Source organism: Panicum virgatum, chromosome 8K (genome assembly GCF_016808335.1).
Source record: "Panicum virgatum strain AP13 chromosome 8K, P.virgatum_v5, whole genome shotgun sequence".
Taxonomy (NCBI): Eukaryota; Viridiplantae; Streptophyta; class Magnoliopsida; order Poales; family Poaceae; genus Panicum; species Panicum virgatum.
This window is the reverse complement of record NC_053143.1, coordinates 9,192,643-9,264,585: the sequence shown is the minus strand read 5'-3', so window position 1 is coordinate 9,264,585 and position 71,943 is coordinate 9,192,643. Positions and strand designations below refer to the sequence as shown.

Below are 71,943 nucleotides of genomic sequence, written 5' to 3'. Positions count from 1 at the left end.
GAAAAACTTTTTCTTAGAGTAAAGTCTCAACACACATCCTATACGCGACTAGGCAGTCAAGGTTGCAGGATCGCCAGACTTAATTAAGGCATGTTTGATCGCCAGACTTAGTTAAGGACCTATTTGGTTAGTGTTCTAGGAATTCTAGAACACACTTTGAACAAAGTCAATTCACAAAACTAACTTCAGAGCTTCTGTGCTGGGAACCCTGAAGAATCTGATGAGCCTTTTGACCGCGTGATTAGAGGATAGTTACTGTAGCATCACTATAGTTAATCATCAATTAATTATCATCATTAGATTCGTCACGAAAAGTTACATCCATTTCTGAAAAAGTTTTGCAAATAGACTTCATTTAGTCCTTCATAAATGTGAAATTCTTTTTTTTTTTAAAAACATACGTTCTAGTTCCTAGCATGATCAAACAAGGTCATGATCATTTGCCACATAATTTTATCAACCTCTGCCTAAGGTCGGTTTTGGGGTGCAGAAGTAGGCTTGGCAATGGAAAAGGGTCACATCTTAAAGAAAGTGAAGGGTGCAGCCACTGGCGGACCCAGAGGGCGGCCAAGGTATGCCGTGGCATACCCTAAGCCAGCACTGTCTATTCTAATGACTTCTTTGACTCGGATTGATAAAATTTGAATTACAACTTGACAATCATATTGATGACACTAGACGTGAGGACATCTTCAAGGTCTTACCAATTTTGTTGACCTCTCAGTTCTAGTTCAAACTGCATAAGATTTATGATATTACAATCTTTTAACATTGGTCTTGCTTTTGTCAGTGGTAACATTTTTTTTCCAAAGCCAGCTTTTCACTAGTACAGATCCAAAAGCATCTTCCCCTATTTTTATTGGCTTTGAGGCATAAAAATTACCCACCTGCCATTGATTATGTAGATACCGGTTTGTGTTTTTTTTATGTCGCTCTCTCCTCCCTCTCACGACCGCTTCCTCGCCGGCGCCCCACTCCTCCCGCCAGCGTGCCACGAGCCTTGTCCGGCAGTTGCGCGGCCCTGCTCTAGTGAGTGCACGTCACTGCCCTCGTCGTCGTTGAGGCTCCGCGCCCTCCCCACGCCACTCCCCTCCCTCGAGAGGGCCGCGTCGGGATGGTTGTGGATGATATGTGGGTTCCCTTAATTGTTTTCTCAAAAATTACAGCTGCCCAATCAAATGACTTTCTACTTTTCTCACAGCTATTTTTCCACAGCTTACAATAGCTTTTCTAGAAGCCACAACTCAACCAAACACATCTTTAATTTGCTTGTACTATTTATATTATAATCTATGTAAATATTGAACCTAATTACTTGTATACCGAATTTCTCGTGGAATTTTTTATTGTGCACCGAATTTTTTTAGATCGTACCGAATATCAAATTGTATGTTGAAATTTTGACATGGCATACTCTAAATTCCAATCCTACATCCGCCACTGGGTGCAGCCGTAGTCTTTTCAGCTATATTTCATCGGATTCTATGTTCTTTTTTTATGCTTCCGATTCTATGTTCTAGTAAATGGCAAATTTAGTAAAGTGAATTGCCTCCCTAATTTGTGATTTATCAAATCTCGAGGCTCTAGACGTGATCCTTTGCCGTGCTGGGTTGGGAAAAAAAATACCTCCGGTCTCGTTCGCTGAGAGCACCTCCGGCAAAGCAACAAGGTCCAGGGCCTCTACTCCGGCCCAAAATGGATGGGCATCCAAATCCCGAAAATCCTATATATTTTTTTTTAAAAAAATTTCTCCACCTTCCAGTATTTGAGATTCGTGCAAATCATCTCATCTGATTTTTTTAACTATATCTTTTTCCTCCTCCTGCCCCTTTTCTCACCATGTGCCGCCGCCCTCTGAGCTCGCTGCGCCGCCGCCTCATCGCGAGCGCTGCGCCAGCTCGCAGGCCGCGCTCCGCCGCCGCTGAGCGTTGCTGCTGCTGCTCTGCCATGCTGCTGCTGCCGTGCATTTTGTGTATATAGAACTGGCCTGGTAGTACTGTCACTAGACGTAGAAACAAGTCACAGATTGGATCTATGGCGCAAAGGAGGGATGGCGAGGGGAAGAAGACGACGCGACAAAAAAAAAGTCACGGGGGAGGGGCGATGGGGAGTGACGGAGGCATGCGTATTTTTACGCACAAGGAAACCCAATTTGTCAATTGTTAGGAGATGGAAAATTAGGATGGAAAACTATTGGGAAATGGTTTTTTGACCTTTTTTCTCTCCAAAAAACAAGGATGGAGAAGAGAAATAGGGTACTCTTGGAGATGCTCTAAGTCAATATACTATATTCTGGATGTATAAATTCTACGATATTAGCAGTCTAATATTTTACTATATCTTTTCTGTACTATATGATTCCCTTGCAAGAATAATTTGTTCATCATTGGATGCCTTTGTTTCCATGCAAAACTATTATGCTCATTTCTATAAACTAATTTGTTTGAGTTTTAAAATTATTTATTTGCTTAGCAGACCGTTTGTATGTACAATTATTTTATCATGAACTAAGTGCAGCTTAGCTAACAAGATTCCTTATGGTGGAACCTGCTCATCTAGGTTCGAGCCCTAAACTCAACGCAAGTTCTCTTATTTTTTTGGATTATTCCAAAATTTAATCAGTGCTATTTTTTTAGTAGCTAGGTGACATCTATGCATGGTGACTTTGTCAATCTTAATGATCTGCAAGATCAATCCTTCCTCAATTTTTTTTATCTCTTGTCCTTTCGTCACTTTCCAATTTTCTAACTATCCTCTCTTTATAGCTTTTGTTGTCAATTTTATTTAATCCTATGTAAATGTTCCCAGCCAGGAATCGGCCGGCCGGATCACCACGAGTTCCACGCGCGCCCGACAGCCCCTGCAGCATGCACACTCTTCCTGCGCATTTGGTGTGCTCCTCTCATCAACCTGTCATGTTCCTACTGTTAGCTGATTTTATCCACTAACCGGTTCTGAAAATCGATCGGTTATGTGTGCAACCAACTCTAACTCGGAATCCGGATTCGTTCTTGGATCACCGCCGCCGTCTCCGACCCAGACACTGAACCTTTCTCGGGATCGGATTCCGGCCGGCATGCAGCTCGGACTTCTAATTTGCCGCGGCTTTACAAATATGTATGTGCACAGCTGAATCGAACGGCACGGCAGAAACAAATTATAGCCCCATATCGCACAAGTCACAGATCGTTTACTCGCAAGGACAGGATCGCCATGGGGTTTTTGTATGCCATCATCCTCCATGACATTCTCAAGCCGCCCGCCCGGGCCCGGGCCGCTCCTACGCCACCGCCACCGCCACCGTCGTCCGCGCCGCCGCTGCCGCCGGAACTAGCCGAGGATGCCGACGAGCTCGTGGACGTCGAGCTAGGGGAGCAGCAGCAGCGTCGTCGTCGTCCCCCCGCCGCGGTCCAGCAACAACAGCCGCCGCCGCCGCCAGGATTGGCCGAGCAGGATGGCGAGTTCGTGGACGTCGAGCTGGGAGACGACCAGCAGCGGCGGCGCCCGGCGTCCACCGTGACGCCGCGGCCGGAAACCCGACCCGCCAGCGGCCAACAACGCGGAAGCCGCGATGGAGACTGCTGCTGCCATGTGCTGCTTTTCATGCTGGTGCTCCTTGGCGCCGCGGTCGTAGTGGGATTCTATGTTTTGGCTATAATTGGACTCGGCTCTTTGCTAGGAAATTAGTGTTGCTAGATACTCCTTCCGCGTCTTAAAAGGTTGTGAGGAGTGTTTCTTGTTTTAAATTTGTTTTGAATCAAACTGTTTAGAATTTATAAACAAAAATATTAGAATTTATAACACAAGGATGGGACTAAAGATGGACATTTAGTCTAAAGGTCCCTTCCGGCTCTAGCAGTTGGATCCCGGACTAATACCTTCATCAGTCCCGGGTCCAACGGTAGCCGGGATCAAAGATCATTTCTGTAGTAGTGGGAAAAACAAAAAGATGTATTATTAGAGAACTGCTGCTGGAGCATATCTTTTTCCAATATTGACAGTTTATAGGGAAAAAGGAGATTGCTGAAGATGCTCTCCCTAACTTCTCTCAATCCTAGCTATTCGATGTAATCTGCTCAACTTGAAATTGATTTAATTTTCTCTGATTTTTGTTTGCCAAAATTTGATTTGATGATGTGTCATCTAAGTGGATCTTTGGTCCACGAGGTAAAATGAAAGTCATTTTAACCTTTCCATCCATGCTACATGGAAAGGCTTGGAGCACACGCCCGGGCAAATGTTTCTTTTCCGCTAATAAAGTGTACTTCGTCTCTCCAAAAAGAATAGAATACTTGGTGCATATATTTTTCAAAAGAAAAGAATCCGTCAATACTAAAAAAAATACGGGCATTTATTTGGAATCATGGAGCCCTCCAAGATGCCTCTATATATACAATACAACACGACGCGCATACGAAATGGCACACGCCTAAACCAAAACCATCCCGATCGATTACGTGCTAGCGAAGCGGCGGCATCGGTCACCGTTCACTGACCGTCGTCGTCAGGCGCGCGCGATGTCGAGGCGGCTCGTCGCGACGCCGCCGGCTGCCTCCGCCGGGGCCCTAGGTCCTGCTGCGTCGTCGCCGCCACCATCGGCGCCGGCACTGCCGCCAGGGCTCGAGGACGAGCTCGCCGCCGACATCGAGCTAGGGCACCAGCAGCGCCGTCCTCCTTCCGCCGCGCCGCCGCCGCCCCTTCCGAACCCCCCGCCGCCGCTGGCACGAGTGCGCGTTGAGGCCGAGTTCCTGGACGCCGAGACGGGACAGCAGCAGCGCCGCGCCTTCGCCGTGGTGGTGATGCCGCAGCCGCCGGAGCAGCCGCCGCCGCAGCCGCGGCCACCGTCGTCCTCGGCGTGGCGCCGAGCCGGCCTTGCTGCGCGGCGCGTCTGCGGAGTCGTTGCACGGGCGGTGCTCGCCATGTTCTTTGTTGCCTTCCTCTTGCTAATGCTTTACATTTTCTTTTACTTAGTTGTTGCGATTCTGAAGGAGCTTGGAACCCGCCGACCGGGTCCATCGGGACAGGAGTCAAGAAGTTAATTATACTATTTATTACCAAAAGATAAAAGAATAATTAACTGAAAATACGAGCACTCGTGTCGAGGCAAAGTTTCCAACCAGATTGACAGGGTTTGTAAGAAATCAACTGACCCTCTCAATATTCAAGAGGAAGCAGATACATGAGTTGTGATCTCTCTTGAATGTGTACACCCTCTCAATATTTGTCTACGCTTTTCCATCATATTTTCACTCGCCTTTTTATTTGTTTTGTGGAATGGAATGTTCGTTTCATTAAATATTCTTGCTCGTAAGTCATTAAATTCTTTTTCTGCCCAACATTATTAGAGGGCTGGGAATGCACATACAAGCCATCAAATTTTTTTTTTTGAACTTAGTGGCAGGAGCTCTGCCTTTCAGTTAAGAGAGTAAGACAAGAGGTTTAAAAAGTACAACAGCACGGTTTTGCTAGCCGCGAAATGGAAAAGAAGAATAGCGCTAAAGAGCGCAAAAGCACGGGGGCAAAAACATGTGCCCCTTTCCCCCAAACTAAGAACGTTAGCCTGCTACGCTTCTAAACGCTGTTCTGTAAAGCACAAGATCCTCTTTTGTTGTATTTGCCACTTGCTGTGCCAATTGGAGCTTGTTTTCAAAAATGTGTCGATTCCACTCTTTCCATAAATTTCACATGATGTATATCACCAAGCCGTTGAAATCGCGGTGTTGATTCTTGTGTACCATCTTTGCCGTTGTCTCCCACCAATCGCTTGTGCAAGCGTAAATTTGTTGACGGCTTTAACTCCTTGCTGTAAGGTGACTCATATTTGCTTTTTTTTGCGGGAATATTTGCTATTTTTCTTACCATGCATTAAAGTCATTTTATGGGCCACTTACATGGAACGATCAAAATCAACTTACATTATATTTTCATCCAACCTGGAACATTTTTCAAATGAAATTAGAACCTTTCTTTGACGAAAAGATTTTTTTTCGTCAGCAACCAAGAGACCGGGGCGCGTGGTGAACGAGAACAAATCGATCCGACTGTGTGTCCAAACCGACTAGGAAGAGGCGACAGCTAATTCGTTTCACGCTACAACCCTATTCTGGCAGCTCGTCGGAGTCGGAATCGGTGGCCAGCCTGGCCCCCCTCCGACGACGGCTTTATACGTATGCTCACCTCAATTACTCAGCAAACCGGCAGGTAGGTTACACAGCTGAAGCCATATCAACCAACTCCCGAACTCGCGCGACGATATTGCAGTGCTCTTCTTCGTCCTCGACGAGATCGGTGGACGATGATGCCACAGCCGGCAGCCACCGCCGCCGCCAGGGCCGCGGCGCCACCGCTGCTGCCGGGGTTGTAGGAGGAGGGCGAGTTCGTGGACGTCGATCTGGGAGGAGGAGGACAGCAGCAGCACCAGCCAGCGGCGCCCGTCCGGCGCGACGCGGCGCAGCAGCAGCCGCCGGCGGCGAGCGCCTGCCCTGCACGGAGCTTCTGCGTGGCGGCCGCGGACGCGCTGCTCGGGTGCTTGCTCTCGTGCTGCTTGGACCCTCCGGGCGACAGGAAAGGGGTTAAGAATCAGTAATCTTGTTTCGAAAAAGAATCAGTGATCTTGATGGAGAGGAGAGCACCAATCTTAACTGTTGTAGGTGCTCTAAACATATTGAACGATGTGATTTTGCTCCAATGCTGCGTTTATATATTAGGATTTGTGTAGTGTATATAAACGCAAAACATATATAGATCGAGTTGTAAACTTGTAATAGAGAATACAATAGCCGCTAATAAAGCGGAATGTCGTCGACTGCATTGTCTCCCCTATTCTACTTTTACATAGTACTCCCTCTGTTCTAAATTATAATTCACTTGATTTTTTTATCTTAAGTTTGACTGCTCATTTTATTCAAAAAATTTATACAAACATAATCATCAAATTTAAATTATTAATAAAGAACCTTTATTAATAAAGTAAGTAATAATAAAAGAAGTGATATTTTGTATAAATTTTTAGATAATACGAGTGGTCAAATGAATTATAATTTGAAAATGAGGGAGTAGTACTTTGTTCTTGCGATTAGTTATTTCCAACTTTTTTCGGGTGTTTAGTTGGACATCACTCCCGCAGAAATTCTTATTTTCAAACGAATTTGCTGTGGATCTGTGAAGTTGTTCTTCCAATGCTGGCCCATGAGTGATAACTATCTGCTAGCCCATGAGAGGTCCAAAGCAGCAACTAAACAGGCCTGGGTCTAGCCCATTTCCTCGCAGGACCAGTTCACCAACCCAATGAGTTCCATGTTTTCCTTGTTAATAATGTCGCATTCAAAATCAGAAGATGCTTCCTCCGTCTTAAATATAATTTATTTTGACTTTTCTAATATATAGTTTTTACTATAGATCGAGTTGTAAACTTGTAATAGAAAATACAATAGCTGCTAATAAAGCAGAATATCCTCGACTGCATTGTTTCCCTATTCTACTTTTACACAGTACTCCCTCCGTTCTAAATTATAATTCACTTGATTTTTTTATCTCAATTTGATCGCTCATTTTATTCAAAAAATTTATACAAACATAGTCAAATTTAAATCATTAATGAAGAATCTTTATTAATAAAGCAAGTCACAGTAAAAAAAGTAATATTTTGCATAAATTTTTGAATAAGACGAGTGGTCAAACGAATTATAATTTAGAAATGAGGGAGTAGTACTTTGTTCCTGCGATTAGTTATTTTCAACCTTTTCCGGGTGTTTAGTTGGACTCCATCCCCGCAGAAACTCTTATTTTGAGACGAATTTGCTTTTGATCCGTGAAGTTGTTCTTCCAATGCAGGCCCATGAGTGATAACTTTATGCTAGCCCATGAGAGGTCCAAAGCAGCAACTAAACAGGCCTGGCCCAGCCCATTTCCTCCAAGGACCACTTCGATCACCAACCCAACGAGGAGTTCCATATTTTCCTTGTTAATAATGTCGCATTCAAAATCAGAAGATACTCCCTCCGTCTTAAATATAATTTATTTTGACTTTTTAATATATAGTTTTTGCTATATATTTAGCTGCATAGCAAAATATATATAGCTACAAAAGTCAAATTAAATTATAATTTGAGACCGAAGTGGTATTTTACAGAACATATATCAAATCAAAATCAATATCCTCCTGATGGATATAAGCCATGTTGGGAGAACACATTCCTCCCAAAATTCATGTCCTAACTGTGCTAAATATAATAAAAACATATGTGTGGTTTTGGACAAAGGTAACACCTACATACATGCTAAATATACCTTGAGTCTATAAATGTTTTCGCATCAATTCGGATAACTATTTTTTGAGAGGACCGTCAATCCAATTTAATATATTGTTTGAGGGAATTTGAATTAATCTATAGGCCAATAAAACTGCAGCAAGGCAAAAGGCGTGAAATACAACAACAATAAGACTTTGCTAGTGGGAAACACGTAGTTTGCTTTTCTTTTTTTTTTCCTTTTATTTAAAAAATAAGTATGAAAATTAGCGAAACCCGCAAATGCAGCTTGAATACGCACACTTCCACGCTGCTGATTTTACGCAATCCGTCACAGCGGTGGCGTATTCTTCGTCCCTGGCCCTCATCCTGTACGAAACCCTAGCTACATCCCTATATAAGAGATGTTATTGCCTCCTTTTCTTGCAACCTTCTCCACCGTACATGTATCGCGGCATTTCACTGGAAACGAAACAGTAACCTAGAGAGCTTATTCTGGCCGACTTGATGGTGTCCTCCTGATCACCGGCCAGGCTTTGTTCTATGGAATAAGCCGTGACTGCTAGAACCTTCTTCTTCATGTCGACCTCGACCATCCATATTTTCCAACCGTGGTCAAAAGGGTGGCCGATGTGGTTCAATGTGAAGCAGATGGCGTCCGGATTCTACATATTGACAACAGGGAACACCGGCAGGACATCTGGTAAACGGTTCTCGGGATCGAGAGCCCGTAATTCCTCAGCGTCCAATGTGGCTTCCTCTCTCCATGTGTAATCGGCGTCGCACAATGACCAGGTGGTGATGCTGAAATCATCAGTGCTCCATCGCTTGACACTGACGAACCTGATGCCGGAACGGGTAGCACACATGTTGTTGTAAGCTTCAGGGCATCTTCTTGTACCATACTTCCTGCAGTCATCATGGACGATCCTTTCAGCAGCACCCATCGGTAGCGGGACGTACCGGAGATCCGGCTTCCTCCATGGACGCACCATGTCCATGAAAATCATCCCTCTGTAGTAACTTACCCAGCCCAAGAAGCGGCGGCGGAAAGCCAGCACCCTATCAGTCGACCACCGCCGGTACCGGGACAATTCGAGGAAGTCGCCATTGCCGCAGCGAACAGGGAGGCGCTTGAGGACCTTCCACTGGTCAGACCCTGAAACGAACAGGTAGATGTCGACCGCTGACGCCGGCGATTCTTCCCTGTACGTTGTGTCGAGCTCAGCCACAACGAACGACCCGTTGCCCAAGGACAGGATGCCTGTGGATTGCATACAGAAGATGTGCTGCATCGGGCGGCCTTCACGCGAGTCTCTCTTGGAGAAGAAGACGGGTAGCAGAGACAAGGAGGATCGCTGGGAGGGGTCGCCGCCGTCGCCGTCGCCGTCGCCGTCGCCGTCGCCGTCGCCGCCTGCCTCGTAGACGAAGTAGTCGATGAGATCAGCCCCGGGCACCAGTTGAACCTGAACAGCACGAGGTTTGAAAGTAATCGGGTGCTCTAGTCTAAGAGGGGGAGGGGTGAATTAGGCACAATTAAAATCTTAACTTATGGCTCCAACTAGTTTGCACAAACTTTAAACTAAAACAAGCTATCTAGATGTGCAACTACGATTCACCTTAGTGTGTAACCCTTATCCCAAAAGAGTTTTGCAACTTATAGCCAATCCTAGAAGATACTACACTAAGAAGATAAAGGCACACAAGTTGCAATATGAAATGCCGAAGCTTAAAGAGAGGGATGAGAGGAAGCGAACTCTCGACACGAGGATTTATCCCGTGGTTCGGATTGCCACCAAGGCGCCCCTACGTCCACGTTGTTGAAGCACTCACGAAAAGTATCACTTCCCGACAATCAAGTCTCTTCCGTGAACACAGTCACGGTCACCTTGATCCCGATCTTCACTAAGGGAGATTGCCCACGAAGGAGGGGTCTCCGTCCACCGCACAATGTCGTCGATGCCGCTCCACACCAAACCGGAGGGTCGTAGACTTGCCGGCTAGCCACCAAAGCTCCAAGGAGGCTAGCGCACCGAGATACACTTTTAGTTCACTCTAGAACCAGCCACAAGGATCTAAATCTTGCTCATACACTCACTCAAGAGCTAATCTAGCACTAACACTCACAAAGCTTGTGCTAAGGACTAAGAATTTGATCTTTATGCTCTTGGATGGCTTGGAGGTGTTCTTGGATGTGTATGAGATGTCTTGGGACTCCAGCGAACATCAAATGGCCGGGGAGCACATATATATATGCCTCCAAGTCGAACTAGCCGTTTGTAGCCGTTAGCAGCTTTCTGGGTAGGCATCGGAACATCAGGTGCATAGTACATCGGTTCTTCCGGTCACTCTGCGCTCTGAAATAGCCGTTGGCTTCTCTGACACGGCCGCAGCATCTTCAGGGACCATCGGTTGAACCGATGCTTAATCGTCGGTTCATCCGGTGACACTTGATCCGAAGATAGCCGTTGCTCCTTGCTGACGTCATTACACCGACGCTTGCTCCGATGGGGCCTCGGTTCATCCGGTGCTGAAGGCGTGGCTCTTGTGCGCTTGACATCGTCTCTGGAACATAGTACATTGAATGCACCGATGCCTCTCTTGACACCGTCGGTTCATCCGGTTCTTCACTTCTTTCTTCACTTGATCTCCAGAGGCGCACAAACTTGTGCCAAAGCCAGGGCGTCGGATCTTCCGACAACCATCGGATGCACCAATGTTATAGGCATCGGTTCTTCCGGTGCTACTGATTTCAGTAGAACTCGTCCAATTCAATGTTTCTTTGAGTTCTTTCTTTGTGTTTTGTTTTTCATGGCCTTTTTACTTCATCCCTGGGATCTAGAAATATTCACTTAACAAAATCATTAGTCACATTGATTGCGTGGTCATACGATCACCAAAATCACTCGAAATGACATAAATGGTTCCATGTTCGTTACAATCTCCCCATTTTTGGTGATTGATGACGACACAATCAAAGCAAGCATAAAATTTGGAAGAATTGACAAATTAAACCACTTACACTTGCTTGGATGCTTACTATCATCCAATGACGATTTGGCCTCCCCTAAAACCATGATCCCCCTTTGTTCCTCCCCTATTTGCTACTCTTCTCTCATATGTTGACTTGATCCAATCGGTATTTTGCCCCTTTGGAATATACTTTTCCTTCTTGAGAACATCTCTCCCCCTTTGTTGGAAACATGCCTTGATTTGATGCACATTTCTCCCCCTTTGGAATCAAATCACCTAAAAGGTCTTGCAAAAACAATATAGGTCAAGAGAAGATTAGTAGCCTAGGAGTTAGTTTCATGACTTATGATCCAATTGTATGACATCAATGAAGATATCAATTGAAAATTTACTATGGTGGATCACCAAAATCACGAAACTAGCATGACATGAGCTAAGCTTTCCATAAGTGTGTACACAACATGATAATGTGAAAATTAAGTGTACAACTAAAAGATTCAATAAGAAAGCTTAGATCATATCATGCACGGAGGTAGCTTTAAAATAATAAGGAATGACAAAGATACCAAATGAATGAATTTAGAACCTTGCATACCTCCGGGGGTTACTTTGTTTACCTTGTATGTACCAATTGAAAGTGACTTGCAACCAATTGAAAGTCTTTAAACAAAGAGCACTTGGTCCACAAGGTTAAGAAAATGTATGAGCACATAGTCTGTGAACTTAAATATGAGCACTTAAGTTCAATAAAGCATGACTCAATATGAATGAAAGCAAAATTTATCTAATCACTCTTATAGAGTTGTTGTGTTCGCATTAATCGTGAATAACATTCTCTTAGAGTGTTAACTTCATCGTGAGACTACAAAAGATAAACTTGCAAACCTGTTAGTCTCAAAATCACAAGCCATAGGATGAACTCGCCCTAAATATGTGCATTTAGTGTTTGAATCACCAAACAAATGTATGCACATAGATTTTGACACAATTGGGAAGTTTACCTTATAGCTTGTGTTCATAATACACATCTGAAATACATACCTCATGAGATTCATGTACCATGAAGGATAACCTTGTGTAGCTTTCTACACACTTATCAAACCATGTAGGTTGCTCATGGATTAGAATCACGACACAAGCAACCCACCATATATCACACTAGGAGATGCAAGACATGCAAATATCCTAACAATAGCAATGGAGCTACATGATGCTTGAATTGAAATCTAGCTACCATTACCTTAATATGGGAGACTTGGGCAACAAATGTCCAAGTTGTGATCTTAACTTCTTTGGCTTGAACCTTCACTTCAACTTGTAAGCTAAGCCCCGAAGTCGTCCTTGGGTTTAAGTCTTCTTTGGAACCCACACCATTTGAGACCCTTTCATATTGGTGATGATGTCCTTGGGCAACCAAATAGAGTGGTTCCAACTCCTTTCCTTCTTCCCAACCTTGTGAGCAACCACCTTGCCATTGGTCTTTTTTTTATCACATAGGAGGTGCTATTTCTCATTGCATTTCTCATTGCAAGGGTTTGAGTAAGATTCATCAATTAAGTCAATGAAAGAATTTTAACCATCTACCCTAGAGATTGAAATTGCATAAGGGATAGTTTGCTTCATTTCCAAAGAGTCATTAGCATCATTAATGCTCTCAAATTTTAATTTGAGCTCTTCATACTCCTTGCTAAGCAATTTAAATTTGCACATCAAATCTTCAATATTTATAGCAAGAGAAGCATTTAGATCATTGAGAGCATTAAGATTTTTAATTTCTTTTGATTGCTTCTTAATGACTTTTTGGTGCTCATGAACAAGATTAAGAAGTTCATCAATTGAAGGAGAGTCGGAGTCATCATCACTTACATCACTATCCATACCTTTGGCCATAAAGCAAGTGTTGGATGATGATCCCGTGCGGGTGGCGAATTTCTTGTTTGATTCATCACTTGAATTTGCACTTGATTCTTCACCACCGCTAACCCATTCACCAAATATGGCAAATGATTCATACTTGGGCTTTTTCTCCTTCTTTTGCTTGTTCTTCTTGAACTTCTTCTCAACCTTCATAAGTTGATGGTGAGGCCCATCTTTGAGGAGGACCATATACCCCATTGAGTTGATTTTCTTTAAGCATTTGTTCATTTTCTTTACTTGCTTGTAGAGGTTGGGTGCATTGGCTCTTTATCATCACTTGAAGAGCTTCTTGCATCCTCTTCTTTCTCATCTCTTGAGCTACCTTTGATGGCCATCTTCTTCAACTTCTTGAGTTGCCTGCATGCAAGTGCACAATGTGTTTGTGAAGAAGATGACACTTTTGTCTTGTGTAAGGAACATGACACCATTTATGCCATTTCAAGTGATTTTGGTTATCGAATGACAACACAACACTTGGACTAATATGAATGTTAAGATGATCATTCTCAGGCTTTTTAGGTTCAAGTGATGACAAAGAGAAAGAAAAGACAGGCGTAGTACATTGAATGCACCGATGTCTCTCTTGACACCGTCGGTTCATCCGGTGCTTCACTTTTTTCTTCACTTGATCTTCAGAGGTACACAAACTTGTGCCAAAGCCAAGGCGTCGGATCTTCCGACAACCATCGAATGCACCGATGTTATAGGCATCGGTTCTTCCGGTGCTACTGATTTCAGTAGAACTCGTCTAATTCAGCGTTTCTTAGAGTTCTTTCTTCGCGTTTTTCTTTGCATGGCCTTTTTACTTCATTCATGGGATCTAGAAATATTTACTTAACAAAACCATTATTTCCATTAATTGCGTTGTCATACGATCACCAAAATCACTCGTAATAACATAAATAGTGTAATGTTCGTTACAAGGTTCTTGTCCACTGGGACCACTTTGGGTCGATTGGGGCGGGGCCCTGCGGCCAGTCGAGGGTGAGGATGGAAGTGCCGGGCGGCTCCACGAGATGGAAGGAGACGGCGAGCTCCTCGCCGCTGGAGGTGTGGGAGATCGCCGACGTGGTGCGGTCGTCGCGGAAACCATCCCTCCGGGCACCAACGCGGTGGGAAGCGAGGAAGGCCAACCCTTGGAGGACGAGCTGGACGACCGCTTTGATGATCCACCACGGTGGCCAGGCACCTGTGTCTCCGAGTTCGCCATGGAGGTACGATGGAAGGCGGAGCCGCCACCGGCCGACGAGTCCACGGACCATCGCGTAGACCGCCGGCGGCTGGGCGTCTCTGTCTCCGTCGTCCTCGTCGTAGAGTTGCGTAAGGCGGCAGATGCGGATTCTTATTTAGACTAGTTCGGTTCGTGATGGATAAGATTTGCAGCAGATTTTTTTTAGCAAAATCAGGGTTTGCAGCAAAATCGTGGGCTCCAGCGCAGTCCGGCCTCTGCCTCTTGGGTCCACATAGTCCGATCCAAACAGGAGAGTAGAGCATGTCCTTTTAGATGACATTATTTTAAGGTAATGACTTTATTATGGTCGACTGCACGTTTGCGCTATTATACGGCACACTAAATCCACCCTCCATCACCACGGTACAATGGCACGATCCATCAAATTCAAATTCCGACTGCACAATTGTATTTCTTTTGAGAAGATCTTCAGAACAAGACCTCACTTGAATATATTTCGACAATACTTTTTAAAACTCATAAACTGCTTTATGTACAATGAAAAAATGCCAAAATAAATTAGCTAAAATGCTCAACTAATCTGCTAAAGTTGCCCATTATTGATCATGCAATCAACATTCACCTACCTAACAAAATTATTTACCTTTATCCACTATGGACACTAAACAATCTATCTTCATAATATGAACACCAATATCTACTTAACTAAACTCGGGCATGCAAAAGCAACATTATGTAAACCCATAATCAACTTTTACAAGTATCGTAAGCAAATTAGAATACTCGAAAAAGTATTTTTCTCTCAAAAAAAATATATCTTTAAAACATAGTGGTGTGAGATCTTGTTTTGAATCGGATTTTAATTTCGATGCTTGATTTTGAAACTATAATTTTTTTTATTTTGAAATTATGTGCATCCACACACTACTGACGAGCCAGCCGTATCACCGATCCAATTTACGGCCGGTCGTAAGTTAGCCACGTCCTTATTTTAAACAGTACACGTTGTTATAACCTCGAAAGGTGATGTGTGCCTCAGCGGACACAGCATATAGACATATAGACATGGGCGTGCAGATTTTTTCTAAAAAAAATTACACAGTACTCCCTCCATTTATATTTACATATCGTATTAAATTTGTGCTAAGTCAAACTTGATTAATCTTGACCAAATCTATAGAAAAATATAGCAACACCTACAATATCTGTCGGTGTCCCGACCCGGGGGTCCGGATCCCAACTAGTAAATGCTGCATGTTCCCTCGTCCCATATGTTGATGCAAGAGGCAACACAGTAACACACGGGTTTATCCTGGTTCCGGCCACGGGGCCGTACGTCCAGCAAAGGGGTTGTGCAAGGGCACTGTATAATCTTGCACCCGGGGTGCTTGTAGTAGGGGGTACAAGCGAGGTGAGAGAGGGAGGAAAACTCCCAAGTCTCTGCTAGAAGAGAAATCGGGTGTGTCGATGATTGTGAATGCTGGTGACCGGGGTCGCTGAGGTTCAGAAGCGTCTCCAACGTCACCCTTAAAGGAAGCCCGCCTCCTCCTTTTATAGTCACAAGGAGGGGTGGCATACATGAGCAGGGGGGCGTGGAAGTCGTCGTTTCCCCCCGAATCGCGGGGTACAGTGGTCGGACACTGTAGGAAGTACACTGCGGGGCATGGCGTCAGGCGTGGCAGTCGTCCTGGATATCGTCCTTGGTCCTGCGGAGATCGCGCCGGCGTCCTGCCAGCCCCTGCAGGCGGCGTGGTCGTCGCTGGTGTATGGTCTTCTATATATGGCGCGGTGGCGTTTTGTGGGCCCTGTAGGCCAGGGTCCTGCATGCACCTGCGGTAGAGGGGCACGCGGCAGTCCCAGACTCGGGATGGCGGAGCAGTGACTCAAGTCGACGGATGGGACTCCGGTCACATCCACTGTGGGAATGGCGGCCCGACGCCGCCTGTCTTGGGAGCCGTGGAGGAGTGGCTGGCCTTTAATGCCTTCGTACGACGGGCGGGTGAGCGGCAATGCCGTTTGCTCCTTATGCCGAGAGGTGGCCTCGAGCGAGGCGGAGATGAGTTACTCCCTCGAGGGTAGGTTTGCTACCCTCGAGCGAGGCGGAGATGTTTTGCCCGCTCGAGGGTAGGTGCGCTACCCTCGAGCGAGTCGGAGATGCGGGGCGCAGTCGAGGGGTCTCGACAGGAGCCCTCTCGCGGGGCAGAAACTACCCCGTGGCTCCGAGGGGGGTGCCAATGGGCCGCATGCTGGGCCTCTTTGAGTCCTTTACTTTCTTCCAGATTGGAAGGAGGCCGTGGGCCTAGTTGCCTTAACATGTGTTTGCATTTTTAAAGCGATCCGAGTACCCCAATTAGGGTGTCCCTAATTGTGGTACCCGACAGTAGCCCCTGAGGCTTTGGTCCAGTCGAGGGATTCGGCCAAAGGGTAATTCGGCGATTTCCCGACCGGTCGGTGCTGTACACCTGCCAGGTGCACCTGGGTGCCGGCCCAGCGGATGCGACAACTCGTCGGTCGGGGTAGTGCGCCTGGGGGGAGAGTACTTCGAGGCGCGTGCCTTTTTCGGTCTGTTCTGGGGACGAGACGTGTCCGCGCGCTGAGGGGGGCCAGGGTGACGACGGCGCCTACTGCTCGGCAGCTGGCATTTTCGTCGTCAGGGCCTTGGCCCTGCCTTCCCTGTTTGCCTTGCGGCGCGTCTTTCGAGGGCGGTTGGCCTGAGCCGATGCTGCAATGCTCAGCACCTAGGGACTCAGCATTGCTTTATTTTGTTCGGTCGTGTCTCGGCGCGGTGACCGAAGGCATCTTTCTTTCGTGGAGGGTCGCATCGTCACGGGCAGTCCAAGCCCTTGCCCTTTGACAGGCCTGAAGCTTGGAGCCCGACGCAGCTATAAATAGGGGTCGTGGGGTTCCCTTTCCTCTCCAACCTCCCTGCTCTTTCTTCTAGCATTGCCCAAATTTTGTAATGTTTTACTTTGCCTCTCGTATCCGGCCCCTAGATGGGGTGGCCTGGCTTTTTTAGGCTTTGGCGCTAGAAGAATGCTTGCGAGCGGCGGGGGAAGACCGGAGAGGGCGTGCGCACCATCCCTCAGCTTAAGTGGGATCCGCAGAAGAGCATTGGGCCCATGGGGTCCTACTCCTGCGATGTCCCCTAGCCTAAAGGGGAATGGAGATGCCTGACCGTGGCGCTGGCGCCAGGTCTGGCGGCTATTCTTCGCATCGCCCCCCCGGCAACAAGGTTGCTCTCGGGGAGACGGTGCGGAGGGCGCTGTCCGCCAGCTCGACTCCCCGCGTGGTCTTTGGTGGAGGAGACGCTAGAAGAAAGCTTGCGAGGAGGGCATCCCGCTGGGCCCGTGCAGCCTGGGGGCTACTCCTCGCATCCCTAGCAGCCTGGCCGTTGCTTCAGCCAGGGGCTCGGTGCCTTTCTTCGTCACTCGCTCCTCCCCAAGACAGGGAAAATTGCCACGTAGGTGGCAACATGTTTGTATCTTTCGATGGCTTCGCGCCGGTAACCCTTTGTAATCTTTGTTTGCATCGAGCAATAAAGTTCCCTTTTGCTTTACGGGAAGGATAACTGAGGATATAGGGATGTACAGAGGGTTACAACCCTCGAATATGTGTGGAGTTTCCTTTGCGGGGGCGCGTCAGCGTACCCGCGGGTGTAGCCCCCGAGGCCTTGGAGGAGAGTTTGTGCTCGTCCAAGGGCTATAAACGTTATCCCGCTGGGTTGCCTCACCGGGGTGGCCGTCCAACGTCTTTTTCAGCTGGCAACGACACTCTTTCAACCGCCCTCGGCATTCCCGTGTTGGAACAGCTACCCGGCGCTCGGCTTTACCATCTGGGGAGCGTACGTTAACAGCGGGGGATTTGGTTATACACGTGGAGCTTCACAATTGACGGTCGTTGACTTTATTTCGAGGGTGCGGTTTTGAACTGTGGTGTGCGAGGAGGCCCCGAGCCTAGGCCCGTGGGAAGGCGTTCAGGGGAACTCTCGACTTTGATTACGACCCTCGTCGCCCTTCTGCAGGGAAGAGGGGTGAAGCGCACCATGCTACCCATGCCCGGGCCGCGAGCTATGGCTGCTTCGGTGAGCTGTTAGCGGGTTGTTCAAGCGGACGTCCGTGCCCCATTCGATAAGGGTCGGCTCGTGGTCCATGGACACGTCACATAAAGCGCTTGCGAAGGTTCGCTAGGCGGGGCTCGGACCCGTTTGATAGGGTCCGAGGGCTCGATGCTCTCCCTCGATGGGATCCCCCTTCTAGGCACCCTCGACTGGCCTTGAACACTGTGTAGGATGTCTCGAACTCCGCGTTCGAGGGTAGCTTATACGGCACATCCCCGCAGTCCTTGACTCTGGCGATCTGGGGTGCCTGTCGAACCTTCGAAGGGCCAGGCTTCGAACCCCTGATCAGTAAGGCCTCGAAATGTGATTGCTTCGAGGGTAAAGGGACCCCCGAAGGAATATTCCGTCTTGATTCGAAAATGATGCAGTGTCGCGAGTCACGCGCGCGGGTCTTCCTCTGGTGGTGGGCGACGTGGCCCAATTCGTGCGGTGCGGGCGCGCCTTTTCAGGCGGCAGCCTTGGGCAGACGAAGTGGCGTGGGCGGCGGCTGACGGATGGGATAGTGCGACAGTCGCGCCGTGCCCGCCGGTTACCGTGCCGCAGTTATTGCTGTGTGCGCGCGTGGGACTCTGCGGTCGTGCGGCCCAGCCGTCAGCGACAGCAAAATCTACCTCTATCAATGCGGTAGATTCGGGCTATGGCGGCAGACCCGCCCATCACGGTGGATAAAAACGAAGAGAGAGAGGTTGTTTGGGCTCACCTGGCTATTTGCCTTCGTCCCACCTTGCCTCCTCCGTCTCCCCTGCATCCTGAGCCCGCTGCCAAGAGCGAAAGGAGGAAGAGGAAGGAGAGAGAGAGAACCTTAGCCATCCCGGAGCCTTCAATCCCGCGCCCCCTCCTCGACTCGAAGAGATGTCTGACATCCAGGAGCCTTTGCCGTGGGGCAAGTCCTCCGCCACCGTTGCGGTTCTGGAGCAGTTGGTCGCCGACCGGCTGTTGCCGGTGAACACCAAATCGGGGGCACCAGCGTGGATCGCCCCGCTGCCAGAGGAGACTGAGCCGAAGACTCCTTGAGGTTACATTGTGAGCTTCGTGCGTCTTCACGTGCGGGGCTTCGGCGTCCCCGTCGGCAGGTTTATGAGGGCGCTGTGCGACTACTATGGAGCGGAGCTGCATAATTTCAGCCCCAACTCCATCTCGCAGGCGGCGGTCTTCGTCGCCGTCTGCGAGGGGTACCTCGGCATCGAGGCCCATTGGGATCTTTGGATCCATCTGTTTCGTGGCGAGCTCTTCGTCGAGAACGCGCGGGGCCAGCTGAAGCGGTTCGCGCGCACTGGTGGCCTGACGTTCCATGTGCGCCACTCCCGAAAGAACCTCTACAGCTCCAACAAGATGACGACGAACAACGCCGGGTGGAGTCGAGGGTGGTTCTACCTTCGGAAGCACAGCGGCGCGCTCCCGGAATTCACCAACAGGGTGCTCCGGGAGCGACCACCGAAGTGGGACTGGGGGGTGTCGCCCCGGCGCAACAAGCCAAGCTCGGAGTCCTCACCGACGCGCTAGTGCATCTGGCGAAGAAAGGGTTGACGGCGGCGGCCATCATCGCGAACTTCCATCGGCAGAGGGTGATCCCTCTCATGGAGAGGGTCCTGCCGATCTACAAGCTTACCCCCGGAACCCAGGCTTCGGGCTCGAGGAAGGCGGTTGAGCTGCTGTCCTGCACCACCGCCGCCCGGAGGGCGAAGTACGCAGTGGCGGAGTTCCCAACGATCCCGAGGACCTTTGGAGAATCAAGATGCGCCCCGAGGCGGGGTACATTTCTCTGGTAAGTTTCGATTCCGGATTCGTGGTGTGGCTTGTGCGGTCCCTTTCCCCGCCTCCTGACTTCAACTCGGTTGTACTTTGCAGGGGCTAAAGTGCCATCCCTCGAGGCCTCCGGTCCCGGAAGAACGCCAGATCAACTGCCTGCACGCAGAGAAGTTGAAGAGGCGAAAGGATGCGGCGGAGGCGAAGGCCGAGAGGAAGAGGAAGCGGAAGGCGAGGCACGACAAGGCGTGCAAGATCGCTCGCGCGGAGGGGAAGCCGCGACCTGCCACGCCCGAGTCCAGGGACAAGGAGGAGGAGGCCTCGGATGCCGAGGGACACCTTCTGGGCGACGACGGGGCGGCAGTGGATGCGAGCTCCCCGCCCACCTATCAGTGGGATGCCGATGAGGGGGCGTCGGCAGCGCCAGAAGGAACGAGGACCGCAGCTGGGTCATCGGTGGATCCGTCCCTCGAGGGGGCGGAGCGGGAGCCATCCCCTCCGGCGGCGGGTGAGGAGATGCCCGCGCCCCAGGTGCAGATTTGGGGCGACGAGTCGGCGGCGGGCGCGGAGGCGCCCGTGCTGACAGCCTCGAGGCACCAGGCCGATCCGAGGGAGGCGCCCTTGGGACAGTCCTCGAGGGGCGGCACGGTGCCGCGGGCCCGAAGAAGTGGGACCAGAAAGCGGAGCATGAGCACTTGATCCGGGTTAGTGGATTTGACTTTATTTCTGTTGTCTGTTTGGTCGATTTCTTGATCCTGCTTCCTCACCTTTTGTTCCTCGATTTCCAGCCCCGGGGCCGTTGCCAAGGACGCGGTGCAGCTCACCCCGACTAAGGCCCTCAAGACCGGGGCGCGCAGTACGCCGCACTCGGCACCGTAGCCCCCGCAGGCCATGGACCTCGTGGCGGCGGCCGCGAAGCTGCGGGAGGCGATGGCTTGAGGGGCCCAGGCGGCCCAGGAAGCTCGATCACAGGAGGAGGGCGACATCAGCCGAAGCGGTGCTGAAGCAGCTGCTCAGGCCAACGACGCCAAGGAGACCGGCCGGGGCGGTGCGGATGGCGCCGCCCGGCCGGACGTCGAAGCTGAGGCCGGTCAGGGCGACGCGGCCAGCGCCGCCCGGCCGGTTGCAGATGGAGAAACTAGTGGGGGCACGCAGGAGCGCCCCGCCGACCATGTGGAGGTGGAGACCCTCGTCCTTGAGCCCCCGAGGGATGAGGTCGAGAGCATCGCAGAGGAGGAGACGGCGTTGGGGGCGCCGGGGGTGGAAGGAGCCCCAGTCTTGGAACCCACCGAGGCCCGGGACGAGGGTATCATCGCGGTGGTGCCGGTGCCCACAGCGCCAGGGAGCATGGTGGCGGTGGTGGAGTTGCCGGGCAGCAGCGAGGAGTATGGGGATTCGGTGGACATCGACCCTGCTACTGTGGCAAGCGCCGCCGCGCACATCGCCGAGTTTGCATCGGCCAGCTCGGGTGTGCTCGAGGCGGGGACGTCCGAGGGGCCCCACCACGGGGCGATCATCCCGTCCGGGCTCCCCTCGGAATTTCTCCGCTAAGAGCAAGAGGAGGAGGAGGCCTGGAACGCGCAGCTCGGCGTCGGCCGGGAGATCCTACAGCCCCTCGACCGCGCCTTCCAGCTCCATCAGGGGACGGATTACCAGGTCAGCAAGGTAAATACTTTCCCCTGAAAATTGCTTGGATTCGATTTGGCTTTAACGCGTCTTTACCCACACTCTTCCACTTGCAGCGACTGCGGGAAATCTCGCGCGAAAAGAGCACCGAGATGACCCGGATGTACTCCCAGATGAGCCAGCTCGGGCAGCACAATGCTGAGCTAGTGCTCAAGAACATCGAGGCCAACACTAAGATGGCGGATCTGGGAGCACGTCAGCAGGCGCTTGAGGAGGACTTGGCGCAGGTCACCGGTGAGCGGGACGTCTAGAGGACTGCAGCAGAGCAGAAGGCTCGAGAGGCCGAGACGCAGGCTACCGAGCTGCAACGCCTTCGGACGGCGCTCGAGGAGAAGGCTCGGGAAGCCGAGGCGCAGAGCGCCGAGCTGCAGCGCCTTAGAACAGCGCTCGAGCAGCAGGAGACCGAGCTGCTCCACAAGGAGGTGGCCATCGTCGCGCTCACCGGGACCCTCCGGGAAAAGGGCGATGCCTTCAAGGAGAAGGAGGTGGCCCTCCAGAACGTGGGGACCGCCCTTAAGGAGAAGGCAAACTCCTTGTCCTTGATCGAAGAGGCCGCCCGAGTCCAGAGGGAAGAGGCGCAGAAGAGTATCACGGGTAAGTACCTTCGAGTTTTCGTTGGTTTGTTTCTTTTTGTAGCTGACGTTGATTTCCTTTGCTCAGAGCTGAGGCAGAAGGTGGCGGATGAGTCTGCGGCGAAGGAAGCGGTCCACACCGCACTCACAGCGGCACAGGCGGAATTTGCTAAGCTGGAGCAAACCGCTGTGAGCGTGTGTCAAGGGCTCGAGGGAGAGGGTGCCATCTCGGGCAGTTCGGTGATCAGCCGCCTGCGCGGGCTAGGCGGTCGGATTGCCGAACATGCCAAGAGCACCTTCCGCCTCGGTGTCCTGCGGGCCCTCGCCGTGGCCTCGACACACTACCTCATGGATCTCCAGAGGGTGTCGTCGGGGTACGTCGTTCCCGATGATGCTGATGCGAACGCCGCGTCGGCCATCATGGACGAAGCCGACGCAGCCGCGGAGGAGTTCGCCACAATCCTCGCCGATAAGCTCGAAGCCGACGTCCCTTCCATTGCTGAATTTGACACCACGGAAGACCCGCAAGGGGGGATGGTAGCCTGTAGGAGATCTGGGCCTCGAAGCCCATGTAATAGATTAGCATTTATTGTAATCACACTTTATATTTATGAACAAAGAATTTCGTTATCGTTGAAATTGACTTTGTGGCCCATCGAGGCCTTGTGCGTTCGAGCCTGCGTTTTCTTTACTTTATTTCCGTGTTCTCGTTTGCGACTTAGATGAATGTCTGCGAGGAATTTCGCGTTCATAAGCAACGTAGGCATGGGGTGGTGAGGGGGTGCCGTATCCCGGAGGCGTAGGCGGCCCCACGACTCGGCCGGCCCCATACCGTAGTTGCTTACGCCTCGCGTCCATTTTTTCCAAGGATACGAGAAGCTTAGAGGCGAAACGGAAATATTTCGAAAAAACGTTGGCTGTTTTTGGGAACGTTCGGGGGTTCCCCCATAGTAGCCCCCGAGAGAGGCGTGGCTTTGCTGAGGGTAAAGCCAGGCCTACCTCAGTGTTCGTGCGCATCCGAGCCCTCGAGGGTCCGGAAGGTTCCCAAAAATAAATAAGTAAGGCATACTTCTTTATTATTTCGGGAAATTGAAAATGCGAGTACAAACGATGTACAAATAGCTCGGAATTTTAGGGATAGAAGTGACATAGCTGTTGTATGTTCCAAGTGTTAGTGAGGACTTCGCCTTTGTCGTTCGCCAGCTTGTACGTGTCGGGTTTGAGCACCTCGGCGATTATGTACGGCCTTTCCCATGGCGGTGAGAGCTTGTGGCGGCCCCTGCTGTCCTGTCGAAGCCTCAGCACCAGGTCTCCTTCGTTGAGGTCTCGGCGCCGGACCCTCTCCGCTTGGTACCTTCGTAAAGACTGCTGGTAGCGCGCAGAGTGTAGGAGTGCCACGTCTGGAGCCTCGTCCACTCGATCTAGCGAGTCTTCGCGAACTTGCTGGTTCTGTTGCTCTTGGTATGCCTTGAGCCTCGGCGACCCGTACTCCAAGTCCGTGGGGAGTATGGCCTCGGCACCATAGACGAGGAAGAACGGGGTAAAGCCAGTGGCTCTGCTCGGGGTCGTCTTCAGGCTCCAAATGACCGAGGGTAGCTCCGTGAGCCATCTTTGTCCAAATTTGTTCAGCTTGTTGAAGATTCACGGCTTCAGTCCTTGGAGGATCATGCCCGTTCGTCTGTGGGTGTGCCACAGCCGACCAGTTCACACGTATGTGAAAGCCGTCGCAGAACGCCAAGAACTTCTTGCCTGTGAACTGGGTGCCGTTGTCGGTGATGATCGAGTTCGGGACCCCGAACCTGAAGACAATGTCGGTGAAGAATAGAACTGCTTGCTCGGACATGATCTTGCCGATGGGTCGAGCCTCGATCCATTTGGAGAATTTGTTTACTGCCACCAGCAAGTGGGTGAAGCCCTCGGGCACCTTCTGTAGCGGACCGACGAGGTCCAGTCCCCACACAATGAAAGGCCATGTAATGGGAATGGTCTGCAGAACGTGCGCTAGGAGGTGTATCTTTCGAGCATAGAACTGGCAACCCTCGCAGGTCTGCATGACGTCCGTGGCGTCGGCGACGGCGGTGGGCCAGTAAAAACCTTGCCGAAACGCGTTACCCACGAGGGTGCGCGGCGCAGCATGGTGGCCACAGATGCCAGCGTGGATGTCGCGGATCAGCTCTTTGCCCTCGGGGATGGGGATACATCGCTGCAAGACACCCGAGGGACTGCGCTTGTATAGCTCGTTGTCGATTAGAATGAAGGACTTGGCCCGCCTAGCGAGGCGCCGCGCCCGAGCACAGTTCGAGGGCAGGACCCCTCGAATCATCCAGTCAAGGTACTGGACGCGCCAATCTTGCGAGGTGGGGACCTCGTCGACTTCCATTGCTTCGGCCTCGTCCGTGGCGGTGGTCTCGAAGTCAATGTTCATGGGCTCGACCCCGTCCGCTGGGGGGTTCTCGCCGGGGGACCCGGTGGACGAGGGGCCCGGCTCCGCCGGATCCTTGAATTCGGCGAAGGGCTTGGTGATGTCACGAGCGAAGATGTTCGGGGGGACGGTGGTCCGCCCCGACGCGATCTTGGCTAATTTGTCGGCATCCTCATTGTACTTGTGCGGGACATGATTCAGCTCTAGGTCGTCGAACTTGTCTTCGAGGCGGCGCACTGCATTGCAGTACACCTCCATCTTCGGCTCGAGACAGCTAGACTCCTTCATTACTTGGTCGATGACGAGTTGAGAGTCACCGCGTGCGTCGAGGCATTTAACGCCGAGCTCAATGGTGATGCGGAGGCCACTGAGGAGGGCCTCGTACTCTGCCATATTATTAGACGCAGGGAAATGCAAACGTATCACGTACCGCATGTGTTCTCCGAGGGGTGAGATGAAGAGGAGGCCGGCACTGGCGCCGGTCTTCATCACCGACCCGTCGAAGTACATAGTCCAGCATTCGGCCTGGATTTGCGGTGGGGGTAGCTGAATGTCCGTCCATTCAGCCACGAAGTCAGCCAAGATTTGGGACTTGATCGCTTTGCGGGGGGGCGTAGGTGAGAGTCTCTCCCATCAGCTCCATAGACCATTTGGCAATTCTACCCTCGGCTTCCCGGTTGCGGGCTATCTCTCCCAAAGGAAAAGACGAGACCACGGTGACGGGATGGGCCTCGAAGTAGTGGCGCAGCTTGCGCCGAGCCAGAACCACTGCGTAGAGCAGCTTTTGAATCTGCGGATAGCGTGTCTTAGTTTCAGACAACACTTCGCTGATGTAGTACACCGGCCGTTGGACGGGCAAAGCATGGCCCTCCTCTTGTCTTTCGACCACGATCACCGCGCTAACCACTTGGGTCGTCGCAGCAACGTACAGATAGATGGGCTCGCTGTCCGTGGGTGGTGTGAGAGTGGGAGCGTGAGTGAGCGATGCCTTCAGCCTTTCGAGGGCTTCTTGAGCTTCGGGGGTCCACGTGAAGCGCTCGGTTTTCCTCAAGAGTCGATACAGGGGTAAGCCTTTCTCGCCAAGACGCGAGATGAACCGGCTGAGGGATGCTAGGCATCCCATAACCCTTTGTACCCCCTTTAGGTCTCGGATCGGTCCCATCCGAGTGATGGCCGAGACTTTGTCAGGGTTGGGTTCGATGCCCCGCTGGGAGACAATGAAACCCAAGAGCATGCCTCGAGGCACCCCGAACACGCATTTCTCGGGGTTGAGTTTTACCCCTTTGTCCCGTAGGCAATCGAATGCGATCCTGAGATCAGCAACCAGGTCGTTCGCCTTCCTGGTTTTTACAACAATATCGTCGACATATGCCTCTACGTTCCGCCCGAGATGGCCTCTGAAAACATGGAGCATACACCGTTGGTATGTGGCTCTGGCGTTTCTAAGGCCAAAGGGCATCGTAACGTAGCAGTACATGCCGAAAGGTGTGATAAAAGAAGTTGTGAGCTAGTCGGACTCTTTCATCTTGATTTGGTGGTAACCGGAGTAAGCATCAAGAAAGGATAAAAGTTCGCACCCCGCAGTAGAATCTACAATCTGATCAATTCGTGGCAAAGGAAATGGAACCTTCGGACATGTCTTATTTAAACTAGTGTAATCTACACACATCCTCTAGTTTCCACTCTTTTTCTTCACTAATACTGGATTAGCTAGCCACTCGGGATGAAATACCTCCTTGATGAATCCGGCCGCCAGAAGTTTTTGCAACTCCTCACCGATCGCCCGACGCTTGAGCTCGTCGAAGCGTCGAGGCGCTGCTTCACCAGCTTGGAGTTGGGTCGGACATCAAGGGAGTGCTCAGTGACCTCCCTCGGTATGCTGGGCATATCCGAGGGGCTACACGCGAAGATGTCAGCGTTGGCGCGGAGAAAATCGATGAGCACCACTTCCTATTTGCTGTCGAGGGTGGCGCTGATCTGCAACGCCTTGTCGTCGGGGTGGCTCGGGCCAAGGGGCACCTTCTTGATACCCTCGGCGGGTTCGAAGCTCCCATCGTGTCGGTGCGTGGAGTCCAAGGCCTCGCTTGCCATTTTGTCGAGGGTGGCTGTGAGGGCCTCGTCCTTCGCTTGAGCCTATGCACGCTCAACGCACTCGACATCGCACTCATAGGCGTGCTCGAACAAAGAGCCGGTGGTGATGACGCCCTTTGGACCCGGCATCTTCAGCTTGAGGTTGGTGTAATTGGGGACGGCCATGAACTTGGCGTAGCAAGGACGACCAAGGATGGCATGATAGGATCCTCAAAAACCCACCACCTCAAAAGTGAGTACCTCCTTGCGGAAGTTAGCTGCCGTGCCGAAGCAGACAGGCAGATCGATCTGGCCGAGGGGTTGGACTCGCTTCCCCGGCGCAATGCCATGGAATGGCGACTTGCTGGGGCGAAGCTTGTCCAGTCCGATCCCCATGAGCTCCAAGGTGTGGGCATACATGATGTTGAGGCTGCTGCCTCCGTCCATGAGCACCTTGGAGAAGCGGGTGTTGCCGATGATGGGGTCGACTACGAGCGGATACCTTCTCGGATACGGGACGTAATCGGGGTGGTCCTCGCGGCCAAAGGAGATGGAATCCTTCGACCAATCGAGGTAGGATGGCGTGGCCCTGGTGACAGAGAAGACTTCCCGGCGCTCACGCTTGCGCTGTCGAGAGGTCATGTTCGTCATTGCTCCTCCAAAGATGAAGAAGGCGTTCTCCACCGGGGGGAACTCGTCATCTTCACCTTTGTCGCCAGCGTCCTTTTTCCTATCCTCGTCGCGGTTGTAGTATTTCTTGAGCATCTCGCATTGCTCGAGGGTATGATTGACCGGGCCCTTGTGGTAAGGGCACGACTTCTTAAGCATGTCATCGAACGGGCCACCACCGCCTCGAGGGGGGCCTCGAGGTCCTTTGCGGTCCGGGGCGGCAGCGAAGGCCTCCTCAGAGTCCTCTGCCTGCCCCGACCCGCGCTGGTTTGGTGGGACCGGCTTCTTTCCCTTCCTCCCCTGCTTCTGTTTCTTGGCGGGGGCGTTGAACTTGGGGTTGCTGCCCTCCGCGGGCGCATCTTCCTTGCGCTTGCTAGGTTTGTCGTCGAAGATGGCACCAACAGCCTCCTCGCCGGCGGCGTAGTTGGTGACGGCGTCGAACAACTCATTGGTGTTGGCGGGTCGGCTTCTCGCAAGCTCGTGCACCAGGTTCCTGCACGTCGTACCCTCGAGGAAGGCGTTGATGACCTCGACGTGGGTGACACTGGGGAGCTCGGTGCATCGCTTGTTGAAGCGCCGCACGTAGTTGCGCAGGGACTCGTTGGGCTTCTGTCGACTCCCTTTGAGGTCCCAAGATATTCCAGGGCGCACGTATGTGCCCTGGAAGTTGCCCACAAAGATCTGGACCAAGTCGGCCTAGTTGTGGATCTGATCCGCAGGCAAATGCTTGAGCCACGTTCATGTGGCGTCAGCAAGGTGAAGAGGAAGATTGCGGATGATGACCGCGTCTTCCGTCGTGCCACCTAGCTGGCACACTAGGCGGCAGTTGTTGAGCCAGACTACAAGATCAGCCTCGCCCGAGTACTTGACGAGGGTGTTGGGTTGTCGAAAGCGCGGGGGAAAAGAAGTAGTTCGGATCTCCCGGCCGAACACCCGGGTGCCCGGAGGCTCCGGTGACTCACCCCTATCGTGCTCGGGGTCGAAGCTCCACCCCGTCAAGGGGTGTACCTCCTGCCGTCGATGATGCAGCGGGCGTCGCCGTCGCCGGCATGCCCGCGCGTGTCACGGATTCGCTCCCTTACGGGGACTCTCCCGATGCGCTCGTGCACCGAGGGTGCCTTCGCATCGGGCGCTACGGCTGCCTTGCCCTTCCCTGCTAGTGGTGTGTGCACAGCAACCTCGCGGTCCTGGTGCGCAGTCCCTCCTGGCTGTTCCGGGGCTTTCGAGCGCATACGAGACGCAGAGCTCTCGGCCTGCTGCACGGCAGCTTGCTCGATGAGCTCCTGCGCCTCGCGGCGCAGGTTGCGGCCCGAAGGCGTCGATGGCTCGGGCATAGCTTGGAGTAGGTAGGCCGCAGCGATGAGTTTCTCGCCGACTGTCTTCAATTCCGGAGGTTTGTCGATGTTGTCGTCGGCCAGGATGCGCTCCCGAGCAACGCGTCCCGCCGCCTGGGCATGTGCACCACACGCGGTACGCTGCTGCTCAAGTGCAGTGCGCAGCTCTTGGGTTTGCCGACGCTGCTCGTCGAGCTTGGCTTGAAGCTCCTTAAGCTGCGCCAGTTGTGCTTGCCGCGCCGCCGAGCTTGACGAAGAAGAAGGGGCCGGAGGCGGCACCACCGGTTGGATTGCCTGCGCGTCTGCCCCGCTGTCCCCGTCGTCGCTCGGGGCATTATCGTCTTGCCCATCCGCGAGCTGGGCCATGAAGCACTCCCGGGCAGGATCGTAATCCCCCTCGCTGGAGTCTTCGGAGCAGGTAAGGCAGTAAGCCGTCGCCAGCTGGAACGAGCGGAAAGCGTCGGGGTCGCGGACCCCGGTGTAGTCCTCGCCCTCTTCGGTCGCGAAGTTGTTCATGAAGAAGTTGACATCGTCGGCGATCGAGCTCGCCGTCTCGGGGTAGGATTCGTCGGGAGTCGAGGCGATGAGGCTGCGGATTGATAGAAGATGATGACCCGGCAGGTCCTCATACTTGGTGAAGTTAGCGATGATTGAAGAGGCGTAGGCGGCAGCATTGCGCATCCCGAAGGGAAAAGGCGACGGCGGGGTCGAGCCCCCCTGGGAGGCACAGGTGCTGCAGCAGGTGATGGTGCCGGTGCGGACGACGCCGAGGCACGTAATGATGAAGCAGTGGCCCCGCTGGCCGTAATGCTGAGTTGCAACATGCCAGCCTCAACCCACGCAGGGGAGCTGTGGCGTGCAGCACGACGCCACTCCGCGCGTGCTTGTCGCGAGTGTTGGCCCGAGCGCCTGTTGTGCTGGGCTGGTGTAGTCGGAGTGACAGGGTTGCGTCTGGGCGAGAGGAGCTGCATGAGGTAACCATTGCCAGTTGCTCTGAACTCGAGACTCCCGAACCAGATCATGTGTCCATCTGGGAGCGGATCCGAAACGCAAATGGGGTATGGGTTGGCTCCGCCCGCCATTCCTGGAGATCAAATGGGAACAAAAAAGAGAGAATGTCACGCAGCTTCCCCTACCTGGCGCGCCAACTGTCGGTGTCCCAACCCGGGGGTCCGGATCCCTCGTCCCAGATGTTGATGCAAGAGGCAACACAGTAATACACGGGTTTATCCTGGTTCCGGCCACGGGGCCGTACGTCCAGCAAAGGGGTTGTGCGAGGGCACTGTATTATCTTGCTCCCGGGGTGCTTGTAGTAGGGGGTACAAGCGAGGCGAGAGAGGGAGGGAAGCTCCCAAGTCTCTGCTAGAAGAGAAATCGGGTGTGTCGATGATTGTGAATGCTGGTGACCGCGGTCGCTGAGGTTCAGAAGCGTCTCCAACGTCCCCCTTAAAGGAAGCCCGCCTCCTCCTTTTATAGTCACAAGGAGGGGCGGCATACATGAGCAGGGGGGCGTGGAAGTCATCGTTTTCCCCCGAATCGTGGGGTACAGTGGTCGGACACTATAGGAAGTACACTGCGGGGCATGGCGTCAGGCGTGGCAGTCATCCTGGATATCGTCCTTGGTCCTGCGGAGATCGCGCCGGCGTCCTGCCAGCCCCTGCAGGCGGCGTGGTCGTCGCTGGTGTATGGTCTTCTATATATGGCGCAGTGGCGTTTTGTGGGCCCTATAGGCCAGGGTCCTGCATGCACCTGCGGTAGCGGGGCACGCAGCAGTCCTGGACCCCCTGGTCGGAGTATGGGCGTGCACACTAGGAGGTCCGGGAGACACGTGGAGGCCCTGGACCCCTCGAGGGGGGAGGTTCGGGACTCCGTCCGTGTGTGCTGAGCGCCCCTCTCGGGAGGGGCACGTGACATCGCCGGGCCCCTTCCCGAGCAGGAGGTTGGTCCGGACGGTCGGGGTAGGCAGAATAGTAATGGGAACAATGCCGGGTGCGTCCCGTCCCACATCGCAGGTCCCACAGTGCTGCCACAGCACTCGGGATGGCGGAGCAGTGACTGAAGTCGGCGGATGGGACTCCGGTCACATCCACTGTGGGAATGGCGGCCCGACGCCGCCTGTCCTGGGAGCCGTGAAGGAGTGGCTGACCTTTAATGCCTTCGTACGACGGGCGGGTGAGCGGTAGGGCTGTTTGCCCCTTATGCCGAGAGGTGGCCTCGAGCGAGGCGGAGATGAGTTACGCCCTCGAGGGTAGGTTTGCTACCCTCGAGCGAGGCGGAGATGTTTTGCCCGCTCGAGGGTAGGTGCGCTACCCTCGAGCGAGTCGGAGATGCGGGGCGCAGTCGAGGGGTCTCGACGGGAGCCCTCGAGCGAGGCGGAAACTACCCCGTGGCTCCGAGGGGGGTGCCAATGGGCCGCATGCTGGGCCTCTTTGAGTCCTTTACTTTCTTCCAGATTGGAAGGAGGCTGTGGGCCCAGTTGCCTTAACATGTGTTTGCATTTTTAAAGCAATCCGAGTACCCCAATTAGGGTGTCCCTAATTGTGGTACCCGACAATATCCAACATATGCACTATCAACAAGTATTTTCATTGTGGATTCAACGAAACAAATTTGGTATTGTGAATGTTATTATTTTTCTTTTCTATAAGTTTGGTCGAAATTTGCTAAGTTTGACTTAGAACAAACAAATATGAAATGTAAATTAAAATAGAGGTAATGCAACTCAGACACTCACAATGCACGCATGCTCACCCCTATGAATAACGCACATACGCAAACGCTACCCTAAGAGTATATTCGAAGACTGAGTTGGCAAATCTTCGAGATTGATAAAGTCACCATACGCGCCTCGCTGTCGACGAGATCGTCGCCAACCCCTGGAAACACAACGCCGTTACATCCTAGAATATTCGCTCCCACGGTGTCGGTGTTTTACCGCAAGCCCACCTAGAGATACCCTAAGGTGGTAGATTGTAGACAGAGAATCATCGAGATTAGGAATACGATGGTGCAAGCAATACAAGGTTTAGATATGTTTGGGCCGCAAATAGTGTAATACCTTACGTCCTGTTGGGTGGTTTGTATTGCTTGCGGGTTGTGTATCATGGTGTATATTTCGGAAGGGTCCCTATCCGCCCTTATATAGCCTGGGGGACAGAGTTACATGAAACTCTTATATAGCATGCACATCATTAACTAAGAGATATATCAAATTCACTCAACATTGTTAATCACTTATCATCCAAGCGGGACCACCGTTGATCCCCTAAAATGCATTTACAGGGGCAGGTCACCCCGCGACCCACCCCTAGAAAGGCAATGACCCGCCCCTAAAAGTCTATTTTTAGGGGCAGACCACGGCACAACCTGCCCTGCAGATCAAATAAAAAATAAATAGAAAAGACTCGAGGCCAAAAGCCACTGAAAGAGCATCTAAGCCCCTAGTGGGTTTTGGTGTATTGATTGACAACACGATTAAAGGACTAACTTGTTTGCATAAGATTATGAGAAGGTATTTAATTTGTGAATTGATATAAATTGAGATAGCTCATGTATTGCAAGAAATTGTGTATGTCCCATTGGCAATCATTATATATGTGACAAGCTAGAATGTGAAAGAAAAAAGGAAGAGCAAGGTATTCATGTTTGATATGAAAGCTCTAAAGAGTTAAAACTTATTAATTTATGTGGGACTCAATGTGGCAAGCAAAGTTATAAAAGAAAATTGAGAGCAAGGTATTCATGGTTGATATAAAAGGCTGTAATATCTATTAAAGACTTGTTCGACTTGTGATGGAATTCAAAATGACAAGCAAAGATTATGAGAATGAGACATGATATGTTGTTGTATAGTCTCAAATTGGAAAGACTTGTCATATGAGATGAATATCATTGTCAAGAGAAGCAAGCAAGAGAAAAGGGAATGAGACATGATTTGATGTGCATATGTTGTCTCAAATTGGAAAGTTTGCATATGAAATTAAATGGTGAATTTATATTGATAAAGAAGATTTCATGCATGACACAAATCAATGTGAAGTTCAAAATGGACGGCTAGAATGAAGGTAGAGAGGACCAAGATGCGTGTTTCAAGAGGCTACGCAAGCGTCGGCTTGGGGGGAGCAAGGAAACCGATACGGATCAAAATACCGGAGATCCTAGTGTCTTGGAGAGCTCTATGTTGTAGAGTGTCATTATTTGAAAAATGAAAGTGACTTGAGAATCAAAGATGGATTTCATTCTTATATGAAGGAAGATTCAAAGTCACTAGCTCAAGCTAGCATGCTCACTGAAATTAACGATGTTGACAACCTTAGGATATTGATTGAAGAAGTTCGGCTTGATCAAGACATAAAAGCTCAAGTGTTGTGTATGTGTCATTTTATGTGAACTTGAGTATAGGATGCCGTACTATCAAGGGGGATGCAACATCAGTGGGTTGACTTTACCTAAAGTGCTCATAGTAATCCCATGTGAGAAAAATCAGAGAGAAACACTTAGGGAGCAGAAAACCTACTGGGACCGGTCTGACCGGTCCAGGCGATCGGTCTGACCGGTCGGGGTCCAACGGCTAGTATATTCAAACCGACCGGTCTGGGGACCGGTCTGACCGGTCCAACTCTGACAGAGCAATGGCTAGTTTTTGAAAGAGGGGTATTTATACCCCACACCCTCACCCATTCGTGGGTGCTGATGCCATTATGATTCTGAGCCATCTTTGAGCCGTGAGAGCACTCGAGAAGTTCTCCCCAACCTCTCTTTGTGAGATTTGAGTGAATCAAGATTAGATCCTTGAGTTGGGTTGAGTGAAACCTTTGCTAAGAGAAGATTTGAGCAGTGAGTGCATAAGTTCTAGCTAGAGCACTTGTGGTTGTATCGCCAACTTGTTGAAGCATTTGTTACTCTTGGATGTGAAGTCTCCTAGACGGCTAGGCATCGCCGGCTAGCTCCCAAGCTTGTGGTGAGCAGCGGCAAGTTTGTTGCAGCAGCGATTGTGTGCCACGAGGGCATATAGTGGCAATGAGGAGATAGGTTGATCTTGTGGTCGCGATAAGCTTCCTCAACGGAGAGTAGAATTCACACGTGGTGAACGTGGTCAATCCGAACTTCGGTGAAATAAGTCTATGTGTCTCCTCTGCATTATCTTCATTTGGTTTGCCTCACATTTGTGTTCTAGCTTTATTTGTGCTTCCGCTTCGATCTACTTGGTTGTGTTGTTTCTATGTGTGCAGAAGTGTAGAATATATTTGCTGTCACTTCTATAAGCACTACACCAAATTATTATTGTGCTAGAGCTTGTGGAAAGGGGATATAACTTGTCTATGCAGGTTCTGAGCAAGACCGGTCTGACCGGTCTATACAGCCGGTCTGACCGGTTGGTAAGTTGGTCACGGTTTTTAAGTGTAGGACCGGTCTGACCGGTCTGTGGCCGACTTCTGTCTTAAGTGGTTTAATCTACGGGATTAGTTTTTAAAACGTCTATTCACCCCCCTCTAGCGGGCATCCTTTGCGCCGCCGCTCCCTGCGCACCGCGTCACCACCGTGCGCCGCTGCAGGAGCAGCTCCGCCGGTCGGAGCGCCCTAACCGTGCCACTGACTCCTGGGTGTGGCCGCCGGAGCAATGCGACAGGGCGCCGCCGCTGAAGCTCCGTGCCGTCCAGTCCCTTTCCTGTCTAGGGGAGGGCTTGTGACTGTTCCCTGCACCACGTCGAGGCCGCCGTGCTTGGCCTCCATGCGCCGCAGTCCGTCGCAGCCCCGTAGAGGTCGTCGTAGATCTATAGAGGCCGGCGCGCTCGCGTATGCTGCGCATCGCCTGCGAGCGCCGAGGCCCCGCGCCACCGCTTTGCTCGCAACCTCACGCCGTTCGCCGCACCGCCGCCGCTGCGTGCACGGCGTCGCGCCCTGCCGCCGGCGAGCGCCGCAGCCCCGAGCCATTGCAGGCCGACACCATTCGCCGCACCATTGCCGTGGCCCGCCGCCGCTGCGCGCGGCCTCGTGCCGTGCCACTGCAGCCCCGCGCTGCCAGCAAGCGTCGCGGCCCGCCGCCGCGCGCGGCCTCGGGCCATGCCGCCACAGCTCCGCGCCGCCTCCCACATGCGTGCGAACCAGCGCAGGTTCTCTGCTTCCTCCTCGGCGCTGGTCCTCATCCTTTTGCTTTGCAAGTTGATGGCGCGGAGGAGCGGGAGCCTTGGAGAGAGAGATGGAGTGGAGCAGATCGAAGAGCCTTGGAGAAAGAGACGAGATTTTAGAGATGGGGTGGTTGGGGAGCAGATCGAGGAGACTTGGACAAATTTGAGAGGGTGGATGAATGGGTGGAGGTCTAGCTCTTGTATAGGTGAATTCCTCTGTAAATCACGATGAATTTGAATGAAATCGAGGACCCTTTTGAGCAGCTCTCTTGTGTTCCTGTTCATCTTTTGTTCATGGATTGATTTCCTCTCTTTTGGTGGTTTTTGAGATTAAAGTTTTCTCTTAGTGGGTTTAGGGACTCCGTGATTTGCTTCTTGACCATCTAGCCTAGAGCTAAACCCCCGAGAATCACGAGTCCCTCGGATTGAGGTTTTTGGAGCTTTTGGAAAACCCTATTTTACCTCTTTTCCCCACGAAATTCTTGTGATCCTTTGCGTTTTGGGTTGATTCATTTTGTGGAGAGGTTCGTCTCTATCCCAGAAACCTCCCTGCAAATTTTGAGACCATTTGGTGATGATTTGAACGAGTAATCTTGAAATCACCTCGAGTTCGCGGGCTGGATTTCTGTTCTGAGCAGAAGCGGTATGACCGGTCGGAGCAACCGGTTTGGAATTTCTAATCCAGCCCGACCGGTCTGACCGCCCAGAGCAAGCGGTCTGACCGGTCCCTGACTGCTAGATCTGCAGTTTTTTCTCGATCGCTTCCGTGCTTTCTCTCGCTCGTTCCTAGGGATGATTTGTGTTGGTTTAGCTCTTCTATAGCTACTCCACACCTCATCTAGGATTTGAGGGTTTGTGGTAATTTTCGGGATATAGGCCGACGGATCGATTTCGAAAGAAATTTTGATCGGCTCCCATTCACCCCCTCTGGTCGCCAGTTTCGGTCCCTCGTCCTCCAGACGCGCTTTGCCTACCGTCACGGGAAAGTAAAATCTGCTCCTAAGGGTACGTGCTCTCCTGATGTGCACTCACTGTCTGCATTTGTATTTTCTTCGTCTGCCGTTGTCTGTCACAACTATAGCTGGACGTACTCGATCGATCGACAGTCAATGTTAGATTTAATATGGGCTTAGCTCATATTTTATTTAATTAAATCAAATAAATTCTAAGACCCGTATTAAATTTTGTCTGTCACACGCGCTTGGCCTACACTCACTATCTGTATCTGTATTTTCTTCGCCTGCCGTTGTCTGTCACGACGACTATAGATGGACTCGATCTCATCGATCTACGGTCAATGCCCGCTCGTCGTCGTCACTGCCTCATGGTTAAGAAAATGGCTTCTTTTTTCTTATTCTTCTTGTTTACCTCGCTAGCTAGGTCTTTCTTCTTATTCTTCTTGTTTACAGATGGAAAAGAAAAGATGACATGTGGCTAAAGATGGCAACATGTGTTCGGAAGGTGGCCTCAGAGGTGTTTGGCGTGAGTAGGGGAGGTAAACAGGAGGGGAAAGACACCTGGTGGTGGAACGACGAGGTGCAAATGGCTATTAAGGAGAAGAAGGAGTGTTTCAAGCGCCTCCACCTTGACAAGAGTGCAGCCAACATCGAGGGCTATAAATTAGCGAAGAGGGTTGCAAAGCGAGCTGTGAGTGTAGCAAAGGGTAAGGCGTATGATGACATGTATCAGCGGCTAGGCACGAAAGAAGGGGAGAAGGACATTTATAGGATGGCTAGGATTCGCGAGCGGAAGACAAGGGACATCAACCAAATCAAATGCATTAAGGATGTGACAGATCGACTGCTAATGAAGGATGAGGAGATCATGGATAGATGGAGAGAGTACTTCGACAAGTTGTTTAATGGGGAGAGTGAGAGCCCTACCCTTGAGTTAGATGACTCTTTTGACGATACCAACAGACGTTTTGTGAGGAGAATTCAGGAGGTAGAGATCGGGGAGGCTTTGAAGAGAATGAAGAGAGGTAAAGCGATGGGCCCTGATGGTATTCCCATTGAGGTGTGGAGATGCCTAGGAGATAGAGCAATAGTATGGTTAACTAAGCTTTTTAATCTCATTTTTCGGTCAAACAAGATGCCGGAAGAATGGAGGAGAAGTATATTAGTACCTATCTTCAAAAACAAGGGCGATGTTCAAAGTTGTACTAACTACCGTGGGATTAAGCTGATGAGCCATACGATGAAGCTTTGGGAGAGGGTTATCGAGCATCGCCTAAGAAGAGTGACAAGTGTGACCCAAAACCAATTTGGGTTCATGCCTGGAAGGTCAACCATGGAGGCGATTTTCTTAATACGACAATTGATGGAGAGATATAGGGAGCAGAAGAAAGACTTGCACATGGTCTTCATTGACCTTGAGAAGGCATATGACAAAGTACCGAGAAATGTCATGTGGTGGGCTTTGGAGAAGCACAAAGTCCCAACTAAGTACATTACCCTCATTAAGGATATGTACAAGGATGCGACGACGTTTGTCCGGACATGTGATGGCAACACCACCGACTTTCCTATTAACATAGGCCTACACCAGGGGTCAGCATTGAGCCCTTATTTATTTGCTTTAGTGATGGATGAGGTCACAAGGGATATACAAGGTGAGATCCCTTGGTGTATGCTCTTTGCTGATGATGTGGTGCTAGTTGACGAGAGTAGGGCAGGGGTTAATAGGAAGTTAGAGCTGTGGAGACGCACGTTAGAGTCGAAAGGGTTCAGACTTAGTAGGACCAAGACCGAGTACATGATGTGCGATTTCAGCGCGACTAGGCATGAGGGGGGAGACGTTAGTCTAGATGGGAAAGTGGTGGTCCAGAAGGATACTTTTCGGTATTTAGGATCGGTGCTACAAAAGGATGGCGACATTGATGAAGATGTTAGGCATAGAATTTCAGCTGGCTGGTTGAAATGGCGGCAAGCTTCTGGCATCCTTTGTGATAAGAGGGTGCCACAAAAGCTAAAAGGCAAATTCTATAGGACAGCAATTCGTCCGGCGATGTTATACGGTGCTGAATGTTGGCCTACAAAAAGGCGACATGTGCAGCAACTGAGTGTAGCAGAGATGCGGATGTTGCGGTGGTTTTGCGGGCACACAAGGAGGGATAGAGTCCGGAACGAAGTTATTCGGGATAGGGTCGGGGTGGCACCAATTGAGGAGAAACTTACTCAGCATCGGCTGAGATGGTTTGGACATGTCCAACGAAGGCCTCCTGAGGCGCCGGTGCGTAATGGGGTTCTTGAGCGGGTCGATAATGTAAAGAGGGGTAGAGGTAGACCTAAACTGACGTGGGATGAGTTGGTTAAGAGAGACCTTAAGAATTGGAATATCTCTAAAGAGATAGCTTTGGATAGGAGCGCTTGGAGATTAGCTATCAATGTGCCTGAACCTTGAAATTTTTTCTTTCGAGTTTCATCTCTAGCCTACCCCAACTTGCTTGGGAAAAAAGGCTATGTTGTTGTTGTTCATTTCTAACCACAAGGACACACGTACTGTTTGCCTCCCGTCGCCGATAAGGGTTGTGTGGTTCGCATACACCACGTTCCTCCAGACGCGCTTTAATTTGCCTATAGTCACGGGAAATAGGCTCTCCTAATGTGCACTCATTGTCTGTATCTATTTTCCTCGTCCGTCATTGTCCGTCACAACTATAGGGGACGGACACTCACTCGGCCGTCAATGCCCACTCCGCCAGTACCGTGTGGTCAAGGAAGGGGCAGAGAGAGCTAGGACTAGGATTTAGATATCAAACCGGTAACAATCATATGTGATGAAACACATATACGGCAAATGTATGTATACATAACAGCTTGTTACAGAACAAAAGAAAAACTGAAACCCTAATATAGAGGGATGACAAAGAATCAAAGTACAAATAACAACATCTTACTATTACTAATAAGAGGCTTCAATGGAGGCACCACATTAATTCTCACTAGGCACGCTAAGAAAAAGATCTATCCTAAAAATTCTCATAATAATTAGGAGCATTTGGTCTTTGATTTGGTAGACGCCAATCATCATCGCCGATGATGGGTATTAGATCTATTATAATTTACAAAAGAAAATATCCACCTTAGCCATTATAAATAATATATAAAATAACTCCCTAATTTTGCATCAAAATTACCCACATCTACCATTCACTACTACAAAAACGTTGATTTGTCCCGGTTGGGAAACCGCTGTTGTCCCGGTTTCCCAACCGGGAACGCCTGTCCGGGACAAAAGGGGGTGCCCTTTTGTCCCAGGTGTGGCAACCGGGACAAAAGAGGACCTATTGTCCCGGTTGGTGTTACCAACCGGGACAAAAGGTGCAGCCAGCGCCCACGTGGCTGGCGCACCCTTTTGTCCCGGTTGGTGTTACCAACCGGGACAAAAGATCTCTTTTTTTTTCATGTTTTTCTTTTCTCAATTCTTTTTCTATTTCAATTATACTTTTGCATTTCAATTAAACTTATGTATTGGAATTCAGTGTGTATGATCTCCACTAATATATACATATATATATAGTTACTTATATAATATTTGTCCTAGATAGTTTTCATATATAAATTAATTCACTTATATATATATATGTATACACATATCTATACATGTGAATTCCTTTACATATGAAAATGTCTAGGACCAATATTATATAAATATAAATATATACACATATATATTATTGGAGTGCTTATATATATAATACATACATACTCCATCATATTTGCATAGGTATATTCGTTCTTAATTACATAGTAGAATTCGCCTTTTGGAAATTTAATACATACATACATACTCATAAATAGAAATTTAATACATAGACACACATATATATTTACATAGTTATATTCGTTCTTAATTACATATATACGCGTATATTGTCATATTTGTTGTGATTGTCAATATTAGATATTCCATCATAGTAGAATTCGCCTTTTGGATCGAGGACTTGCTCAACAATAAATCCGGAGAATTGTTCTTGAATCGCCATAATCTTTTCCTCCGGTATGAGTTTATCGCGCATCTCCCCGACCTATGGAAAAAGGGGATAATTAATTTCGACTAATTAAAATACGAGTTCAAATATTAACAAGTTTTTTTACTTACTTCCTCCTCCCAATCTGTCCAGCCCTTTGGAAGACCTACCAGACCATGGATGTTCTCGCATACATAGTATGCGCACAATACAGTACCTGGTTTCTGCCTCATACACTTTAAGAGAGAAGAAATTATCAGGTATTTACATGAATATATAATAAAACTAATGAATCGTGCAACGAATCATCCAAGCGCGTACCGGAAAATCTGTCTTGATCTTCAATTTCTTGTCAAATTTGCCTGGATGATTTTTAGCGAATTCTTTCCAAACCCTGTGCATGATTAGAACAATTATAGTCAAGTAACAAAGTGATTCAAATTATCGGTCATGGACGGAGTAGTAGTAGAATTACTTTTTCATCATGTTAAGAAGATTTTCGTATTGTTCTGAAGGTCTCCTCAATGAGTCCATAACCACGAGTAGGCTCTTCTCGGGAATTATGACAATTAGGACAAAGTGTTCACTGCAAGATTATACGGAGGCAGTTCTTGGTAGTTAAGGTTTAAACAATTCGATTATAGAATAGAAAGAGTTAGACGGAAGGAATCACTCACGCAAAGTTGTAAGGAAACAATATCATTTGCTTGTTGTGATGAACGCTTATGTACTTGAACAAGTTTTGGAATATGTCATCGGGATTGTCACGTAGAAGCCTCCAATTACAAGTAATTGGGTCGATGAAGCCGAGGTGAGAGTATCCCTTTCTTCTGCAAGTATGTATCTCCATTCTACATGATATCGAATAAATCAAGAGATCAGTATGTTGAGATCATGCAAAACAATACGTAAGGAGAGTAAAATACTTACAGAACTCACAAGCTGACCATAGAGATGTCGAGGGCCTCCTGATGGAATAGTTGGTAAATTTCTTCTCAGTTTATCCATATAATGGCCTCCCCCCGTAAGAAATCGTCATCTTTAATCTTTGCGCCCTGCATGAAGATGCAATCGGCCATCGCACGCATGTAGTGCTGGTGCAGCTTATACATTTGCGTTGGAAGCACAGACACTACTTCGGGGGGTACAAGAGTTTTGCCGATCTCAAACGTCCATTTGACGACCACATCGGCCTTTGGAATATCTTCTCCCCCTGCAATCTGAGCGGCCGTCAGGTTTGATTCTTTCAGAAATGTAACAAAGTCTTGTTCTTGCGTCGTCTGTCCCACTACGAGAGGCTCTATTGATTGTTTCTTTTGGGCTCCGAGCTGTGGAACGTCGGACGACGACGACTTTGATTGTCTCTTCTTTTTCTCAGTAGTTTTGATAATTGTGCGTTCGTAGTCTGAAGGGGGTCTCTCGGAATGAATTTTCTCTTATTTGCTTCGCACATTCCCTTAAAAAATTTCAAATCTATCGGATTTATGACTTTCTCGGGCTCCGGCTTCGGCTTGAAGTGCTCTTTAACTCTTTCTTGAGTTATCCGATCACATTCTTCAAGGCTCATGCCCCAGGGTTTAATAGGAGCCTCCTTGGTTTTCTTCTTATTTTCCTTCTTCTTTGGAGGCTCCCTAGCCGGTGCAGCTACCTTCTTTGCCGGCGGCCGTTTCTGCTTCTTTGCCGGCGGCGGAGGGGGTGACCATGGAGGCGACGGTGACGCTTGAGTGTTCATCGGCGCATGAGATGATGGTGATGGAGAATGTGCCGGTGAACCTTGCCGAGACAGTGCTGCCCTTGGGGAGTTTTGCGGAGATGCTGGTCTTGGAGAAGCATGCTGAGATGCCGGTCTTGGTGTTTGATCATCCGACTTTAGGACAATGTAGCGCTTATCCCATAGGATGTAGCCATGAATGGCTTCTGCTAGTGTCCTCTCCCCATCGCCTCCAGGAATATCGAGCTCGAGCGTCTCCCAACCCTGGCACACCTGCTCCACGCCAACTCTTGTGTATCTAGGCGGAATTTGCTGCCCGTGGTACACGTCGCCTGGTTCGGTTGGCATGGCGGTACCGTACGCAACAGTGAACATTAAGTTCTTAACGGCAGTCTGCAGGTCACAAGGTGTCCGGTGGGTGATCTCATCCACTGGAAATCGCTGCGGGGCCGACGCTTCAACTGCGGCCTGGATCCCCGTGGGCTCGGCGGCGGCGACGTCTGTGGAAGCGCAGCTGCTTTTCCGCTGAGACAGGTGATCGGCTGCGACACTAGGCTCTGGAGACAACGTTTGCGCTTGCTGTTGCTGGCTCATTGCTACAGCCACTTGGCGTTGAACCTCTTCCTCCAGTCTTTGATCGTGTGACATGAGCCGTTCTTCTAGCCTTCGCAAGTGCTCCCGCTCATCATTCTTTCTTCTTTGCCGGCTTCTATATGAATCAATGTAATCCCTGAACCCATACTTCCACAGAACCACGCCTTTGCCTCTTGTGCGGCCCGGATGCTCCGGATACTCGACACACTCTGAAAACTAAAAATTAAAGAACATTGGGGAACTATACAGAGGCAGGAGCTTCCCAACGTAGCGAGAGGTTCTGGGGTTCAATGGAATGGAGAAGGTGTTGAGGGGACTCTCGTAGTAGGACGATCTTTTAGGAGATGAAACCTCGGTGTATGATTCCATCTATTTTTAGGTACAGGCAGCTTTAGTAGTTTATGTACCAGGCTGCATTACTTTTACCTTTTAGGTAACAAATGTATTGTTGAATGATTGATCGCTCTTATACTAGTTTACCATGCTTCTTAGTACACAATTCTCGTAATTTTCTAGACCTTCATTGATCCTGTACAATGCTAAATTAACCATATAATTTGCTACTTTCTTTGAATTGTGCCGATTTCATCAGGTTCTTTTGTTGTGGTTGATTTTATGGACTTAGGTCTAAGTAGCACGAAACTAAAAGTTTTTTTTATTAGTAAATGTTATAGAAAATTTATGGATCCATGTTACTTACTTGCCAAGAGTTTTCTTTCTAGTAAATCGAAGTCAGCAATTTACGTCAATTAAGTTGGACCCTGAATGTTATTATAGTAAATTCATAGATTCATGTCAATTACTTATCAAAAATTTTTCTCTCATGCAGATCATAATTAGAAAGTTATGTTAGTCATTGTTGTGGTACTGTAAGTTTGATGACCAAGCATCAATGCACCTACATTTGAGAGCAGCAGACAAGCATGGTGATTCTGTTAGTGCTCTGTGTTGGAGGGGACAAGATCGAGCTCTACCATTGGGTACGCGGCGTGGGCTCTGGGCGGCGGCGTGAGGTCGGGGCTCTGGGCGGCGGCGACGACGATGGCGGCGGTGCTCGGCTCGCGCGGTGGGGGGAGCAGGACGGCGGCGGCGGTGGCTCTGGGCGGCGGCGTGAGGTCGGGGCTCTGGGCGGCAGCGACGTCGATGGCGGCGGTGCTCGGCTCGCGCGGTGGGGGGAGCAGGACGGCGGCGGCACCAGGCGCAGATGAGAAACCAAGTGTTAGGGGAAGGGCAAAGGAGGAAGGAAATATATGGGGGAGGGGCTTTTGTCCCGGGTGAAGCCACCACCCGGGACAAAAGGACCTTTTGTCCCGGGTCGTGGCACCACCCGGGACAAAAGGACCTTTTGTCCCGGGTCGTGGCTTCACCCGGGACAAAAGGCCCCCCCTTTTGTCCCGGGTGAAGCCACGACCCGGGACAAAAGGTCCTTTTGTCCCGGGTGGTGGCTTCACCCGGGACAAAAGGGGTTTTTGGGCGGGCCGGGAAAATTCCCAGCCCGCCGCCCACCTTTAGTCCCGGGTGGATCTACCACCCGGGACAAAAGGGGCCCGTTTTCTCTCGTTCCCGACTAATGTTATGTTTGTTTTTGTTTCTTTTTACTTCTCTTTTAAAATTGGCTTTCATTTGTTAATTCAGTTAATAAAATTATGATTCCAAAAATTATGGAACAAAATTTCTTATCTCTATATAAACTTGATACACGCAACAAAAATAATTAATTTTCATTCAAGTGATTGGGTCAATGAAATATCTAACTTTTTTGAAATCATATTTGTTATTTTGACCATGCAAAAATATATTAGGTGAATTTTTTTTTCAAACTGATGCTTTTCGACAGAAAGTGGATTCTATCACGATATTAACGTTTAAAAAGTGAATTTTAGATAAAATTAAGTAATTTCATGATATTAATGAGTAGTGTGTGAGTTTGAGAGATAGTGTGTGTTAGTGAGATTGTGTGTGTTAGTGAGAGAGTATAGTGTGTTAATGTGAATGTAATTTCATGAAATAAATAAAATTAGTTGAGTAATCCATTATTGAATGAAAATTATAATTGAGTCTAGTAATTAAGTGAAAAATATATAAAATAATATATATAACACATAAAGTATAATTGTACAGTACATATATAATAAAAGTATTCGAATTGCGATTATGTTTTTATACAATAATATAAAATGATTCAAGTACATGAAGGATTAGCGGTAACAGACTTTCTCTTCACAAATGTCCCTTGATTATGATCACGGCGCAAGTATGGAGCATCATCATTGGCTAGCAGGATGCATGGATCAACATTTACTTCGAAAGGTGGAATGGCAACAAAATTATTATATTCTTCTGAAAAGTCTGTCTTGTCCTCCACTCCAACGATGTTTCTCTTTCCTGATAGAACTATGTGTCGCTTAGGCTCATCCTTTTGCTTGTTTATCCCCTTCTTTGGCTTGCTGGACATGTCCTTAATGTAGAAAACCTGAGCGACATCCTGGGCTAGGACAAATGGCTCGTCTCTATACCCAAGATTGTTGAGATCAACTATTGTCATCCCATACTCATCTTTTGTTACCCCTCCTCCAGATAGCTTAACCCATTGGCAACGAAATAGAGGCACCTTGAAATTGGGACCGTAATCCAGCTCCCATATCTCTTCAATGTAGCCGTAATATGTGTCTTTTTTTCCATTATTGTCCGTGGCATCCATACGAACACCGCTGTTTTGGTTGGTACTCTTTTTATCTTGGGCTATCGTATAAAATGTGTTTCCATTTATCTCGTACCCTTGGTATGTTAAGATATTCCAAGATGGTCCCCTAGCCAATAAGAACAGTTGTTCACTTATATCCATGTTATGCATTAGATGCTTCCGCAACCAGCTGCAGAAAGTGTTCATGTGCTCATGTGTAATCCATGCCTCAGACTTTTCCGGGAAATTGGAGAGCAGAATTTTCTTGTGTTCCTCGATATATGGGTCAACCAAGGATGATTGTTGAAGAACCGTATAATGTGCTTTCTTGAATGAGAAATCATCTGTGCAGACATAAGATTTCTTTCCTAATGTACCCTTTCCAGTTAGTCTACCCTCATATCGCGATTCAGGGACTCCAATCGGTTTAAGGTCATCAATAAAGTCAACACAAAAGTCAATGACCTCCTCAGTTCCGTAGGCACTGGCGATGCTTCCTTCTGGACGAGCTCTATTATGAACACATTTCTTGAGTACCCCCATGAACCTTTCGAATGGGAACATGTTGTGTAGAAATACTGGTCCGAGAATATCAATCTCTTTGACAAGGTGCACTAGAAGATGTGTCATGATGTTGAAGAAAGATGGTGGAAATATCAGCTCAAAGCCAACAAGACATTGCACCACATCGTTTTGCAGCTTTATCAAATTCTCCGGGTCAATTATTTTCTGAGAAACTGCGTTGAGGAAGGCACATATCTTCACGATGGTTAACCGGACGTTATCAGGCAGAATCCGCCGCAGCACAACCGGAAGAAGTTCGGTCATAAGCACATGGCAGTCATGGGACTTGAGATTTGTAAATTTCTTCTCTGCCAAATTTAAGATTCCTTTTATATTGGATGAGTATCCAGATGGAACCTTTATACTGCTCAAGCAGTCAAACATGGTTTCTTTCTCTTCCTTGCTAAGAGTATAGCTGGCAGGACTTAAGTATTGTCGTCCATTATCTCGCTGTTGTGGATGTAAGGCATCTCGTTCTTCCATACGTTGCAATTCTTGACGTGCTTCTACTGTATCTTTTGTCTTTCCGTACACTCCCAAGAATGCTATCAGGTTGACGCAAAAATTCTTCGTGAGGTGCATCACATCAATTGCATGACGAACATCTAAGACTTCCCAATATGGTAGCTCCCAAAATATAGATTTCTTCTTCCACATGGGCGCCATTCCGTTTTCGTTCGGAACAGGTTGGCTACCAGATCCCTTTCCAAAAACAACTTCTAGATCTTTTACCATGTTGAAGACGTCTTTACCACTACGGTGCATCGGTTTTGTTCGGTGGTCCGCTTGGCCTTTGAAATGCTTGCCCTTCTTTCGTACCGCATGCCTGATGGGAAGAAACCGACGATGACCCATGTATACAACCTTCTTACAGTGAGTCAACCATATATTATCGGTATCATCTAAACAGTGTGTGCATGCTTTGTATCCCTTGTTCGAATGTCCTGATAAGTTACTAAGAGCAGGCCAGTCATTGATCGTTACGAACAGCAATGCTCGTAGGTTGAAGTTTTCCTGTTTGTATTCATCCCACATCCGTACACCTTCATCGCCCCAGAGCAATAAGAGTTCTTCGACCAATGGTCTTAGGTACACATCAATGTCATTTCCGGGCTGCTTTGGACCCGGGATAAGCACTGGCATCATGATGAACTTTCGTTTCATGCAGAGCCATGGTGGAAGATTGTACAGACAAAGAGTCACAGGCCAAGTGCTATGACCACTGCTCATCTCACCAAAAGGATTCATGCCATCCGTACTCAAACCGAACCTTATGTTTCTCGCATCCAAATCAAATTTAGGGTACGTTCTATCTATTTTTCTCCACTGCGACCCATCAGCGGGGTGTCTCAACATCGAGTCTTTCTTGCGTTCCTCTTTGTGCCATCGCATCAACTTAGTATTATCTTTATTTCTAAACAGACGCTTCAAACGTGGTATTATAGGCAAATACCACATGACCTTCGCAGGAACTCTCTTCCGGGGAGGCTCCCCCTCGACATCTCCAGGATCATCTTTTCTAATCTTGTAACGCAATGCACTGCATACAGGACATGCATCCAAATTCTCGTACTCGCCTCGGTAGAGGATGCAGTCGTTGGGGCATGCATGTATCTTTTGCACTTCCAGTCCCAAAGGGCAAACAAGTTGTTTGGCTTCATACGTTGTGGCAGGCAATTCATTGTCCTTAGGAAGCATTTTTTTAACAAGTTTGAGTAATTCACCAAATCCCTTGTCGGATACACCATTTGTCGCCTTCCATTGCAGCAACTCCAAGGTGGTGCCAAGTTTCTTAAATCCATTTTGACAATCTGGGTACAACAAATTATGGTGGTCCTCTAACAACTTCTGGAACTTCAACCTCTCCGTTTCACTCTCACAGTCTACCTGCACATTGTGCAATGCCTGCCCCAGATCGTCGCTGGGATCATTTTCTGCTACATCTACTTCGGGCTCTTCCATGGGAATATCGTCATCGAATGCACCGATTCCAGCATTCCCGGGAAAGTGGTCGTCAAAATCTTCTTCTTCATTGTCTTCCATGGTAACCCCCTGTTCTCCGTGCTTCGTCCAACAAACATACTTCTTCATGAAACCATTTGCGAAAATGTGGCTGTGTAGGATTCTTGAAGATGAGTAATCCTTGTTATTGTTGCAATGAACACACGGGCAGCACATAAAACCATTCTGCTTGTTTGCCTCAGCCACAGACAAAAAATAATGCAGGCCATCAATGAATTCTTTCGAACGTCGGTCAGCATTGTACATCCATTGCCGGTCCATCTGCATTTTAAATAAATCGATTTGAATTCTTTACACGTATCGAATAAATAAAATATATCAAACCCTCCAGCTGCTGAAGCCATATTTTACTGAAAAATACCTTTATTTTCCACAAAATTATAAATTCTTACCATTACAATGCAAAAATTATTTACTATTACAATAACAATGATCAGATTAATAACTCTTGCAAATAACAATGAAATCATATAAAAAAGACGAAATGTATCATTAATCCTCAAGAAATCTCTAATTAATTGAAAGAAATCTCAATAACTTCTAATTACTTTGACACCCTTCAGTTCCAGGAGTACATTCTTTTCAATATCCAGAAACCCTCTAGAAGAAAAATAAACCTTTATTTCTGAAAATGTATATGTCAGTAACCTCAACCCTGCGGTGATGACACTGCCTTTCGGGGAGACACGGTGCGGTACAAGGATGTCACCAATCGGCTAGTCGCAGCATCAACATTTACGATTAATAGGCACAACACTTGGCACAGGCAGCATGCTCGTTGATATGCTCTCAGTACAACAACGGGCATGCTGACTGCGTCAAATGCTGTCTTCTTATCAATCGGAAGTGCTGGTGATGCGACCAACCGATTTGCGACGTCCTTATAGCGCATCGTGTATCCCTGAAAGGTAGTGCCATCACCGTTGGATGGAGATTAACGACGTATACTTGTTTCGAAATAAAGATTTTTTTAGCTTCTAGATGGTTTCAATGTGAGCCTGATTAAATACATCACTAGAGTGTCAAAATAATCCATTCATAATACAAAAAATTCTATAATATACTCATTTCATTAATTCATTCATGAATAAAAAAATCAACTATCCACAATATGGTCATATATACAAGTACATCACATGAAGTATCTACACTCATTCTAAAAATTTCTACTATCCATATACTCATCTAAATCTAAAAGAAAATTACACCTACATATGCAATCTAGCTAGCTAAATGTCCAAGAAATGAGCTAGCTACACATTTTCTCTATTTCTAAAGTATGAAATGAGCTATACAAGCCAAGGAAGAAGAGAAAAACAAGCCCCAAACCTTTAGAGCAGATGGATGGACGGGGAATCAAATATCTTCACAAATGTGGTGAAGAAATGAGCAAGAACTCCTCTATCCCGAGCCAAGAACAGCAAGAAAACAAGTGAGCTGAATGGCTTGGGCGGGGGGAGAGGGAAGGGGATAAGGGGCCCAAGGCCTTTTGTCCCGGTTGGAGGCACCAACCGGGACAAAAGGGGGGAATTTTGTCCCGGTTGGTGGTTCCAACCGGGACAAAAGGCTACGCGGGCCTTTTGTCCCGGTTGGAACCACCAACCGGGACAAAAGGCTCCCATTTTGTCCCGGTTGGTGTCTCCAACCGGGACAAAAGGCCCCCGTCCCCCCGCTGGCCCGGCTAGCCGTTGGACCCGGGACAAAAGCCACCTATTGTCCCGGGCCCAAAGGCTGCCGGGACAAATGGCCAGGAACAATGACCTGTTTTGTAGTAGTGATTATGAAGGACAATTCAACATAACCCCCTAAATTTATATATAAATTACCCACATCTATCGTTATGAAAATAATTCAAAATAACATCTAAATTTGCATCTATATTATCCACTTGCCATTATGAAAATAATTCAAAATAACCTCCTAACATTGCATATAAATTACCCACCGTTGGCATTATGATAGATAATTCAAAATAACCCTCTAACTTTGTATACAAATTACCCATTGCGAACAATAATTTAAGATACACCACCGATGATTTTATAGATTACCAAAATTTTATGAAAGATATTGCAAGGTAACCTCCTAATTTTCATTCAACGCACCCTATATGTCCTTATGAAAGATAATATAAAGTATTACTTTTATATTTGTATATCACTACAAAAACTATCTATGAAATCTATGTATCAATACTAATATATGTTATTAAAAAGAATAAATCAATATCCATAAAGTATGAGACATATATATTTTTAAGTATTCCAAACAAATCTCGATGGACGTAGGGACTATTTGGTAAAGCAGTTTTACAACTCACTATTGCGGCCTCTGGTCGAGCGCTTCGTTCCCATCCGCATGCATAGGCCCTGCATTTCTATGCGAGCCTTATCCTCTCCCTATCTCATTCTCATCCACTAACCCATCCGCCTCTACCTCTCCATGGTCCCTGCCCCTCTCCCTACCCCAAGCTCGAGAAGGACGACCACGACTCCGCGTATTGCCTCCGCCCCTCCTCCGCCAATGGCACCGCGCCCGAACCCCCGTCCGCCTCCGCCGCTGCGAGCAGGGCGCCGCCAAATGACGACGGGAAGGAGGCCATGGCGGAGGAGGCGGTCGACACCCTCGTCACGCACCGCGAGCGCGACGAGGAGCGCTGCAAGCTCAAGCTGCTCCACTACCAGTCCCTGGTACGCGCCCCCACGCCGCCCGCCGCCGCTGCAGCTCGACATCCATCCGCCGCTCACTAGATCAAGTGCCCGCCATGCCGACGGCCGCCGACCCCACCGCCGCACCCCCCTCACCTTCGACCTCGAGGACTTCAAGGTATATAGGCCCCGCTACTGCTCCCCATCCTCCCTCCTTCGATTCCGCTCCGATCTGGCCATCTCCGCCACGACGAACTCTCACCCATGCGGTACAGGGGGGGCTTCTCCTTCGACGCGCTGCTCGGGGACCTGGTGGACGAGCTGCTCCTGGAGTACTGCGAGGAGGATGACTGCGCAACCGCGCCACCCCCGCCCCGCTGCCGCCGAGCTGCTCGGCCTGTTGAAGCACTCGTACAAGGAGCTCGTCGACCTCCGCAGGCAGGTCTGTTGCGTCGCACCCCCTTCTGCCAGTGGCGCTGAATGCTGGCTGCTGTCTACATTCCACCGCCTGCCTGACCGAATCGAGTGGGGTGGTTGGTTACTGGCGATGTTGTTGTGTGCTCTGATGGTGTGGTATTTTCTGTTTTTGGTTGACAGATTGACAAGAGACTCTAGAATCTGAAGGAGGAGGTGGCCGTTCTGGACGCTAAGCATTGCAAGACGTGGACGAATAGGCCAGCGCTCGAGCCCGAACAACTCGCTCTTTCTCTATATATCTAGAATAATTAAAGTCCTTAGGCAATTTTATCTATCATATCTCACTATTCTTCACTGTACTGCAAGTATCTAGCAGGAAAGAAAAACCGTGTGAGGTCAAATGCTGCAGCAGCCAACAGGCACGCCTGCAGCTTTTTGTGATAATCGCAATCAAATTCTGTGTGCGCCTTTTCTCTCCCCCTTCTATTGTACCGATGCACTAGATTTTAGGAAATGCTTTTATTAGTTAATCCTCATGTGTGCTCAGGTGCATTTTGAGACAGTTTTTTTTGTATCAGTTGGATGTATGCTATCATTTGGATGGTAAAAAATTGGTTGTCATTTTGTTTTGCTACCAGTTGGACATATGCTATCATTTGTTTGCAAGGGTATTGAAATTTATTGTAGAGTTGCACTTATTGACTAGTGCATCTAGCTCGGGTCCTAGAAAAATCCACCGTGCGGCTTGTGATTTTGGGACTGGAAACGAGGAGCTGTCCTTTGTTTTCGCTCGCTAGAATCCTGTAATCCCCGATAGTGGTGATCAGGCTTTGGGGGCTAGTCAACCAGTGTATCTACTCTTATTTGTGGGCAACTTATACTAAATTAACAAGCAAATTATTCAGTTCGGTTTAGCATTTTTGTGTTTTAACTTTTAACATTTCTTGTGCTCTGCTTTTTAGTTTTCTAGCTTCTGCTGTTCACAAAACTATCCTAGGATGAACCTGCTTTTTTTTAATGATGATCCCGCCCTCATCCCTGTCCTAGGAATTCTCAGTATGATGTCAAGAGCCCATAAGCAGCATCAAGGCCAAGCGGGTGAGTCGTCCCTTACTCATCTAATTTTTGTAGTCTTTGTAACTGCTAGTGCAAAGTATAGAGTTATATTGTTTTCGTTTGCAATTATTGTAAACCAGCTTGGTGGCTTGACTAAGCAAGTGCAAAACTACAAATAGGATGTCAGCAACCCACAAACCTTTCTAGTAGCATTATCAGAAGCATTTTAACAAATTTTAGTAGGCATTTAAATACTATTCAGATAGCATTTTAAATGTTCAGTTCAAGCACTTTTATAAGTCTCATGTGATAGACTCTCTTTTTGTCTGGAACCAAGTCTTTTATATCATTACAATCATAGGCCAAATGGATTTAGGTTTCAATAGATGAACAAATATAAGCATTTTCCCAATCAAAAGTGTCTTGCTCATTTCTCTATACATTTTTGGAGCAGTGTGACTTGGTTGACTTTCAAATCTTGCACTTATTCCTGTTTGCTTGTGCATTCATCCCCTTAGCTATAGCATATTTTCTCTTTTTCGTACCATTGAACTTTTGATCTTGGTGGTTGTTTATGTTTGGCGATGTAGTTGCACGACCAGCGGCAGCTAGATTAGTTTGGGTATCAGGGTTTATAGTTGAGATGCCACCAACATGATGTGCCTACAGGTGCATCTGATTAGGTTAATGAACATCATTAGGCAGTTAGAAAATAATAATAGCTATGAGAATAGGCAAATAAATATACTATTATCAAGCAATATTGTGGCAAGGTCAAGGCAAAACAACGCAAGTCGTTGGGCAATTTTTACAACAATCTTTCTTCTCTAATTCCTCTTTTCTGTTCTTACATTGTAGGTTCCAAAATTATCCAGCATGGGAGATCATGTACAAAGCATGAAGCAGGCATGATGTGTAATATGAACCAGGTCAAGTAAATAATTACATATGTAGTGAGAGCAAGTACATTTATTGCATTTTTGTCTAAATGTGTACTTCATTAGATAATAACATCGTTCTAGATTAGGAAAATTATTCATTTGTTTTAGGCAATAATATGGTTTTTGAATTAAGAAATAATATGATCACGAGTTAGGTCATATAGAGACTAGCATTGTTTTGTTACCAGAGGTATTCAAACCTTGCTGATATTTACTCCTAATACTAACTGCATTTGTTATTCTTTCACTAATCTATGTTTCCTTTCCTCATTTCAGCCACACAAAACAGTGTTTAGGACCTGAAATTTGATGTGCCTTTTTTCTGCCTACAAGTTTCCTCGGCCAATTGGCATTATAACATGCTCTTCAGTGTAAGGTTCTTACCATTGTCTCTTTTGGTATGTCTCTTATAGAGTTATGAGTTTTCAATTATGATGATAAAGACAACTTTCTTTTTTTTCTCAGAGCTTGGTGTTTAGTGGCCTGGAAGTTCATCAGATTGTTATCGATAGCAGTTTAGTTGCAGCTCAATCTTGATATTGGTTCATGTGCAGCTTGGTAGTAGTTGTAGTAGCTCTAATTTTTTGTTTGGTCACTACAACAGTGGAGGCAATTAGGCAATCAGATGCATGCTTGTAGTTTTGAAACTTTGTTATTGTTAAAATTTAGATGGGTAAAAATGCATTTGTATATGTTCTAATTTGTTTGCTGATTTTTAAAGCTTTGCTTTTGAGATCCTAAAAGTTGCTTTTTTATTGCACTTGTTGAAACATCTAGAAGCAAGCAAATTAGGAGGGGCAGTAGTGTGGGGCTGCTTGTCGGTGGAAATTTTAGTTTTGATTGGTGCTAGCATTTTCTCCTGTCTACTTTTTCTTGCCAAAATCGGGAAAAACTGCCTTGTATATTTTGCTTTTACCAAAAATGGGGTGGCCGTACGGCCGGCCGTATATTAGCTGCACCCTTTTATAAAACTAGATGTTCACCCCCTAACTCTTAAAACCATTTGTTTTACACTCCAAACTGTTTTGACGTTGATTTTAGCCTACATATATAGTGTCACGCTAGCCATGAGGGAGGTAAATTGGACTATTTTCATAATTCAGGGGCAAATCGGACTAGGTTCTTTTGAAAAATCACAGATTTGAAAATTCTCAAAATCTTGTTTGACCTTAGAAAATTTATATAAAGTTTGTTTTAGCTCAGGAAAATATGAAAATAGTTTTATTTTTTTTCACTAAAAGCATGCTAGTGTGTAGCGCGGAGTTATATGAACCTTATTCGGTCCTCTTTTAGCGTTTATTTTCTTATAGATGCTCTCGTTATCTATTTACAATTAGTCGAAGTTAACTATTTGGATTGCATAGAGAACAGTGGCCCACACAAAATGAGAAGAAGAAATATAGAGACGAGACACACAAAATATTCAGACGGCGTTAACGTTGGCCAGTCGTGTAGAACAGCAAAGTCTCTCCTCTATCTATTCTATATACTACTAAAAAGAATGAAGTTTTTCTTGATGCTTCATCCGTCGTTTGTCGGTTGTACGTCCGTCACCCCCCTGCGACATTTCGTCCAGCCTTTGACGTCCTTGAATCCAAATCAATCCCAGCGCCCTTCGTCGGTTGTACGGCCGTCGCCCCCTCCGACATTTCGTCCAGCCTTTGACGTCCTTGAATCCAAATCAATCCCAGCGCCTGCCCGCACATCTCATTGCCTACCCAGTGCCTCCGCACGCCCGTCTGCTATCTCCGCCCCAGCTGCCACCTCCTCGCCTCCTCTCTCCTCCTCCTCCTCCTCCTCACCTCCTCGCTACTCCTCATGGTGCGCACCGTCGCCCCCATTACGCCGTCACCGCCGCCATTCTCCTCACCTCGTCGCTACTCCTCGCGGCAGGCCCCGTCATCCTCCATCGCGCCATCACCGTCGCTGGAGTCAGAGCTCCTGTCGGCGGGGAATCGGGAGGGGGAGGATGCAGCTGTGAACCTCACCGAGCATGAGCAGCATCACCAACCACTATGTAATAACAGCCCTATAGTGACACGCACAAAGGTGACGCGAATTTGTTGCACGTCACTCCTACAACAAAGGTGACGTCCAAAGATGATGCACGTCACCTTTATCACCGTTAGAGGTCCTGACAAAACTTCGTCTGTGTTACCTTTGATTGCAACCTAACAAAGTCTGTCACCTATATTTATAGGTGACGAGCAACATATGGCCCGTCACTGCTATCAGATACATTGATGACGGACTTTGATATAGCCTGTCGCCTATCTTCCTGACTGAAATTTTTATGCAATCAGGTTCATTGCGATTGGAATCGCGACCTCTCTAGTCTCCACCATCTTCTTCCCTACCCTCAGCCTCCCCCGAGGCTGCTTCCTCCCTCTCTCAGATCCAGACGCCGGTGCCTCCTTCCATCCCCACCGCCGACTGCCTGCTCTCCGTCCCCATGACCGCCGCCTCCCTCCGTTCCCCGCATCGCGCCTCCCTCCCTACCCCCCGTAGCCACATGCCTGCCGCCACGCCACCTCCCTCCAATCCATCGCAGCCGGCTCCCTCCGCGCCCCGCTGATGTGTAAACTTGAGTTTGGGAAGCTGCCAAGGGAAGTTGCCTCCAAAGACCATGCTAGCAGATCAGGTTCTGCATGCCTCCAACAATCAAGGTTCTGGGCCTGTGACTGTGAGCCCCATGTCTGTGGCGAAAAGCACTGGAATGGGTTCCAACGGAATGAGGTAAGTATGCTGCAATATTTTAGTTACCAACACCAACAAATACTATCTGATGGGGAAAACATGCAATTAGTATGCTAGTCTATTGTTTGGTGTGAGTGAGTGTTGTAGGGTTCCAACCCCTTTTTCTTCTTAATATAGTGACAAGCAGCTCTCCTTGCGTGTTCAAGGGAGAAACATGCAATCAGTGGACATTTCTATGCTACAGATAATGAGATAAATTTGGCTCTTTGTTAGGTTGGTGTTGTTGTAAAATTATTTAGATGCTCTTATTGTTCACTTTTGGGCAATTGCTTGCCGACGACGACATTCACCATATTCTTGTAGCTCCCCCCGCCAGTGAGACAACTGCAGTCCTCCATGACGGTGAGAGCAGTAGAACCTTGGATCAGGTGGTTCCGGTTCTTGAATGCATACCAAGAACCACCCTGTGCCTTAAATCCAACAAGATACAAGGTGTCCGCCCTAATGACGAGCGTGCATTCTCCATAGCCCACTTGGCCCTTGAGGGTTACATGGACCCAATTATCTGGCGCACTCTTCTGCACGCTGAGTAGTGGCAGATTTGGGGGTAGAGGGGGCTCGAGCCCCCCCCCCCCCCCCCCCCCCCGAAAAAAAATTTAGATCATGGATGAAGGTAGAAGACAACCTCATCTATTATGGTCGGAAACATATCAAACCAATATTTTCGTGCAAACTATACAAACTTTAATCTGGACCACCGGATCAACATCCAAGGGCCATGGGGAACTGGGTAAGTTTACAATTAACCGCCCCTCCTATCTTTATTTCCTAGATCCACCCATGATGCAGCCCCCTCTAATTTTTAGATCTTGGAAGAAGAATGGGGGCTAAGGTAGAAGATAACCTCATCTATTTATTTCCTTGATATGGGATTTGGTCATCGTCGAAATTACGAAGTTGAGACTAAAATTTTCTCTGGTCACTTATCTCCTTTACCATCTTACCTACACAACACTTGTGCTGGGAAGAGAGATTCTTTTCTTTTGGTGTTACCACCCAGTACTAAAGGTTCCACCCACATTAGTACCGAGTGGTGTTCACTACCTAGACCTTTTCCATCCATCTCAAAAGTACTGATACAACGATAACCTGGTACTCATGCTAGAATTACCATTATCTAGAGAGCCCTCTCCCCGTAGCCAGGTCCTTTATAGAATTCTCTTTAAACAAGTATAGTCAACGTAATGTTCTTTTTTGTAAAATAATTCAATTAATGTCCAAAATAATTATCCTTTTGGCCTCTATATAATTTTTTAAGAGAAATTGATCTCTATATAGTTAATTAAAATGATAATCTATGCATATTAGCAAATAAACCCACTAACAAAAAACCGTGTCCATATGTGAACATTCAGATTCTAGTGATCGTATGTATACTTTACAAAACTTCATAGAAGTATAAACAATTTGGATATTTCCTGACCATTTGATCCCCTAAGAAGGTCGGCTACTGACTCGGAGCTCTTTTTCATATATTTTTCATAGAGATTACATCTGAACTAAGATACTTTGGTTGGATGTTGAATTCAAATAAAAGATCAAGCAGCCTCATTTGGATGTCCGATTGGATAATTAGTCGCATGCTAGGTTCCATAGTTATATCAAATGTCCAATACACTGCCCACGGGCCCAATTTAAAGCCCTAGCTAACACTACTACAAAAACGGTTTCTAGGAACCCTCCGATTTTTTCAGGAGCGGACCAAAATTTTACCTCTTCCTAAAAAGGGAGCGGTGGAAATCGGTTTTTCTTTTCAGGAGTGGACCAAAATTTCACCCATTCCTAAAAAGAGAGCGGTAGAAATCAATTTGTAGGGGAGGTGGCGCCATTTTCAGGGGCAAAAAATAAAATTTGTAGGGACGGTTCGACCCCCCCCCCCACCCCAAAAAAAAATGGTCGTCAAAAGGCCCAGATCCCTCCTCCAGACAAGTCATTGTGCTCGGATGAGGAGCTCCCCGAAAATCCAAAAAAAAGAAATAGGGGGAAGTTTTCAACTTTTCCTTTGAGTTGGGGGCTCTATGAGGTAAATTGATGCTAATTCCTCGTCATTTCTAAGTTTTTTTGTTAGATTTATAGCTCAAGTAGAGCTCTCTTTGCCTCTAACTAGCTCTAGATCTCGATGGTGTGGATTTGCCATTTGAAGCACCATTTGCCTCAAACTTTTGGATGAAGTTGTGCTATTTTAGTAGAACAAGATTATGTAATCATTTGGACTCAATCTATTAGTTTTAGCCTCATTCTTAATTAACTAATTTCCTATGTGTACATAAGATTTCCTATAAGAAAATAATGTAATTTAACCCAATCCATAATTAGTTTGGTGCGTACATAAGATTTCTTATAAGCATAAAGTAATGTAATTTAACCCAATCTTCCCAAGCTTGTTCCAAAACATGTAGTATATTGTAGCAACATGGCATCCCAAGTTGGTTTGATATCTAAACTTGTATATTATGCAGATCGAGCCACAGCTTCAGTACTCTTGCTTGTCAACTTCCTGCATGAAGTTAAGAGGCAGCTTTTATGTAAAACTGGATGAAAGAGATCGCTCAATATTGGAAGCTACGAACGATTCAGTTTGCATATCAGTAGACAATAGGTATATGGGGTGGAAAATTGGACTACAAAAACTTCCATTTGATGCTCTCATACCTTCCGATTCATTTAATGCACATAGACAATAGTATTTTATAACCATATGGACAAGTGTAGCTGTGGAAGGTAAACCTAGCTAGTTATATGGTACAAGTCTTGTGCAAACTACACTAAATGAAAATTGATTTTACTCTAGATTAGTAAAAGCATAAGATAGCCTCATAAATATTTAAGAATGGTGAACTGATAATGAGATATCAATTTGACAGTTGCATATACATCAGGTTCAATAATCACGAGATATGTTTGAGCTAGAAAGTTAGTATTTACTCAGGCTGTCCCTATGTGGGAAAAAATGGCAGCATGTCTGCATGCGACATGGAAATAAATGATATCAATTGCTGCATCCTCCACCAAGGCACCAATAGTATTCAATCTATGCAAATTATAAACAACACTGATGAATGGTTAAATTGAAGAACCATATTCTATATCATGGACTAAAAAGGAGGCTAACATCAATTAATTAAGGTGGTCGGCATGCTATTAACAAATAACAAGCAATAAGGGGGCCCAGGCCATGCCCCTAGCGAGAAGATTAACTGCAGATGGCAATCTAGAGTTGGGAATATGAAAAACAGACAGATAGGAACGTTGTAGCTAAATTACTAAGTACTAAGTAATTTCTGAAAGGCAGAAGAATTCATACAGAGCTTGTGCGATTCTAGAAGATAGAAAATTAAGAACAGGGTGGCATATGCATGCAGAAAAAGGTGCAAGACTAGGAGTATGAGATGCAATTACCTCCTTTTCTCAGGCAGGTAATATGGCAGATGAAGGAGAAACCCTGAGACAGAACTCTTGCAGATTTGGTGGTGATCTGTCTGAAAAAGACTTGTTCCTCAGAATAAGCAGTGGCATTTAACAAAAGTTTCTTCTTCATGTGAACCTCGACCATCCGTGTTTTGCCACTGTAGCCAAAAGTGTGGCTTCCCTCATTTAACGAAAAGCAGATGGCGTCAAGGTTTTTCATATTAAAAACAGGGAATTTTGGCACGACGCGTGGGAGTTGGTTCTCAGCATCGCGACCCCAGAATTCTTCAGCATCCAACGTAGCTTCTTCTATCCATGTATTATCAGAATAGTTGCCTAAGGACCAGGTGCTGATGCGGAAGGTGCTCCAGCACCGATCCAGCGCCACTTCGCAGCAGCTGCTGTAATGTTTATTGATACTGACAAACTTGACGGCAGAGAGGGTGACAAAGATATTGTGGTAAGCCTCAGGGCATATTTTGCCATAGTTGTCATCACTGATCCCTTTACTTGCATCCACAGGCAGCGGCACATACCTAAGCCTAGGCTCCCTCCATGGATTCTCCATGTTTGCGAAGATCATCCCCTTGTAATAATTTACCCAGATTAAGTGGTGACGGTAGGGAAGCACCCTATCTGTTGACCACCAGACAGATCAAGGAGGTCGCCATTCACCCGGTGAACAGGGAGACGCTTGAGTACCCTCCACTCATCACACCCCTTACTCTTGCCAGAACCTGACACGAACAGGTAGATGTCAACCGTATCTTTCCTCGTCTCAAGATCAGCCACGATGAACAATCCATCTCTGAAGGACAGGACTCCCGTGGCATCCATACTCATTATGTGCCGCATAGGTCGGCCCTATTTCGAACGTCTCTTGGAATACAGAGCAGGCACCAGAGACAAGGATGACCGCTGAGAGGGATCGCTACTTGCCTCGTAGATGAAGTAGTCCACGAGATCAGCGGGACAGTCCATGCCGCAAAGCATCTCGAACAGAACCGTTGCGGTCCGCTGCAATGACCTCCGGGTAGATCGAAGGGGGCCCTTGCGGCCAGTCGAGGGTGAGGACGGAAGTGCCAGGTGGTGCGATGAGCTCAAAGGAGATGGAAACCTTCTCGCCGGTGGAGGTGTGTGTTGGCACTCACTAACGACTATATCCAAGCGTCAACTTGATCAGAAAATTATGAGAGTTTGCATTTCTTATACGCATCTTTATCCAAATAAATTCCTAACCACATTTCACCTTTAGAAATATGCAAGATATGTTTTTGAGCTAATATGCAGGTTGTAAGTACACTTTGACCCGGCATAAAATCACAGAAAATATCGAAGCACGAGTTCAGGCTCAAATGGACCAAAGTGAAGCCCAAAGACAAGACAAATCCAGTTAAGACAGGCTATACCCCGGAGATCAGACAAGAGGAGGCCCAGACAAGCCCAACCCCAGGCAGTTGGGGGCGGTTGGCGCCCTGGCCAGGTCAGTCGACCGGCCCATGGTCCCCACCGCCTCCAACCAGCCATGTGGCGGCGTGTCATTGGCTCCCAACGTCGGTTCTGCAAGGATTAGCTGCTTCTCACCCGTGGCTCCCAGCTATAAATATGAGGGGAGGGGATAGAGAATGGAGAACACACACCACCACCACACCTCTCATTCATTCAAGAGCTCTCTTGCTTAGTCTATAGGATTAGTGGAGTTTAGGAGAAGTCTAGGAGTCATCGAGTCCCCGGAGTTGCTCGAGAGTTCTGCTATGGGTTCATCTTTAGTCCTCTCTTCTAATTCTTGGTTATTTGTATAGAATTAGACTATGATTACCGATATCTGCTTGAAGTATGTTCTGAGTTATCGGATATATACTTCGTGATCTAGTTGCGTTATCATTCGATGCTTGCATCTCATGATCGTCCTATGCTTGCGATGGTTAACATATTGGCCTTAGACCTCTGTCAACTGCTCCAGTATTCATATGTTTGCTCTAGTGTGATGTCTGTCTATCCGAAGGGTGGGGGCTCCGCGCGGGATGCTAGAGTATTGCTTACTAATGTAGACATGGTGTCTAGACTAGATAAGTGTTGCTGGATGTCACCCTTTCCCATGGATTGTGAGGTAGCCGATAGGTGGTGACAGCCCTGTTCGAGCCCTAGTAATCCTCCATATTTGGATTGGGGGGTAGGAGGTGCATAAAGTCGCATGGTTGGTCGGGCTTCTCCCGTCAGCTATTGGGCGGTCTCCCTGTTGTACTAGTTTAATCTTTAACAATCTAACCATAAAATAGCATAGATATAGCTAACCTAACACTTTTGACTCGAGCTCTAGCTTCTGCCTTTCTCCCTGCCTATAGCATCTTTTGTTTATTTATCTCTGATAGTAGTTTGTGTGTGTGTTACACTACCTCCTACCATGTTATCTATCTTACCCCTATTTATGCAGTTCAATATCCAATCTAGATCAGTTCGTTAACTAGCCTATATACTTCCATTGGCCGCCTTCCCTGCGAAAATATAAATGACACTCCGGTATACTCTCGGGTAAAATGCTACAACGGTATTCCGTGCGCTTGCGAATTTATTCATGGTTCATGAAATACTCGCTACCCCCTTGGCGTCTGCGGGCGTCATCGTTGCTCGCTCAGTGGTGATGTTGGTAGGCGCCAACAATGTGGCAGATCATAGACGTGGTATGATCACCGAGGAAATAATCTGTCCGGGCACCAGCTCGATTCAGAATCACCCAGGTGGGATGCGAAGGAGAGGCGGCACTGGCATCCTCCTCCAAAGAGTCCCGGGTGGATCGCCCTGACCACCGCGAGGTACCCGGCCTCCTCGTCAAGGCGGGGCGGATCTGGTTGGCGGCCCGACGGGAAGCTGCTTCCGCTGCCAGCGAAGCCATGGGTGGTGAATCCCCGGATGACTGTCTGGATCGCCGGTGGCCTGGGATCTGTCTCTGTTGTGGAGATCGGCATGGCGGCGGCGAGGGTTTGGTGGTTACAGCTGGCGACGGGAAAAGGGGAGGTGTGGTGATGGGAGTCTTTTCGCTTCTTTTTTTTGCTCAGGGACTAAATTTTGCTCGGGGGTTAAGTGGACAAAGTGAATTGGTGAGGGGAGTAAAATGAAATTTTTCTAATATGAATTGGCATTTATTCCTACTTGGAACAATGATATCCATTGGCAGTCCTAACAAACTGTATTGTTCTTTCCTTTAGAAAGGTCTTTGGAATATTATTTAATTGTGAATTCTCATAACTGGATTAAATTGCATTAAATATGCCTTTCTCTGACATCGTCTGAGTATTTCTGATATCTTAGAACATGATCTAATATTGCATATGATGATTATTAATAGTGCACATTAAGATTCTCATTGATTCTTAACATATCTAAACTAACTTTTGCTTGTATCCTTTTCAGAGTAAGTTAATAAGTTATATATGTTCTGCTTTTGGTACTCAAAAGAAATTTTTTCCACAATTATGCAATGTGTTTTTTGTTCTTTAAATTGTCAAACTTCAACTTGACACCATGAGCAAAGTTATCTGTTACTACAAGTTTCTTACACACTTTAAGTAGAACATTAGGCTTACAATGCCTTGGTAGTACTTAATGTTTCCATTTCTTCTTAGAAAGCTATGAGTCAGCAGGCAGCGTCTGATAGCATCTTGTATTTGGGTTACAAAATAATATTTAGATGTAAGATGAAAGTTCAAGACTTGGGTTCTATACAGCAGTATACTTGCACTCCATTTTAACTTCATTTGTTGGATTGAGTTATGTTATGAACTGTAATGTAACAAATGCGATGATATAGTGGTTAAAATCTACTATTCTTTGATAATGTTAATGTGATGATGTAGTGGTTCATATTATTATTCTTTGTTAATGTTAATGTGACGATGTAATGGTTAGTATACTACTGTTCTTTGTGGAAAACATCTGATAATGTATTGGGCATTTTTTTCATCTGTTGGTGCCACAGTCCACAAATTTGCTACTTGAATTAACAGACAAGACAGTTTTGAGGTTAGAGTTCACTCCTTCCTAATTTCTGGCACTGTTTCATTCACTAACTGATTTTGCATGCTCTAGGTGAGATGTGGAAATCTGAGAGAACCAAGAAGCCATTATGTTACCAAGGATCTACCTTCCATTGGGTTAAGAAAGGTTACATGGCACAAGTTTGTTTCTTACTTTCTGTTATGCCTATCATTTCACAGTTGATAATTTCTTTAGAACTTTGTTAGCTTCATCTTCCCTTTGTTGTTTTGTCTTCCATTTTGTATAAGGATGCAAGTCATAGATGTTGACTGACTATCTTAAATATTTATCATGTATCAAGTGGGAAAAAATCTCTGAATTTGTTTCTTAGATTTAGCCGTTGATTGATGTGTTGCTTTTTCAGGGTGGTGACTTCTCAAACAGAGACGGTGAGTTTGCACAGCTTGTTATCTCTATTAAAATTTTTCATTGCATTTTTGAATCCAGATAGTGTGGCAGCTTCCTACTATTCTTTTTTTTCTTTCTTGTTTTCTTGTATTTTTTCTACTGAGACATACTTATTTTGTTTTTTCCTACACAATTTATATACTTATGTGTTTGTCTCAGTACTTAAATGTGGCCTTCCATGCCCGCAAGGCTTCCTGTGCTGATGCTAATTTTAGTCACCTTTGCCATTTATTCATCGTATGCCAATGTCCTCTATCCATTTAACTGTGCAACAGGTTCGGTTGTGAAAGTATTTACGGTGGAAGGTTCAAAGGTATTAATCTTTTAACTTGGTGTGAAGCCATTGTATGCTAGATATCTTTGATTCAAATGCTATTTATATATGTATAGGCATATTTATGGAAATAAATTATTCTAATCTACAGTACAAGCTACTGCAGATATAGTTGTGTTTGCTTTGCACTAAGTATGATATGTCTGTAATGCCAATTTTTCCATTTTAGAGAAAAATTGTCTCCTGCATAATAAGAGAGGTCTGTTGACAACGTTTGGTATACATACATGTTCACAGTTCTGGATTCTGTTTGAACCTCATGCGCGCTATGACAGGTGAACTTGCCAAACTAAAATTTGCTTATGGCTCTTGTCTAAGATTTTAAGTATTAGACCATTAAGACTACTATGTTTTTTCAACTATACAAGTTATACTGATAATATTATCTTACTATGTTGTAGGAGATGCACGGTTTTCAGCAAACTTGTTAGTGGACAGTTTTGAGGAGTATTAAGGATGTTGCTGTGCATGTACCTTCAACACCTGATGTTCAAATAAGAATAATTGACTGTGGAGTAGTGGCGGATCTAGACTTTAAAATTTGGGTGTACGTAACCTCTGAACATATTTTTTTCACTTAATCATATTATAAATAAAAATCATTATGGCTAGTTTGAAACATTTATTATTTTACAAGCTAAAAGCAATTAATAAACATACATTCTATCCCCCTTTAGACAATAGCATCTCGAGATCATATAATAAAGATTTCACATGTCTTGTGTATGGTCATCTACTACCCTATTTATAGCTTATGTTAGTTATTACGTAGCTAACACATAAAATATCTATCAGTGCGATATTTTGCTCCACTATATGATTTAAAGTGTTGCACGATATATTTTCTAACACTGAGGTAGAATAAGACTTTTCTAGCTGGAAAAAATTATTATAATATAAGCAAATATACGGTACGTTGCTACTGGTGATACTGTGAAGAATTTATTAATCTTACTGGTTTAAATATCATCACATCATAATTAAACTTTACATAACAACATCTTGGTCAAAATCCTTTCAAATAAAGTTTTGACTTCCAGCACTTCTTAACACTTTCATACATGCCACCCATCCCTCTTCCTTGAAAAATTTCCATGTGATCCTTCATGATGCTGGTTGTCGTGACTTTGACTTAGCAAGGATGAGGTGCCCACCATATTAGAATGTGTGCTAGTCTCGACACCGCGGTCTGATGAGCAAGCCAACCCTTCTTTTGTTTGCTAATTGTTCGCTCGCCGATGTTGTCACCAGCTTCCTTGCGTGGTTACCTAAATTGTGAAGGCCGTCTCCATGTTGGTGGCACGCTCTACTTTCATCCTCCACACGTCCTTTCCCTTCCTCTCTCTTACTAATCATCTGTCTATAAAGAAGATAAGGAGGTATCAATTCCAAATCGGAGGAGACTACAATCTAGACGTGAACTCTGTCCACTTTCAATTCTGTATTTGATAGGACTTTTAATGACCAAAATCAATAATAAAATATGAAAATAGCCCGCTATTTAAAGATAAGTGGAGATATTATTTAAAATGTTAGGAACCACTATTTAATAAAATTGTAGGATAAAGTTAATAAAATATAACTTTCTATACTCCATTTAAAAGCACATTCATTTTATTGCAAAGCACTATGCTGAAAAAAGATCAATGCTAATAAGATGTTTCAAATGGTGGATCATAAGATGTCAACCTTTTTAATATTTTGATACCGTTAGTTGAAACATCATCTGTTATAAGCACTAACTAGACGTTGTATGGTGAGAATGTACTGTTCCTGTTTCATCTACTAGTAGTGTTTCTTTTACGGTTGATATGACAACAAGCGACAGCATAAACCAGTATAGTGTAATCCGCAGACGGTATCAGTCTAATCTATCAAAATCTTCAGAAGTCTGTCCTCTCAGGTAAGCAACTCTATATTCCGACAACCACATACACATGTGAAATAGGAGGAGGAATATCAGTCGCGGGAACGCCTGCGACCGGCTCTGCAATTGGCGGTGTCTGCTCCTGCCGTGGTTGCAGCGGCCCTTGACGATGACTCCCGTGATGTTTCTCTCGCAGTATCCTCGGCTGATGTAGTGATGTGGAGCTCCTAGCAACACCATTTTTGCTGGAGAACTCTGCGGGTCCCATGGCCTCAAATTTAGTCGTTGCTGCACCAACTGATCAACGTGTTGGAGCTTGCCGGGCGTCGGAACGCCGGCGACGAGGGCGGAGCGAGTGCGAGAGAGGTTTTTGGTGCTGCGGAAGTAGCAGCGTTTTCTGACTCTATTCAACAACTTAAATAGGGATTACAAAGCTTGATCGCGACCACGCGTGCCATCCCACGAGCGAGATCCAGGCGGCGTCGTGCATCTACATGCAAGGAGAAAAGACCGGGCAACACGCCCACGACTCGACGCGCCCATGCAGGGCTCGTTATTCTCTAACGAACTAACAGACTCGCTAACTGACCGTGCGCTAGAATTATCCAACATTTCTCCCCCCTAATCTTGAGCATGGTCACCTGCAACTTGGATGCCGATCATGTCCCGCAGCTTCTGAAAACGAACACGCCCGAGCCCCTTAGTGAGGACATCAGCCAGCTGCTGCTCTGTCTCCGTGTAACTGAGGACAATCCGGCCCTCATCAACACACTCCCGGATGAAATGGTAACGAACATCAATGTGCTTGCTCCGGTCGTGGAAGACGGGGTTCCTGCTGAGAGCTATGGCAGACTGGTTGTCCACCAAGAGCTCTGGCGCGCCAAACTCCCCCCCCCCCCCCCCCCGATCATATCGGCCAGGAGTCGAGCGAGCCACACTCCCTGACCAGCCACGGCAGATGCAGCGATATACTCCTATTCACATAAAGACAAGGCCATAACCTTTTGCTTGGACGACTGCCAGGTGATGGGGTTGCCGGCGAGGAAGTAGATGATGCCGCTGGTGCTCTTGCGCGAATCGACATCGCCGGCCAGATCAGCGTCGTTGTACCCGACCAACTTAGGCTTCTCTTCTCCCTGCCTGGTGTAGTGGAGTCCATAACCCCGTGTGCCTGCAACATACCTTAGCACACGCTTCATGCCAGTGAGATGATCTTCACGAGGGTCTTCCATGAACCTGCTCAGATACCCCGACCGAGAAGGCAAGGTCTGGCTGGGTATGGAGCAGGTAGCGCAAGGCGCCAATAACCCTCCTGTACTCCGTGGCATTCACCTTCTCTTCTGGGCTTGACTTGCTGAGCTTGAGGCGGTTCTCCAAGGGCGTAGCACTAGTGTCGCAAGATGCCAGCCCACAGCGCTCGAGCACCTTGCCGGCGTAGCCTGATTGACATAGAAATATGCCATCGGCTCCCTGTTTGACCTCGATTCCAAGGTAATAGGAAAGAAGGCCAAGATCACTCATCTGGAACTTCGTCTTCATCTCCTTCTTGAACGTCACAATGTCGTCCTCGCTGGCACTGGTGATGATCAAGTCATCGACGTAGACGCCAACGATCAACCGGCGGCTACCTCTGCTGCGCGTGTAGACGCCATGCTCAGCGCCGTTCCTCTTGAAACCAACGGACACTAAGGTGTCGTCAAGCTTGGCATTCCAGGCCCTGGGTGCTTGACGAAGACCGTACAACACCTTGTGGAGGCGTATGACCTTGTTCTCGCTGCCGGAGATGACGAAGCCAGGCGGTTGCGCGATGTAGACTTCTTCCTTGAGATCGCCGTTCAAGAACGCGCTCTTGACATCCATGTGGTGGACCTCCCACCTCTGGTGTGCCACCAGAGCCAGCATGGTGCGCACGGACTCCAGTCGAGCGATTGGGGCGAAGACTTCATCGAAGTCGACCCCAGCCTGCTGCACGTAGCCCTTGGCGATGAGGCGTGCCTTGTGTCGCACGATGTCGCCGTTCTCGTCGCGCTTGATCTTGTACACTTCAAGCCGATCGCACGATGTCGGGCGGGGAGCTCCACCAACTCCCAAGTGCGATTCTCCTCGATGGCCTTGATCTCAGCACGCATTGCTTCGCGCCAGCTCTCCTCCTGCTCTGCTTCATGGAAGCTTGCAGGTTCATCAACAGAGGTGAGGTTGAGGACGTCGTCGTACGCTCGATGTGCCAGGCCGGGAACAGACGCGCCACCCAAGATGTTGTTGACGGTGTGGAACCAAAGCGGAACATCGTCGTCGTGCTCTGCATCAAGGTCATCATCGAGCACCTCAGTTGGTGGCATGGCCAGCTGCACTGCAGGAGGTGCCGGGGAGGTTGTTGGCACCCACCGGAGAACCCCCATGCGGCGTAGTAGCCGGTGGCGTGTGCGGTGTTGATGGAGAGGCTGACGCAGGTGACGATGCACGCGCGGGAGACAGAGACGGTGTCACTGCTAGCGCGGTGGTCGTCGTCATGGTCTCGGTGATGTGCTCAATGGTGAAGGGCTCGCCGTCCACAGAGGACTCCCCGGCTTCACCACCCCAGCTCCATTGAGCTGCTTCGTCGAAGACGATGTCACGGCTGATGATGACGCGGCGGCTGACGGGGTCGTAGCACCGGTAGGCCTTGGAGCCAGGCATGTTGCCGACGAAGATCGTCTTCTAGCTTCGGTCGTCCAGCTTCTTCAGGTTGGGGCGTGTGACCTTGACATGCGCGATGCAGCCGAACGTGCGGAGGAAGTGCACCGCCGGCCGCTCGCCATGCCAAGCTTCGTAGGCCCTGTTGAGGATGAAGACAGCGGTGGACACCGCCTCGCCCCAGAAGTACCCCGGCAGACCCTTGGTCTTCAGCATGCAGCGCGCCATGGAGAGGATGCTCTGGTTGCGCCGCTCCACTACCCCATTCTATTGGGGAGAGTAGGGAGCGGTGAGGTGGCGTTCGACGCCATGCTCGACGCAGTACTGCCCGAACTCGATGGACGTGAACTCCCCCCCACGGTCAGTGTGGAGCGTCTTCAGCCTGCGCCCCGTCTCCGCCTCCACAGCCGCCTTGAAGTTCTTGATAGTAGCATGGGCTTCATCTTTTCTCGAGAGCATGCGCAGCAACATGAACCGGCTCATGTCATCAACAAGGAGCAGGAAGTACTTGTTACCGCTCGGGGTGGCTGGAGTGATCGGGCCGCAGAGGTCGCCGTGGACAAGGTCGATGGCATGCTCTGCTCTGTACTTCGCCTGCGCCGGGAATGATGCGCGCCGCTGCTTGCCAATGAGGCACCCATCGCACACCTGATCCACCTAATCCAGGAGTGGTAGACCGCGCACCATCTGTTGCGCTGCCATCTTCATGAGGGAGCTGAAGCCGAGGTGGCCGAATCGCGCATGCCAGAGCCACGCTTGCTCGGAGGTGCGCGCGGACAAGAACATGGGATGCCCAATGTTGAGGTGTAGGTGGTAGAGGCGCTCCAGACTCCGGGTCACCTTGGCGAGAAGATGTCGGCTGGGGTCGTGGATGGTCAGCACACCGGAATCGAGGACGACGCGGCAGCCTGTCTCCTCCAACTGACCGAGACTGATGATGTTCGCCTTGAGCTTGGGATGTAGTAGACCCCCGTTAGTGCTCGGTGCTCGCCGTTCTTGCAGATGAACACAATGGTCCTGCGCGCCCTCGATCTCCACCATGGAGCCGTCGTCGAACCGGACATTGCCGCACACCTTGGAGTCAAGCTCGGCGAAGGCGTGGAGGCAACCGGTCATGTGGTTTGTGGCCCTAGTGTCCAGGACCCAGAGGTGATCATCTCCCTCCTCCCTAGGCCCCAGATCGCCGTAGACCTTCTGCTCGACGACGACGATGCGCTCCGATGGCGGCGGCGGTGGAGCCTGGGCACTTGGGGGCAAATCAGTGCCCCTTTTCTTGCGGCAATCAGCGACTGAATTGTCACACCCGGTTTTAAGGACAAAACCAAATGCATAAGTGACATTATAAGTGAATAATCAGCAACAGTATCACGTAAAAGAGAAAAAACAACAAATAAAAGACTATCAGATTTATACAGCTTATCCTAGAAACGGGGGCTTCAAACTTCACAGGCAATCGACTTGGGGTTGCGTACGCCTAGAACTCAGCAACATCTTCAAAAGACTTCACCACAACTTTCTCCTTCTGAGCAGCAGTAAGTAAGGGTGAGTACACTTATGGTTGGTACTCAGCAAGGCCACAAGAAATAACCAGAAAATGATTTAAATCCATCTTTAAGTTTATTAATCATGTGAGGGTCCAAGCCGCTCTTGACCGTGAGCACGGCGGATATATCAGTTTTACACTCTGCAAAGGTTCTACACTTTCACCACAATTTGGGTAAAAGTTCCGAAGAACTTTGAACCCAACCACGCATGTGCTAGCTAGGCACAATATCACACTTCCAAGGTGTGATCGCATAGGGACGCTACGAGGCCTTTACAAAGATTCCCTAACCCGTAACAATCCGCTAAGGTTTCAAGCCAAAGCGGTCATAACACTGTCCTAATGAGGTGGTACCTTGCCAAAGGACCATTAAACAATACCAATTGCCCCAAGAGGACCGAGCTATACCCCATCGATGCATCCCCTCTTGCCCTTTCGGTAAGATTGTCACAAGCTAGAGTCTCTAATTAATCAGCCAAGACCAGAGCCATGTAGTATTGTGGTTGTACGGTTTTCTTCGGTGGTTCTCCATGTTCCAATTAAATCAAGTACTCCTGTATATAAGTATAGATAGAAAGATGGTTAGGGTCACTTGCCTTTCTCCAACAAAAAGCTACTCTTACTGCTCTTCAGCTTTTACTCACTTGGAACTCTTGATCTTCAATCTTCGAACGGCAATCCTTCTACTCGGAGCAATCATCGAGCAAACATACAAATCAACAAACAAAAACCACTAAGAACAATACACCAATCACATAAAAGCATTAAAATATTGTACTAAAGGATCGGGCTCGCTGCTACGGTTATGAGAGCTTAAGAAACACAGAAAACGGAACTAAAACGGCGATTCTATGGGACAAACGATGCATCAGGGATCTAGTCGCGATTAACTAAAAGGTTAAGGACTAACATAAAAGATTCGTAAGACACAACAAAGTGTGCTCATAGAGGATAAAAAGGTTATAAAGCTATTGCACACGTCACAAGGATCACGTGAGCGCAAGAATCGCTGAAAACAGAGTTGAAACGTGAAAGATATGGCTAAAACAAGGTTCCAATGACTTGTTTGCGATAGATTTAAACTTCCAGGGGCTAGCCCTAAAGAAACCAGGGACTAAAACGAAATTAAACCTAAACTACAGGGGCTAGCAAGCAAAAACCTAAGCTTTGGACGGCGGGTTCAATTTTGTAAAAGAATAGGGTTCTTTCTGTAAATAAAAGGACTTAAATAGAATTATTTTTGAACAGAGCAGGACGACGGGTTGATTTTGAGAAAACTCAGGGTCTCTTTTGCAAAAAGGCCAAGGACGGCTCAGATTCGGCTCGGGTTTAACAGATCTGATCCGTTGGATCTAGATCTAACGGCGCAGAGGCGTCTTCGTGGCTCGGCTCGGCTCGGCTCAGAAACGGCTCAGGTGGGCGGCAGCTCGGCTGCAGGCATGCACGCGGTGCAGCGGCTCGGGCGGGGCGGCTCCGCGACTCTGGCGGGCGGCGCTTGCGCCTGCGGCGGCGGAGCTCACCGGCGTTTGCCGAAACGGCCATCCGGGGTGGGTTTCGAGCGCGGGTCGGCCTGGGAGAGAGTGCGCGGCACGGTGAACTCGATCTAGGGTTTCGGGTGGGGCCTAGGCAGGCGGAGCAAGGCGCACGGCGGTGGTGCGGCGGAGCAAAGCTCCGGCGAGCTCGCGCAGATGGAGGAGAGCGAGAGGGAGGGGAAAAAGGGTCCGAGAGCTCCCTTGCTACCTTGCGAAACTCCGGGGTGGTGAACTTGTCGAGGAGGAGCGGCGGAACGGCGGATCAGCGGCGGCACCGAGCTTTCGGACTCCAAATGGCGGCGCGTGCGGCTAGGGTTTTGCGCAAAGCAGCTGCGGGTCGAGGGGGGGTCCAAGACGGGTCCGGCGGCGCTTAAATAGGGACGAGCGGGCGGCCTCGGCGTGCGGGCCACGCAAGGCTCGGACGGCGCGTGGCGTGCGGCGGCCGAACTCCTTGAGTCCGCGTGCGTGCGGGGCCCTCCTGTCGGCGACCGAGAGAGGAAAGGGAGGGGGCGTCGGGCTGGGCTTCGCGGGAGAGGAAGGTGGACCGGCAGAGGAGTTTTGGGCCGCAGGAGATAGGAAAAAGAAGGAGAGAGGAAGATGGGCTGGGCCAAAAGGATATAGGGAAAAGAGAGAGAGGTTACTTCTTTCTTTTTTTCAATAAAAGATTCAAACAATTCAATTCAAATTTAAATTCAAGAGAATT

At 48.2% G+C, this 71,943-nt stretch overlaps 2 protein-coding genes and 1 long non-coding RNA gene across 6 annotated transcripts in view; 1 reads left to right on the top strand and 2 right to left on the bottom strand.

Annotated features, from left to right (window-relative positions):
- Positions 1-44,570: 44,570 nt before the first annotated feature.
- LOC120643467 lies at positions 44,571-47,867 on the bottom strand (the record flags this gene model as incomplete). Its single annotated transcript, XM_039919832.1, has 4 exons — positions 46,835-47,867; positions 46,203-46,735; positions 45,271-46,049; positions 44,571-45,162 (listed from the first exon to the last, which is right to left on the bottom strand). Coding segments are annotated over exons 1-4 (2,937 nt in total), but the record flags the coding sequence as incomplete, so codon positions are not given.
- A 2,108-nt stretch (positions 47,868-49,975) lies between these two features.
- LOC120643851 lies at positions 49,976-53,426 on the top strand. Of its 4 annotated transcripts, none has more exons than XR_005663223.1 (7): positions 49,978-50,447; positions 50,545-50,711; positions 50,867-51,145; positions 51,744-51,784; positions 52,601-52,671; positions 52,960-53,054; positions 53,149-53,426. It is a non-coding gene; the product is annotated as an uncharacterized LOC120643851 (long non-coding RNA). The 4 variants fall into 4 exon arrangements; XR_005663220.1 differs by having other exon boundaries at positions 49,979-50,447; positions 51,734-51,784; XR_005663222.1 differs by lacking the exon at positions 52,601-52,671 and having other exon boundaries at positions 49,979-50,447; positions 51,734-51,784.
- Positions 53,427-68,432: 15,006 nt separating this feature from the next.
- The window catches only part of LOC120645406, a 4,855-nt gene continuing 1,344 nt past the window's right edge, over positions 68,433-71,943 (bottom strand). Inside the window, exons 3-4 of the mRNA XM_039922190.1 lie at positions 69,006-69,454; positions 68,433-68,822 (exon numbers count right to left, since the gene is read on the bottom strand). Of these exons, the coding sequence (XP_039778124.1) occupies positions 68,433-68,822; positions 69,006-69,454 (839 nt within the window). The remainder of the gene's footprint in view (positions 68,823-69,005; positions 69,455-71,943) is intronic.